The following is a 72,089-nucleotide window of genomic DNA, read 5'->3' as shown; positions in this document are numbered from 1 at the left end:
CGCTGTCGCATACTTAAATAAAGACGAGATTTGGAGTCCATGTTTATATGATATTGTGTAAAAACTGCATTCAAGAAACTTATTTTGTTGTAACATATTTGTATTGTAAACCATTATGTAATGGTCGTGTGTAAACAGGATATTTTAGATTAACATTATTTGATAATCTACGTAAAGCTTTTTAAACCTTTATTGATGAAATAAAGGTTATGGTTTGTTTTAAAATGAATGCAGTCTTTGAAAAACGTCTCATATAGAGGTCAAAACCTCGCAACGAAATCAATTAATATGGAGCGTTTTTAATCAATAAGAACGGGACATTTCAGTTGGTATCCGAGCGTTGGTCTTAGAGAACCAGAATTTTGCATTAGTGTGTCTTATCGAGTTTGTTAGGATGCATTAGTGAGTCTGGACTTCGACCGTGTTTACTTGAAAAATGATTGCTTAACAAATTTTGTTGGAAACTATATATTTTTAACATGTGAATATTATGTGATATATTAATCTCTTAACGCGTTTGATATTATGTGATAGATGTCTACCTCTAGAACAAGTCCCATTGACTCACCTAATAATAATGAAGAGTCAAATGTAAATTGGAATGATTCGTGGACTGATTCACAAGTTCCCGAAGAGGAGTCGGAACCGGAAGAAGAGTCGGAACCGGAAGAAGAATCGGAACCGGAAGAAGAATCGGAACCGGATGAAGAAGTAGAACCGGTGGGGGAAATAATAAAACGGTTAAGAAAAAGAAAATCCTCAACCAACCGACCAAGGTTAATTATGGTCAATGGTGTTTCCGCCAAGGAAGCAAAATATTGGGAGGATTACAAATTCTCCGATGAATCGGATTCCGACGAGAATTCCGATGATGTTATAGAAATTACCCCAACTGAATTTAAAAAGATAAAAGAAAATAATAAGGGAAAGGGCATAAAAATAGAGAAATCTAATTCCAACCCCGATGAACTTTATATGTATCGTCAACCCCCGAAGTCCTTAAGTTGTAACAATGACCTGGGAACCTCTAAACCACCAGGTTTTTCTAAACCGTTGTGGAAAACGACAGTTAGTATTAGGGGAACATCATATATCCCTAGAAACTTGGCAAAACGAACCAAAACCGAAGAAGAAGAAACGAGCGAGTCGGAATAAGATAGTTGTATTCGTGTGGTGTAATATATGTAACATAGTGTGCTTATGCTTTATGATATATGTAAAAATTGCTTGTATTAATAAGTATTTTTTATGAATCTAACTCTTGTCTATTTTACAGTTTAAAAACATAAAATAGATAGACAACCCAATATTTTAAGAGACCTACCCGGAGACATGATTGATGAAATCTTGTCTAGAGTCGGTCAGAATTCCTCGGCACAACTATTTAAGGCGAGATCAGTTTGTAAGACATTCGAAGAACGTTCCAAGAATGTCTTGGTTTATAAGAGACTTTCATTTGAAAGATGGGGGATATCACATTGGGAAACCCATAAGTTACGATGTGTTTACTTTGACGCATATATTGCGGGGAACCCAAATGCTATTTTACGCAACGGGTTAAGAAATTATTTTGACTCAATATATCCGAATATTGGACTTCGTGATTTAGAAAAAGCGGCTAACATGCAACATAAAGAAGCATGTTATGCTTACGGATTAGTAATGTTCGCTTCTCACCAAAGTGAGAACAAGAACATCGGGCTACAACTATTAAACAAAACATTTCCATAAGTGACGGAGTCGGTAATTGGGGTAAGAAATGAGGTTTTTAGATTGTTACGGGACTGTTGGACATTACGTAACCCTCGTCCTTTTGACGACGTTACAACACGCTGTCTTATCAACGGCCATAACGGTTATGTTCCACAAGACCAAGGATGGGAAGTAATCCTAGTAAAACCAGAATGCATGACTTGTTTCTGGACGTATGAATTACGTGTCTTTATTGCCTTTGCTGAACGACTTGTGTACTAGCTAGAATTATCTTCACAACTATCTTGTATCAAAGTTATTGTGTGCTATATTTCATGCTTTATGTAAAATAAGCGGTATTGTAAGTTTGTAAAATATTGTATAAAAGTTTGAACGCGAAATATTATTATAATCAGTTTTTCATATAGAATTGTAGTAGTTGAATTGTATATTAGCTACTAAGTATGAACTTAACGGGTAGGTACTACCCGAATTTAAACTTATAAAACGCTAATATGAAGAAAAAGCTTTTATAAATGAGTTCATATTATGCTACGAAATACTATTAACTACTCTTAATATTCTGTATGATTAACTTGTTCCATTTGACTATTTTGAAGGAAATGGCACCGACTACTCGACACATCGTGAATATGAATGAAGAGGAATTCCGTACTTTTCTAGCTTCAAACATAGCCGCAGTACAGGCTGCGCTACATACCAACAATAACCTTGGATCTAGCAGTACAGGAAATCGTGTAGGATGCACCTACAAAGAATTCACTGCCTGCAAACCTTTGGAATTTGATGGAACCGAAGGACCGATAGGATTGAAACGGTGGACCGAGAAGGTCGAATCGGTGTTTGCCATAAGTAAGTGTACTGAAGAGGACAAAGTGAAGTACGCTACGCATACCTTCACAGGTTCTGCGTTAACATGGTGGAATACCTATCTAGAGCAAGTGGGACAAGACGATGTGTACGCACTACCGTGGTCAGCATTCAAGCAATTGATGAACGAGAAGTACCGTCCCAGAACCGAGGTCAATAAGCTCAAGACAGAACTTAGAGGGTTACGAACCCAAGGATTTGATATTACCACGTACGAAAGACGATTCACAGAATTGTGCCTATTGTGTCCGGGAGCATTTGAAGATGAGGAAGAGAAGATCGACGCGTTTGTGAAAGGATTACCGGAAAGAATCCAAGAAGATATAAGTTCACACGAGCCTGCTTCTATACAACAGGCATGTAGAATGGCTCACAAACTAGTGAACCAGATTGAAGAAAGAATTAAAGAACAGACTGCTGAAGAGGCCAATGTGAAGCAAGTCAAAAGAAAGTGGGAGGAAAACGGTGATAAGAATCACCAATACAGCAACAACAGCAATTACAACAATAATCGCAACAATTATCCCAACAATCGCAACATCAATCGCAACTACAACAAACGGCCCAACAACAACAACAACAGCAACTACAACAATCATCCCAACAACAATAATAACCACAACAACAACAACAATCAGAAGCAGCTATGCCAAAGGTGTGAAAAGTATCACTCAGGGTTCTGCACCAAATTTTGCAACAAGTGTAAAAGAAATGGTCATAGCGCGGCGAAGTGTGAGGTCTACGGACCAGGGGTTAATAGAACGAAAGGAACAAATGGTGTCGGAACGAGTAATGGCGGAGCAAGTAGTGTCGGAGCAAGTTATGCCAATGTAGTTTGTTATAAATGTGGAAAACCGGGCCACATTATTAGAAATTGCCCGAACCAGGAGAACACGAATGGACAAGGTCGCAGAAGAGTTTTCAATATTAATGCGGCAGAGGTACAGGAAGACCCGGAGCTCGTTACGGGTACATTTCTTATTGACAATAAATCTGCTTACGTTTTATTTGATTCGGGTGCGGATAGAAGCGATATGAGTAGAGATTTTTGTGCTAAATTAAGTTGTCCATTGACGCCTTTGGATAGTAAATTTTTACTCGAATTAGCAAATGGTAAATTAATTTCAGCAGATAATATATGTCGGAATCGAGAAATTAAACTGGTTAGCAAAACATTTAAGATTGATTTGATACCAGTAGAGTTAGGGAGTTTTGATGCGATAATCGGTATTGACTGGTTGAAAGAAGTGAAAGCAGAGATCGTCTGTTACAAAAATGCAATTCGCATTATACGAGAAAAAGGAAAACCCTTAATGGTGTACGGAGAAAAGGGCAACACGAAGCTACATCTTATTAGTAATTTGAAGGCACAAAAACTAATAAGAAAAGGTTGCTATGCTGTTCTAGCACACGTCGAGAAAGTACAAACTGAAGAAAAGAGCATCAATGATGTTCCCATTGCAAAAGAATTTCCCGATGTATTTCCGAAAGAATTACCGGGATTACCCCCACATCGATCTGTTGAATTTCAAATAGATCTTGTACCAGGAGCTGCACCAATAGCTCGTGCTCCTTACAGACTCGCACCCAGCGAGATGAAAGAACTGCAAAGCCAATTACAAGAACTTTTAGAGCGTGGTTTCATTCGACCAAGCACATCACCGTGGGGAGCTCCTGTTTTGTTTGTCAAGAAGAAAGATGGTACATTCAGGTTGTGTATCGACTACCGAGAGTTGAACAAACTTACCATCAAGAACCGCTACCCACTACCGAGAATCGACAACTTATTTGATCAACTACAAGGCTCGTCTATTTATTCAAAGATTGACTTACGTTCTGGGTATCATCAAATGCGAGTGAAAGAAGATGATATTCCAAAGACTGCTTTCAGAACACGTTACGGTCATTACGAGTTTATGGTCATGCCGTTTGGTTTAACTAATGCACCAGCTGTGTTCATGGACCATATGAACCGAGTGTGTGGACCATACCTTGACAAGTTTGTCATTGTTTTCATTGATGACATACTTATTTACTCAAAGAATGACCAAGAACACGGTGAACATTTGAGAAAGGTGTTAGAAGTATTGAGGAAGGAAGAATTGTACGCTAAGTTTTCAAAGTATGCATTTTGGTTGGAAGAAGTTCAATTCCTCGGTCACATAGTGAAAAAAGAAGGTATTAAGGTGTATCCGGCAAAGATAGAAACTGTTGAAAAGTGGGAAACCCCGAAAACTCCGAAACACATACGCCAGTTTTTAGGACTAGCTGGTTACTACAGAAGGTTCATCCAAGATTTTTCTAGAATAGCAAAACCCCTGACTGCATTAACGCATAAAGGGAAGAAATTTGAATGGAATGATGAACAAGAGAAAGCGTTTCAGTTATTGAAGAAAAAGCTAACTACGGCACCTATATTGTCATTGCCTGAAGGGAATGATGATTTTGTGATTTATTGTGACGCATCAAAGCAAGGTCTCGGTTGTGTATTAATGCAACGAACGAAGGTGATTGCTTATGCGTCTAGACAATTGAAGATTCACGAACAAAATTATACGACGCATGATTTGAAATTAGGAGCGGTTATTTTTGCATTAAAGACTTAGAGGCACTACTTATATGGGGTCAAAAGTATTATATATACCGACCACAAAAGTCTTCAACACATATTTAATCAGAAACAACTGAATATGAGGCAGCGTAGGTGGATTGAATTGTTGAATGATTACGACTTTGAGATTCGTTACCACCCGGGGAAGGCAAATGTGGTAGCCGATGCCTTGAGCAGGAAGGACAGAGAACCCATTCGAGTAAAATCTATGAATATAATGATTCATAATAACCTTACTACTCAAATAAAGGAGGCGCAACAAGGAGTTTTAAAAGAGGGAAATTTAAAGGATGAAATACCCAAAGGATCGGAGAAGCATCTTAATATTCAGGAAGACGGAACCCGGTATAGGGCTGAAAGTATTTGGGTACCAAAATTTGGAGATATGAGAGAAATGGTACTTAGAGAAGCTCATAAAACCAGATACTCAATACATCCTGGAACGGGGAAGATGTACAAGGATCTCAAGAAACATTTTTGGTGGCCGGGTATGAAAGCCGATGTTGCTAAATACGTAGGAGAATGTTTGACGTGTTCTAAGGTCAAAGCTGAGCATCAGAAACCATCAAGTCTACTTCAACAACCCTAAATCCCGGAATGGAAATGGGAAAACATTACCATGGATTTCATCACTAAATTGCCAAGGACTGCAAGTGGTTTTGATACTATTTGGTTAATAGTTGATCGTCTCACCAAATCAGCACACTTCCTGCCAATAAGAGAAGATGACAAGATGGAGAAGTTAGCACGACTGTACTTGAAGGAAGTCGTCTCCAGACATGGAATACCAATCTCTATTATCTCTGATAGGGATGGCAGATTTATTTCAAGATTCTGGCAGACATTACAGCAAGCATTAGGAACTCGTCTAGACATGAGTACTGCCTATCATCCACAAACTGATGGGCAGAGTCAAAGGAAGATACAAACTCTTGAAGACATGCTACGAGCATGTGTTATTGATTTCGGAAACAGTTGGGATCGACATCTACCGTTAGCAGAATTTTCCTACAACAACAGCTACTATTCAAGCATTGAGATGGCGCCGTTTGAAGCACTTTATGGTAGAAAGTGCAGGTCTCCGATTTGTTGGAGTGAAGTGGGGGATAGACAGATTACGGGTCCGGAGATTATACAAGAAACTACCGAGAAGATCATCCAAATTCAACAACGGTTGAAAACCGCCCAAAGTCGACAAAAGAGCTACACTGACATTAAAAGAAAAGATATAGAATTTGAAATTGGAGAGATGGTCATGCTTAAAGTTGCACCTTGGAAAGGCGTTGTTCGATTTGGTAAACGAGGGAAATTAAATCCAAGGTCTATTGGACCATTCAAGATTATTGATCGTGTCGGACCAGTAGCTTACCGACTTGAGTTACCTCAACAACTCGCGGCTGTACATAACACTTTCCACGTCTCGAATTTGAAGAAATGTTTTACTAAAGAAGATCTCACTATTCCGTTAGATGAAATCCAAATCAACGAAAAACTTCAATTCATCGAAGAACCCGTCGAAATAATGGATCGTGAGGTTAAAAGACTTAAGCAAAACAAGATACCAATTGTTAAGGTTCGATGGAATGCTCATAGAGGACCCGAGTTCACCTGGGAACGTGAAGATCATATGAAGAAGAAATACCCGCATCAATTTCCAGAAGATTCGTCAACACCTTCAACAGCTTAAAATTTCGGGACGAAATTTATTTAACGGGTAGGTACTGTAGTGACCCAAACTTTTCCATGTTTATATATATTAATTGAGATTGATATTTACATGATTAAATGTTTCCAACATGTTAAGCAATCAAACTTGTTAAGACTTGATTAATTGAAATATGTTTCATATAGACAATTGACCACCCAAGTTGACCGGTGATTCACGAACGTTAAAACTTGTAAAAACTATACAATGACATATATATGGTTATATATATAGTTAAAATGTTTTTATTATAAGTATGTATCTCATTAGGTATTTTAACAATGAGTTATATACATAAAAATGAGACTATTAATTTAAGAAACTCGAAAACGATATATATAACGATTATCGTTATAACAATGTCTTACTAGGTACATATAAATCATATTAAGATATTGATACACTTGGTTAATTATGTTAAATGATAATTAAATATATTATTAAGTGTATTAACAATGAAATACATATGTAAAAATAAGACTACTAACTTAATGATTTCGAAACGAGACATATATGTAACGATTATCATTGTAACGACATTTAACTGTATATACATCATACTAAGATATATTATATATCATAATATCATGATAATATAATAATTTAACATCTCATTTGTTATAATAAACAATGGGTTAACAACATTCAACAAGATCGTTAACCTAAAGGTTTCAAAACAACATTTACATGTAACGACTAACGATGACTTAACGACTCAGTTAAAATGTATATACATGTAGTGTTTTAATATGTATTCATACACTTTTGAAAGACTTCAAGACACTTATCAAAATACTTCTACTTAACAAAAATGCTTACAATTACATCCTCGTTCAGTTTCACCAACAATTCTACTCGTATGCACCGGTATTCGTACTCGTACAATACACAGCTTTTAGATGTATGTACTATTGGTATATACACTCCAATGATCAGCTCTTAGCAGCCCATGTGAGTCACCTAACACATGTGGGAACCATCATTTTGGCAACTAGCATGAAATATCTCATAAAATTACAAAAATATGAGTAATCATTCATGACTTATTTACATGAAAACAAAATTACATATCCTTTATATCTAATCCATACACCAATGACCAAAAACACCTACAAACACTTTCATTCTTCAATTTTCTTTATCTAATTGATCTCTCTCAAGTTCTATCTTCAAGTTCTAAGTGTTCTTCATATATTTTACAAGTTCTAGTTACATAAAATCAAGAATACTTTCAAGTTTGCTAGCTCACTTCCAATCTTGTAAGGTGATCATCCAACCTCAAGAAATCTTTGTTTCTTACAGTAGGTTATCATTCTAATACAAGGTAATAATCATATTCAAACTTTGGTTCAATTTCTATAACTATAACAATCTTATTTCAAGTGATGATCTTACTTGAACTTGTTTTCGTGTCATGATTCTGCTTCAAGAACTTCGAGCCATCCAAGGGTCCGTTGAAGCTAGATCCATTTTTCTCTTTTCCAGTAGGTTTATCCAAGGAACTTAAGGTAGTAATGATGTTCATAACATCATTCGATTCATACATATAAAGCTATCTTATTCGAAGGTTTAAACTTGTAATCACTAGAACATAGTTTAGTTAATTCTGAACTTGTTCGCAAACAAAAGTTAATCCTTCTAACTTGACTTTTAAAATCAACTAAACACATGTTCTATATCTATATGATATGCTAACTTAATGATTTAAAACCTGGAAACACGAAAAACACCGTAAAACCGGATTTACGCCGTCGTAGTAACACCGCGGGCTGTTTTGGGTTAGTTAATTAAAAACTATGATAAACTTTGATTTAAAAGTTGTTATTCTGAGAAAATGATTTTTATTATGAACATGAAACTATATCCAAAAATTATGGTTAAACTCAAAGTGGAAGTATGTTTTCTAAAATGGTCATCTAGACGTCGTTCTTTCGACTGAAATGACTACCTTTACAAAAACGACTTGTAACTTATTTTCCGACTATAAACCTATACTTTTTCTGTTTATATTCATAAAATAGAGTTCAATATGAAACCATAGCAATTTGATTCACTCAAAACGGATTTAAAATGAAGAAGTTATGGGTAAAACAAGATTGGATAATTTTTCTCATTTTAGCTACGTGAAAATTGGTAACAAATCTATTCCAACCATAACTTAATCAACTTGTATTGTATATTATGTAATCTTGAGATACCATAGACACGTATACAATGTTTCGACCTATCATGTCAACACATCTATATATATTTCGGAACAACCATAGACACTCTATATGTGAATGTTGGAGTTAGCTATACAGGGTTGAGGTTGATTCCAAAATATATATAGTTTGAGTTGTGATCAATACTGAGATACGTATACACTGGGTCGTGGATCGATTCAAGATAATATTTATCGATTTATTTCTGTACATCTAATTGTGGACAACTAGTTGTAGGTTACTAACGAGGACAGCTGACTTAATAAACTTAAAACATCAAAATATATTAAAAGTGTTGTAAATATATTTTGAACATACTTTGATATATATGTATATATTGTTATAGGTTCGTGAATCAACCAGTGGCCAAGTCTTACTTCCCGACGAAGTAAAAATCTGTGAAAGTGAGTTATAGTCCCACTTTTAAAATCTAATATTTTTGGGATGAGAATACATGCAGGTTTTATAAATGTTTTACAAAATACACACAAGTACGTGAAACTACATTCTATGGTTGAATTATCGAAATCGAATATGCCCCTTTTTATTAAGTCTGGTAATCTAAGAATTAGGGAACAGACACCCTAATTGACGTGAATCCTAAAGATAGATCTATCGGGCCCAACAAGCCCCATCCAAAGTACCAGATGCTTTAGTACTTCGAAATTTATATCATATCCGAAGGGTGTCCCGGAATGATGGGGATATTCTTATATATGCATCTTGTTAATGTCGATTACCAGGTGTTCACCATATGAATGACTTTTATCTCTATGTATGGGATGTGTATTGAAATATGAAATCTTGTGGTCTATTATTATGATTTGATATATATAGGTTAAACCTATAACTCACCAACATTTTTGTTGACGTTTTAAGCATGTTTATTCTCAGGTGATTATTAAGAGCTTCCGCTGTCGCATACTTAAATAAGGACGAGATTTGGAGTCCATGTTTGTATGATATTGTGTAAAAACTGCATTCAAGAAACTTATTTTGTTGTAACATATTTGTATTGTAAACCATTATGTAATGGTCGTGTGTAAACAGGATATTTTAGATTATCATTATTTGATAATCTACGTAAAGCTTTTTAAACCTTTATTGATGAAATAAAGGTTATGGTTTGTTTTAAAATGAATGCAGTCTTTGAAAAACGTCTCATATAGAGGTCAAAACCTCGCAACGAAATCAATTAATATGGAACGTTTTTAATCAATAAGAATGGGACATTTCAACGACTTCCTTCAAATACAGTCGTGCTAACTTCTCCATCTTGTCATCTTCTCTTATTGGCAGGAAATGTGCTGATTTGGTGAGACGATCAACTATTACCCAAATAGTATCAAAACCACTTGCAGTCCTTAGCAATTTAGTGATGAAATCCATGGTAATGTTTTCCCATTTCCATTCCGGGATTTCGGGTTGTTGAAGTAGACCTGATGGATTCTGATGCTCAGCTTTGACCTTAGAACACGTCAAACATTCTCCTACGTATTTAGCAACATCGGCTTTCATACCCGGCCACCAAAAATATTTCCTGAGATCCTTGTACATCTTCCCCGTTCCAGGATATATTGAGTATCTGGTTTTATGAGCTTCTCTAAGTACCATTTCTCTCATATCTCCAAATTTTGTACCAAATCCTTTCAGCCCTATACCAGGTTCCGTCTTCCTGAATATTAAGATGTTTCTCTGATCCTTTGGGTATTTCATCCTTTAAATTTCCCTCTTTTAAAACTCCTTGTTGCGCCTCCTTTATTTGAGTAGTAAGGTTATTATGAATCATTATATTCATAGATTTTACTCGAATGGGTTCTCTATCCTTCCTGCTCAAGGCATCGGCTACCACATTTGCCTTCCCCGGGTGGTAACGAATCTCAAAGTCGTAATCATTCAATAATTCAATCCACCTACGCTGCCTCATATTCAGTTGTTTCTGATTAAATATGTGTTGAAGAATTTTGTGGTCGGTATATATAATACTTTTGACCCCATATAAGTAGTGCCTCTAAGTCTTTAATGCAAAAACAACCGCGCCTAATTCCAAATCATGCGTCGTATAATTTTGTTCGTGAATCTTTAATTGTCTAGACGCATAAGCAATCACCTTCGTTCGTTGCATTAATACACAACCGAGACCTTGCTTTGATGCGTCACAATAAATCACAAAATCATCATTCCCTTCAGGCAATGACAATATAGGTTCCGTAGTTAGCTTTTTCTTCAATAACTGAAACGCTTTCTCTTGTTCATCATTCCATTAAAATTTCTTCCCTTTATGCGTTAATGCAGTCAAGGGTTTTGCTATTCTGGAAAAGTCTTGGATGAACCTTCTGTAGTAACCAGCTAGTCCTAAAAACTGGCGTATGTGTTTCGGAGTTTTCGGGGTTTCCCACTTTTCAACAGTTTCTATCTTTGCCGGATCCACCTTAATACCTTCTTTGTTCACTATGTGACCGAGGAATTGAACTTCTTCCAACCAAAATGCACACTTTGAAAACTTAGCGTACAATTCTTCCTTCCTCAATACTTCTAACACCTTTCTCAAATGTTCACCGTGTTCTTGGTCATTCTTTGAGTAAATAAGTATGTCATCAATGAAAACAATGACAAACTTGTCAAGGTATGGTCCACACACTCGGTTCATAAGGTCCATGAACACAGCTGGTGCATTAGTTAAACCAAACGGCATGACCATAAACTCGTAATGACCGTAACGTGTTCTGAAAGCAGTCTTTGGAATATCATCTTCTTTCACTCGCATTTGATGATACCCGGAACGTAAGTCAATCTTTGAATAAACAGATGAGCCTTGTAGTTGATCAAATAAGTCGTCGATTCTCGGTAGTGGGTAGCGGTTCTTGATAGTAAGTTTGTTCAACTCTCGGTAGTCGATACACAACCTGAATGTACCATCTTTCTTCTTGACAAACAAAACAGGAGCTCCCCACGGTGATGTGCTTGGTCGAATGAAACCACGCTCTAAAAGTTCTTTTAATTAGCTTTGCAGTTCTTTCATCTCGCTGGGTGCGATTCTGTAAGGAGCACGAGCTATTGGTGCAGCTCCTGGTACAAGATCTATTTGAAATTCAACGGATCGCTGTGGGGGTAATCCCGGTAATTCTTTCGGAAATACATCGGGAAATTCTTTTGCAATGGGAACATCATTGATGCTCTTTTCTTCAGTTTGTACTTTCTCGACATGTGCTAGAACAGCATAGCAACCTTTTCTTATTAGTTTTTGTGCCTTCAAATTACTAATAATATGTAGCTTCGTGTTGCCCTTTTCTCCGTACACCATTAAAGGTTTTCCTTTTTCTCGTATAATGCGAATTGCATTTTTGTAACAAACGATCTCTGCTTTCACTTCATTCAACCAGTCCATACCGATTATCACATCAAAACTCCCTAACTCTACTAGTATCAAATCAATCTTAAATGTTTCGCTAACCAGTTTAATTTCTCGATTCCGACATATATTATCTGCTGAAATTAATTTACCATTTGCTAATTCGAGTAAAAATTTACTATCCAAAGGCGTTAATGGACAACTTAATTTAGCACAAAAATCTCTACTCATATAGCTTCTATCCGCACCCGAATCAAATAAAACGTAAGCAGATTTATTGTCAATAAGAAACGTACCCGTAACAAGCTCCGGGTCTTCCTGTGCCTCTGCCGCATTAATATTGAAAACTCTTCCGCGGCCTTGTCCATTCGTGTTCTCCTAGTTCAGGCAATTTCTAATAATGTGGCCCGGTTTTCCACATTTATAACAAACTACATTGACATAACTTGCTCCGACACTACTTGCTCCGCCATTACTCGTTCCGACACCATTTGTTCCTTTCGTTCTATTAACCCCTGGTCCGTAGACCTCACACTTGACCATTTCTTTTACACTTGTTGCAAAATTTGGTGCAGAACCCCGAGTGATACTTTTCACACCTTTGGCATAGCTGCTTCTGATTGTTGTTGTTGTTGTTGCGGTTATTATTGATGTTGGGATGATTATTGTAGTTGCTGTTGTTGTTGTTGTTGTTGTTGTTGTTGTTGTTGGGCCGTTTGTTGTAGTTGCGATTGATGTTGCGATTGTTGGGATAATTGTTGCGATTATTGTTGTAATTGCTGTTGTTGTTGTATTGGTGATTCTTATCATTGTTTTCCTCCCACTTTCTTTTGACTCGCTTCACATTGGCCTCTTCAGCAGTCTGTTCTTTAATTCTTTCTTCAATCTGGTTCACTAGTTTGTGAGCCAGTCTACATGCCTGTTGTATGGAGGCGGGCTCGTGTGAACTTATATCTTCTTGGATTCTTTCCGGTAATCCTTTCACAAACGCGTCGATCTTCTCTTCCTCATCTTCGAATGCTCTCGGACACAATAGGCACAATTCTGTGAATCGTCTTTCGTACGTGGTAATATCAAATCCTTGGGTTCGTAACCCTCTAAGTTCTGTCTTGAGCTTATTGACCTCGGTTCTGGGACGGTACTTCTCGTTCATCAAGTGCTTGAATGCTGACCACGGTAGTGCGTACGCATCATCTTGTCCCACTTGCTCTAGATAGGCATTCCACCATGTTAACGCAGAACCTGTGAAGGTATGCGTAGCGTACTTCACTTTGTCCTCTTCAGTACACTTACTTATGGCAAACACCGATTCAACCTTCTCGGTCCACCGTTTCAATCCGATCGGTCCTTCGGTTCCATCAAATTCCAAAGGTTTGCAGGCAGTGAATTCTTTGTAGGTGCATCCTGCACGATTTCCTGTACTGCCAGATCCAAGGTTATTGTTGGTATGTAGCGCAGCCTGTACTGCGGCTATGTTTGAAGCTAGAAAAGTACGGAATTCCTCTTCATTCATATTCACGGTGTGTCGAGTAGTCGGTGCCATTTCCTTCAAAATAGTCAAATGGAACAAGTTAATCATACAGAATATTAAGAGTAGTTAATAGTATTTCGTAGCATAATATGAACTCATTTATAAAAGCTTTTTCTTCATATTAGCATTTTATAAGTTTAAATTCGGGTAGTACCTACCCGTTAAGTTCATACTTAGTAGCTAATATACAATTCAACTACTACAATTCTATATGAAAAACTGATTGTAATAATATTTCGCGTTCAAACTTTTATACAATATTTTACAAACTTACAATACCGCTTATTTTACATAAAGCATGAAATATAGCACACAATAACTTTGATACAAGATAGTTGTGAAGATAATTCTAGCTAGTACACAAGTCGTTCAGCAAAGGCAATAAAGACACGTAATTCATACGTCCAGAAACAAGTCATGCATTCTGGTTTTACTAGGACTACTTCCCATCCTTGGTCTTGTGGAACATAACCGTTATGGCCGTTGATAAGACAGCGTGTTGTAACGTCGTCAAAGGGACGAGGGTTACGTAATGACCAACAGTCTCGTAATAACCTAAAAACCTCATTTCTTACCCCAATTACCGACTCCGTCACTTGTGGGAACGTTTTGTTTAATAGTTGTAGCCCGATGTTCTTGTTCTCACTTTGGTGAGAAGCGAACATTACTAACCCGTAAGCATAACATGCTTCTTTATGTTGCATGTTAGCCGCTTTTTCTAAATCACAAAGTCCTATATTCGGATATACTGAGTCAAAATAATTTCTTAACCCGTTGCGTAAAATAGCATTTGGGTTCCCCGCAATATATGCGTCAAAGTAAACACATCGTAACTTATGGATTTCCCAATGTGATATCCCCCATCTTTCTAACGAAAGCCTTTTATAAACCAAGGCATTCTAGGAACGTTCTTCGAATGTCTTACAAACTGATCTCGCCTTAAATAGTTGTGCCGAGGAATTCTGACCGACTCTAAACAAGATTTCATCAATCATGTCTCCGGGTAGGTCTCTTAAAATATTGGGTTGTCTATCCATTTTGTGTTTTTATACTGTAAAATAGACAAGAGTTAGATTCATAAAAAAAATACTTATTAATACAAGCAATTTTTACATATATCATAAAGCATAAGCACACTATATTACATATATTACACCACACGAATACAACTATCTTATTCCGACTCGCTCGTTTCTTCTTGTTCGGTTTTGGTTCATTTTGCCAAGTTTCTAGGGATATATGATGTTCTCCTAATACGAGCCGTCGTTGTCCACATTGGTTTAGAAAAACCTGGTGGTTTAGAGGTTCCCGGGTCATTGTTACAACTTAAGGACTTCGGGGGTTGACGATACATATAAAGTTCATCGGGGTTGGAATTAGATTTCTCTATTTTTATGCCCTTTCCCTTATTATTTTCTTTTGCCTTTCTAAATTCAGTTGGGGTAATTTCTATAACATCATCGGAATTCTCGTCGGAATCCGATTCATCGGAGAATTGGTAATCCTCCCAATATTTTGCTTCCTTGGCGGAAACACCATTGACCATAATTAACCTTGGTCGGTTGGTTAAGGATTCTCTTTTACTTAACCGTTTTATTATTTCCCCCACCGGTTCTATTTCTTCTTCCGGTTCCGATTCTTCTTCCGGTTCCGATTCTTCTTCCGGTTCCGACTCTTCTTCCGGTTCCTCTTCGGGAACTTGTGAATCAGTCCACGAATCATTCCAATTTACATTTGACTCTTCATTATTATTAGGTGAGTCAATGGGACTTGTTCTAGAGGTAGACATCTATCACATAATATCAAACACGTTAAGAGATTAATATATCACATAATATTCATATGTTAAAAATATATAGTTTCCAACAAAAATGTTAAGCAATCATTTTTAAAGAAAACACGGTCGAAGTCCAGACTCACTAATGCATCCTAACAAACTCGATAAGACACACTAATGCAAATTTTCTGGTTCTCTAAGACCAACGCTCGGATACCAACTGAAATGTCCCGTTCTTATTGATTAAAAACGTTCCATATTAATTGATTTCGTTGCGAGGTTTTGACCTCTATATGAGACATTTTTCAAAGACTGCATTCATTTTTAAAACAAACCATAACCTTTATTTCATAAATAAAGGTTTAAAAAGCTTTACGTAGATTATCAAATAATGATAATCTAAAATATCCTGTTTACACACGACCATTACATAATGGTTTACAATACAAATATGTTACATCGAAATCAGTTTCTTGAATGCAGTTTTTACACAATATCATACAAACATGGACTCCAAATCTTGTCCTTATTTTAGTATGCAACAGCGGAAGCTCTTAGTATTGACCTGAGAATAAACATACTTTAAACGTCAACAAAAATGTTGGTGAGTTATAGGTTTAACCTATATGTATCAAATCGTAACAATAGACCACAAGATTTCATATTTCAATACACATCCCATATATAGAGATAAAAATCATTCATATGGTGAACACCTGGTAACCGACATTAACAAGATGCATATATATAAGAATATCCCCATCATTCCGGGACACCCTTCGGATATGATATAAATTTCGAAGTACTAAAGCATCCGGTACTTTGGATGGGGTTTGTTAGGCCCAATAGATCTATCTTTAGGATTCGCGTCAATTAGGGTGTCTGTTCCCTAATTCTTAGATTACCAGACTTAATAAAAAGGGGCATATTCGATTTCGATAATTCAACCATAGAATGTAGTTTCACGTACTTGTGTCTATTTTGTAAATCATTTATAAAACCTGCATGTATTCTCATCCCAAAAATATTAGATTTTAAAAGTGGGACTATAACTCACTTTCACAGATTTTTACTTCGTCGGGAAGTAAGACTTGGCCACTGGTTGATTCACGAACCTATAACAATATATACATATATATCAAAGTATGTTTAAAATATATTTACAACACTTTTAATATATTTTGATGTTTTAAGTTTATTAAGTCAGCTGTCCTCGTTAGTAATCTACAACTAGTTGTCCACAGTTAGATGTACAGAAATAAATCGATAAATATTATCTTGAATCAATCCACGACCCAGTGTATACGTATCTCAGTATTGATCACAACTCAAACTATATATATTTTGGAATCAACCTCAACCCTGTATAGCTAACTCCAACATTCACATATAGAGTGTCTATGGTTGTTCCGAAATATATATAGATGTGTCGACATGATAGGTCGAAACATTGTATACGTGTCTATGGTATCTCAAGATTACATAATATACAATACAAGTTGATTAAGTTATGGTTGGAATAGATTTGTTACCAATTTTCACGTAGCTAAAATGAGAAAAATTATCCAATCTTGTTTTACCCATAACTTCTTCATTTTAAATTCGTTTTGAGTGAATCAAATTGCTATGGTTTCATATTGAACTCTATTTTATGAATCTAAACAGAAAAAGTATAGGTTTATAGTCGGAAAAATAAGTTACAAGTCATTTTTGTAAAGATAGTCATTTCAGTCGAAAGAACGACGTCTAGATGACCATTTTAGAAAACATACTTCCACTTTGAGTTTAACCATAATTTTTGGATATAGTTTCATGTTCATAATAAAAATCATTTTCTCAGAATAACAATTTTTAAATCAAAGTTTATCATAGTTTTTAATTAACTAACCCAAAACAGCCCGCGGTGTTACTACGACGGCGTAAATCCGGTTTTATGGTGTTTTTCGTGTTTCCAGGTTTTAAATCATTAAGTTAGCATATCATATAGATATAGAACATGTGTGTAGTTAATTTTAAAAGTCAAGTTAGAAGGATTAACTTTTGTTTGCGAACAATTTTAGAATTAGCTAAACTATGTTCTAGTGATTACGAGTTTAAACCTTCGAATAAGATAGTTTTATATATATGAATCGAATGATGTTATGAACATCATTACTACCTCAAGCTTAGTAGGTAAACCTACTGGAAGTGACAAGAAATGATCTAGCTTCAAAGGATCTTGGATGGCTTGAAAGTTCTTGAAGTAGGATCATGACACAAAAACAAGTTCAAGTAAGATTTTTACTCGAATTAAGATAGTTTATAGTTATAGAAATTGAATCAAAGTTTGAATATGAATATTACCTTGAATAAGAAAGATAACCTACTGTATATAACAAAGGTTTCTTGATCTTAGATGATTACTTGGAATGGATTAGAAAGCTTGGAAGTAAATTAGTAAACTTGAAGGGATTTTTGAAGTGTTCTTGAAGTGTTCTTCCTATGATGATTATAGCTTGATTCTTGAAGTGATTTTTGATGAAGATGATGATTAACTACTGGAAAAATACGTTCATAATAGTGTGTGTGTGTTGAGAGAGAATTAGAAAGAGAATTGGAAGTGAAATGGAGTGAATGATGAGTGGTAATTGGTGAGTGGTGAGTGGGGTTAAAAGGAGTTCTAGTTAGTTGACTAGCTCATGGTAGAAGTTAAAATTGATTAGTCATACATGACATAATCAAGAGTGGAATCCCATGCTAGTTCCTATTGGTATATACTCATAGTAAGTTCGTTTTGAAGCTGTGTATAATACGGGTAAGAATACGACTAGAATTCTTGATGAAAGAAAAGAATGGAAAAGTAACTGTAACCATTTTCGTTAAGTATGAGTGTTTTGATATATGTCTTGAAGTCTTCCAAAAGTATTTTAATACATCTAAATACACTACATGTATATACATTTTAACTGAGTCGTTAAGTCATCGTTAGTCGTTACATGTAAGTGTTGTTTTGAAACCTTTAAGTTAACGATCTCAATTAATGTTGTTAACCCATTGTTTATTATATCTAATGAGATGTTAAATTATTATATTATAATGATATTATGATATATTAATATATCTTAATATGATATACATACATTTAAATGTTGTTACAACGATAATCGTTACATATATGTCTCGTTTCGAAATCCTTAAGTTAGTAGTCTTGTTTATATGTATATAACTCATTGTTAATATACTTATGGAGATACTTACTTATCATAATCTCATGTTAACCATATGTATATCCATATATATATCGTCATGTCGTTTTTACAAGTTTTAACGTTCTTGAATCGCTGGTCAACTTGGGTGGTCAATTGTCTATATGAAACATATTTCAATTAATCAAGTCTTAACAAGTTTGATTGCTTAACATGTTGGAAACATTTAATCATGTAAATATCAATCTCAATTAATATATATAAACATGGAAAAGTTCGGGTCACTACAGAATGGTCCAATATACATTGGGTTTAATTTCCCTCATTTACCAAATTGAACAACGCCTTTCCAAGGTGCAACTTTAAGCATGACCATCTCTCCAATTTCAAATTCTATATCTTTTCTTTTAATGTCAGCGTAGCTATTTTGTCTACTTTGGGCGGTTTTCAACCGTTGTTGAATTTGGATGATCTTCTCGGTAGTTTCTTGTATTATTTCCGGACCCGTAATTTTTATATCCCCTACTTCACTCCAACAAATCGGAGACCTGCACTTTCTACTATAGAGTGTTTCAAACGGCGCCATCTCAATGCTTGAATGGTTGCAATTGTTGTAGGAAAATTTTGCTAACGGAAGATGTCGATCCTAACTGTTTCCGAAATCAATAACACATGCTCGTAGCATGTCTTCAAGTGTTTGTATCATCCTTTTGCCCTGCCCATCAGTTTGTGGATGATAAGCAGTACTCATTTCTAGACAAGTTCCTTATGCTTGCTGTAATGTCTGCCAGAATCTTGAAATAAATCTGCCATCCCTATCAGAGATAATAGAGATTGGTATTCCATGTCTGGAGACGACTTCCTTCAAATACAGTCGTGTTAACTTCTTCATCTTGTCATCTTCTCTTATTGGCAGGAAGTGTGCTGATTTGGTGAGACGATCAACTATTACCCAAATAGTATCAAAACCACTTGCAGTCCTTGGCAATTTAGTGATGAAATCTATGGTAATGTTTTCCCATTTCTATTCCGAGATTTTAGGTTGTTGAAGTAGACCTGATGGTTTCTGATGCTCTGCTTTGACCTTAGAACACATCAAATATTGTCCTACGTATTTAGCAACATCGGCTTTCATACCCGGCCACCAAAAATGTTTCTTGAGATCTTTGTACATCTTCCCCGTTCCAGGATGTATTGAGTATCTGGTTTTATGAGCTTCTCTAAGTACCATTTCTCTCATATCTCCAAATTTTGGTACCCAAATTCTTTCAGCCCTATACCGGGTTCCGTCTTCCCGAATATTGAGATGCTTCTCTGATCCTTTGGATATTTCATCCTTTAAGTTTCCCTCTTTTAAAACTCCTTGTTGCGCCTCCTTTATTTGAGTAGTAAGGTTAGTGTGAATCATTATATTCATAGATTTTACACGAATGGGTTCTCTGTCCTTTCTTCTCAAGGCGTCGGCTACCACATTTGCCTTCCCTGGGTGGTAACGAATCTCAAAGTCGTAATCATTCAACAATTCAATCCACCCGCGCTGCCTCATGTTCAGTTGTTTCTGATTAAATATGTGTTGAAGACTTTTGTGGTCGGTATATATAATACTTTTGACCCCATATAAGTAGTGCCTCCAAGTCTTTATTGAAAAACAACCGCGCATAATTCCAAATCATGCGTCATATAATTCTGCTTGTGAATCTTCAATTGTCTAGACGCATAAGCAATTACTTTCGTTCGTTGCATTAATACACAACCGAGACCTTGCTTTGAGGTGTCACAATATATCACAAAATCATCATTCCCTTCAGTTAATGACAATATAGGTGCCGTAGTTAACTTTTTCTTCAACAATTGAAACGCTTTTTCTTGTTCATCCTTCCATTCAAATTTCCTCCCTTTATGCATTAATACAGTCAAGGGTTTTGCTATTTTGGAAAAATCTTGGATGAATCTCCTGTAATAACCAGCTAGCCCTAAAAATTGTCGTATGTGTTTCGGAGTTTTCGGGGTTTCCCACTTTTCAACGGTTTCAATCTTTGTTGGATCCACCTGAATACCTTCTTTGTTCACTATATGACCGAGGAATTGAACTTCTTCCAACCAAAATGCACACTTTGAAAACTTAGCGTACAATTTTTCTTTTCTCAGCAACTCTAGCACTTTTCTCAAATGTTCTTCGTGCTCTTGATCATTCTTCGAGTAAATAAGTATGTCATCGATGAAAACAATGACAAACTTGTCAAGATATGGCCCACACACTCAGTTCATGAGGTCCATGAACACAGCTGGTGCGTTAGTCAATCCAAACGGCATAACCATAAACTCGTAATGACCGTAACACGTCCTAAAAGCAGTCTTCGGAATGTCATCCTCTTTCACCCGCATTTGGTGATATCCAGAACGTAAATCGATCTTTGAATAAACTGACGAGCCTTGTAGTTAATCAAATAAGTCGTCAATTCTCGGTAATGGGTAACGGTTCTTGATGGTAAGTTTGTTCAACTCTCGGTAGTTGATACACAACCTGAATGTACCATCTTTTTTTTTGACAAACAGAACATGAGCTCCCCATGGTGATGTACTTGGTCGAATGAAACCACGCTCTAAAAGTTCCTGTAACTGACTTTGTAATTCTTTCATTTATGTGATGACCCGGAAATTTCTGACCAAATTTAAACTTTATCTTTAAATGATTTAATGTTTCCGACACGATAAGCAAAGTCTATGAAGTTGAATCTTAAAATTTTAGAACTGTTTCATGTATTAAATTACATTTGACTGCTCTCGACGATTCATGAACAATTATATGTATGTATATATATGTACAAGTAAAATGACTTTCCTACCGTAAAACACTATTTGCTACAGTAAAACACTATTTGCTACAGTAAAACACTATTTGCTGCAGTAAACACTATTTGCTACAGTAAACACTGTTTGATGTCGACGAACTAGCAAACAAAAACAGGATAAGACGGCCATGTGATCGCATGGCAAAAACACTGAAAACTCATGCGATAGCATGAGGTATTGTAGCAGGCCACATACTATAAAAGCTCGATTCATTCCTCTGTATTATTATTTTTTTATATTATTATTATTATTATTATTATTATTATTAAGATTAATATTATTATTATTAATCTTATTATAATATTATTATTAGTAGTATATATACCTAAAATACTACGACGAGGTTATGAGCGTGTCACCTTCAAAATGGGTTTTTGATCGGGATAGAGCTAAGGAAATTATGGGTTAATGTCAAGGAGGTTATGGGTAATGTTCGAGGGTATATTTGTGAATCAAATCTAGTGTTTATCATCTCTGTTGCGTCTACGTACTTTCCTACAATATTGAATCTCAATATTGATACGTTGAGATCTACGGTTATTTGATATTCCGAGTTTCGGTCACGTTTTGGTGAACAACTTTATGTGCTGCTAAGGTGAGTTTCATTTGCTCCCTTTTTAATTGCTTTTGCAATATATATTTTTGGGCTGAGAATACATGCACTTTATTTTAAACGCGATGGATACAAGTACATACTAAATTCTACACTGAGTTTGAACCGAAAATCCCTTAGCTTTGGTAACTAGTAACTACCAGTTATAAGAACTGGTGGGCGCGAGTAGTAGTATATGGATCCATTGGGCTTGATATCCCCATCCTAGCTAGAGCGCTAGCCTTTTAACGGACGTATGCTATTTGAGAAGTGTACACGTTGGTTTGCGTGTACTATTAAGATGATTATACAAAGGGTACAAATTACATATACGTTAAGTTTAGTAACCAGGGTGCTCAATCTTGTAGAATATTTTGATAAACGTTTCTGGATGAAACAACTGAAATCTTGTGATCCACCTTTATACACAGATTATGCGAAACATTAAAACTATGAACTCACCAACCTTTGTGTTGACACTTATTAGCATGTTTATTCTCAGGTTTCCTAGAAGTCTTCCGCTGTTGCTTATATGTTAGATAAGCTATGTGCATGGAGTCTTACATGACATACTTTTCAAGGAAACGTTGCATTCACCAAATTATCACCATGTATCTTATTTTGACTGCATTGTCAACGGAAGTACTATTGTAAACTATTATTTACGGTGATTGTCTATATGTAGAAATCATCAGATGTTGAAAACCTTTGATTTAAATATTCATTTATGGTGTGCCTTTTCAAAAGAATGCAATGTTTACAAAACGTATCATATAGAGGTCAAATACCTCGCAATGAAATCAATGAATGACGTATTGTCCATATGGATTTGGAGCGATCGTCACAGTTGGTATCAGAGCGTTGGTCCTAGTGAACCAGGTCTTGCATGAGTGTGTCTAACTGGTTATTGTTAGGATGCATTAGTGAGTCTGGACTATGACCGTATATGTTTTTACCAAGTTTTGCTTACCATTTATCGTCGAAAATTACTTGCTTATCATTCCTAAGTCTAGACACATCTTACTGCATTTACTGCATAGATAGTGTACCGACAAAATTCATATCTTAGCATATCTGTTACTGTAAACTTTTCCTGACATCTTCCGAAAATTTCTCCGTAATTTACGGGATTTTGGTATTATATATACATATGTAAATTATGTATTGAGGAGTACCAATCTAAATTCTATAATCTATCTTATATCAAAAATCAATTCCCTGATTATACAAGATGGATCACGTATCTAGTTCAAATTCCTTAAATTCCGACAGCTATTCCGATATGGATATTCACATGAACTCCGAAGACAGTGTAACCGGAATGGATCAACCAATTAGCCATCATCTATTCTGGATAAATTGGGGATGGGTTCGTAGCTTACTTAGTCATTGGAGACAAGAAGAAGGCGATCCCTTCCATCCACCACATTGCCCTCTTGGCGAAGAACCTGAAGCACTTACCGGCGAACCTGTTCGTAATACCATTTTCTCTCTCATTCCAGAGTATCTAGTCATGATTATATACTATCTCATATTATAAATCTTATTCGTCCGCTCGTCCGAACCACCGATCATCCCGGTATAATAGAAGAAGTCAACGAGCTTCGCGCTCGGTTAGTGGCTTTGGAGAATATGGTGCAAAGGTTACAAACACCAGCAGCAGCACCAGCAGCATAACCAGTACCACCATCATCAACAACAACAGTACCATTACCACCACCAACAACCACATCCGCATCCCACACCTCAATATCACATCTAAAAACTGTACTTCAGATATCAGCATCATACACACCGTAGATACCAAGGAGTGCCAACAACAATAAATGATGAAGTACTGATTCATAACATCATCGAAGAAATATTCTACGGTGATTATGTAATCTCTAAAATCTTAGAGATTATTTATCCCATTTCTAACTGTAAATCAGATAAATAGAAGGAAGAATAGAAACCCTGACAAGAATGATGCGTAAGGTACAAGCTAGACTTGTTTTACCAACAGCATCAATAGTACCCTTAGCCTCACCAGCACAGTTAGTGCCGTCAACATCATTAGAATCATCAGCACCTCTAACATCACAAACTCCTCCAGTTCAAGAAAGCACCGTGGATATTATTACAAGTCAACAACGCGTATATTTGTATCAACGAGTTATGAAATATTAACTCATTCCCTCTGAAGAATTTATATGTATATCTTATATATATATATTTTAAAACCATCATAAATCTTTTCGTACTAAGCTATTAAGTATGAATTGAAAAAGGGTAAATACTACTCGGTTAAATTCATATTACTAATATGCTATGATGTACATCCTTCGTTAACAACTTAACCTTCGTTAACTACAATCTCTGTTTCAATCCAAAGAATTCCGTTTCATAATAAACCAAGTGTATTATTCAATAATATGGTTGATTTTACACTTTCATCTTCGATGCACTCGAAACTTTCTAGAAAACATCATTTGCACCTTGCGAAGTTTGCAAGAATTCCACGAATATCAACACCCTTCACCAAGGAATATCAATAAGAATAAATAATGAAGTATTGATTTCATTAGCGAAATACTCCGCAAAGATTATGTAATCTCTAATATTTTAGAGATTATTCATTTCTAATTCAAGCCGAAAATCAAATGAGCTTAATATGATATTAACTCATTAAATCTGTATTACATCTGAAGAAAATACACATACATATATTTTCATAAAAACGGTAATAAAAATTCTTTTGTACAAAGTATTAATTGTGAAATCTTTAACGAGTAGGTAATACTCGGAAAATATATAAGTTCACAATTAATATGTTATATTGTACATTCTTCAACTTTGATTCAAAAATTATTAACTATGCTCACAGCGATATACAATCGTTTTCATACAAATTCAATTACATATTCTGATATTGACGGATCAGAATCCAAGTCATAACTCTGAACCGGTGAAATCATTCTTAGATCTCTACATCTTTCAAAACTATACTTTGACTTCAAAACTGTGAAAGATCCTTTGGTATTGTTTTTACCAAAAATAACCTTGCAATTCCTTTTCAAAGTATCCAGTATTATCAACCATTCAACCAGTCAACGACGACCTTTTAGACTTGTAATTTTGGCATATACGTTTTCGTTACTGGGGAACCTTTCATGTTCCACCACATTAGCAGTAAATTTACAAACAACTTCATTGATCTTTGACCTTCTGAAAAATCCTTATACTCATTGAAACTGTATCATGTACTCATCCACATCTTGTAACGGCAATTGCCATACCAACTATCGGGAATTAGCAATCAGTATCTTGAAATCTTGTAGCACGTCTACGCCAACAGTTATATGTGTGCATATAACGTCTACCTCCTGGACTTACATACTTCGAATGTGAAGTTTCCGAAAAACACCCCAAACTACGAAACTAGTTCTCCGAATTTTGGAAAAATGTTGATGAAGCAGCAAAAACTGTAAACGACCTTAACAGTCAAAAGTTTGATGATAAAGAATAGTATGGTGGTAAAGCATAGAAAAAGAGAAGGTTTGAAATTGAAAAACGGATTGAGCAGACCATGAAGGAGGCTGTGAACAAATCACAAAGACTAAATCTACCTTCAAAGAATCCAAATGATTCAGAGTCTGCTGAAATCATTAGCGAATACCTTGCTCCTTAATCTAAAACCTTTACGGACAATATTCTTCATCATCATCTTATCTTAAATATTCTAAGATATCATCGTATCTCCCATTATAAATATCCTCCATATTTCTGAAGATATTTTTCGAAACCATTCTTATCTGAAATCATTACCTCTTCGCGCTATCTGTGTTACATCATAAAAGAAACTATTTTAGTTTCTAAAATCTGAAAAATTCGAAAAAAAAATGGATGTTTTGAAGTAATGTTGGGAACTGAAGCATGAGTTAGTATAATATAATGACACTTAATCAACGTGATTATATTACAGTAAGTCATGTTGAGTTTCTAATGGAATGTGACAAAGGTTCACAGATCACACCCTCATCATAAACCATGTTACATAACTCTTTCATTCTATATAATCTCTAAATATATCAAGAAAATATATTTCTTGATGATTCGGTCTTTTCCGGATATTCTGGTAATTTGACAAGTCGGATTGTGCCATTACCGTTTCTTTCTTAGAAAATTAATTATGTTTATTCTGAAATTCATACCTATGAATTCTGGACCATTATTCGCTTGACTTAATGGAGAACATAAAGCCCGATAACAACCCCGAAATTAGAAAACGTGTATATCAATGCGTATAGCAATATAAAGACACGGGAGAATGAAAAACACTATAACCCCAAGGTAATAGTAGAAGAAAATAACTTCCTCTGGTGGCAGATGAAAAAGAAGAATGAAGGATACGATAGCCAGGAAAATATCAAGAATCAGAACTGGGTTAAGCATTTTCACAATCTATTGGGATGTATGAAATAAGAAAGAAGATTATAGGAGTGGTGAAAATAAATGAAACGGAAGAGGTCAATTTATAGCAATCGAGACAGATTACGCATTTAATCAAAGAAAATCCTAATTTCTGCAAATTCCGAAGAATCAAATCTTATTTAGATTATGAAGATTTTCTATTCCTTAAATTCCGAAAATCAATCGTAACTACGTCAAAAGCTAAGACGAATCTCTATTCTTTCATTTCACTCTTTTACGATAACTTCTCTCATACACTTCGAGAAATCGGATTGTTTTATCCATATAATTCAACGGTGATAAAATTTTATTTATCAACTCATATTCGTCATGAAAACATTTCTATTGTTAGCCATGACGACCTCACTTAAATTTCGGGACGAAATTTCTTTAACGGGTAGGTACTGTGATGACCCGGAAATTTCTGACCAAATTTAAACTTTATCTTTAAATGATTTAATGTTTCCGACACGATAAGCAAAGTCTATGAAGTTGAATCTTAAAATTTTAGAACTGTTTCATGTATTAAATTACATTTGACTGCTCTCGACGATTCATGAACAATTATATGTATGTATATATATATATATATATATATATATATATATATATATATATATATATATATATATATATATATATATATATATATATATATATATATGCACAAGTAAAATGACTTTCCTATCGTAAAACACTATTTGCTACAGTGAAACCGTATTTTGCTACAGTGCTACAGTGAAAACGACTTTGCTACATTGATTTGCTACAGTAAACACTATTTCCTACAGTAAACACTATTGCTGCAGTAACACACTATTTGCTACAGTAAACACAATTTGCTACAGTAAAACACTATTTGATGTCGACGAACTAGCAAACAAAAACAGGATAAGGCGGCCATGCGATCGCATGGCAAAAACACTAAAAACTCATGCGATCGCATGAGGTACTGTAGCAGGCCACATACTATAAAAGCTCGATTCATTCCTCTGTATTATTATTTTTTTTATATTATTATTATTATTATTATTATTATTATTAATTAAGATTAATATTAATATTATTAATCTTATTATAATATTATTATTAGTAGTATATATACCTAAAATACTACGACGAGGTTATGAGCGTGTCACCTTCAAAATGGGTTTTTGAGCGGGATAGAGCTAAGGAAATTATGGGTTAATGTCAAGGAGGTTATGGGTAATGTTCGAGGGTATATTTGTGAATCAAATCTAGTGTTTATCATCTCTGTTGCGTCTACGTACTTTCCTACAATATTGAATCTCAATATTGATACGTTGAGATCTACGGTTATTTGATATTCCGAGTTTCGGTCACGTTTTGGTGAACAACTTTATGTGCTGCTAAGGTGAGTTTCATTTGCTCCCTTTTTAATTGCTTTTGTAATATATATTTTTGGGCTGAGAATACATGCACTTTATTTTAAACGCAATGGATATAAGTACATACTAAATTCTACACTGAGTTTGAACCGAAAATCCCTTAGCTTTGGTAACTAGTAACTACCAGTTATAAGAACTGGTGGGCGCGAGTAGTAGTATATGGATCCATAGGGCTTGATATCCCCGTCCGAGCTAGAGCGCTAGCCTTTTAACGGACGTATGCTATTTGAGAAGCGTACACGTTGGTTTGCGTGTACTATTAAGATGATTATACAAAGGGTACAAATTACATATACGTTAAGTTTAGTTACCAGGGTGCTCAATCTTGTAGAATATTTTGATAAACGTTTCTGGATGAATCAACTGAAATCTTGTGATCCACCTTTATACACAGATTATGCGAAACATTAAAACTATGAACTCACCAACCTTTGTGTTGACACTTGTTAGCATGTTTATTCTCAGCTTTCCTAGAAGTCTTCCGCTGTTGCTTATATGTTAGACAAGCTATGTGCATGGAGTCTTACATGACATACTTTTCAAGGAAACGTTGCATTCACCAAATTATCACCATGTATCTTATTTTGACTGCATTGTCAACGGAAGTACTATTGTAAACTATTATTTACGGTGATTGTCTATATGTAGAAATCATCAAATGTCGAAAACCTTTGATTTAAATATTCATTTATGGTGTGCCTTTTCAAAAGAATGCAATGTTTACAAAACGTATCATATAGAGGTCAAATACCTCGCAATGAAATCAATGAATGACGTATTGTCCATATAGATTTGGAGCAATCGTCATAGTTGGTATCAGAGCGTTGGTCCTAGTGAACCAGGTCTTGCATAAGTGTGTCTAATTGGTTATTGTTAGGATGCATTAGTGAGTCTGGACTATGACCGTATATGTTTTTACCAAGTTTTGCTTACCATTTATCGTCGAAAATTACTTGCTTATCATTCCTAAGTCTAGACACATCTTACTGCATTTACTGCATAGATAGTGTACCGACAAAATTCATATCTTAGCATATATGTTACTGTAAACTTTTCCTGACATCTTCCGAAAATTTCTCCGTAATTTACGGGATTTTGGTATTATATATACATATGTAAATTATGTATTGAGGAGTACCAATCTAAATTCTATAATCTATCTTATATCAAAAATCAATTCCCTGATTATACAAGATGGATCATGTATCTAGTTCAAATTCCTTAAATTCCGACAGCTATTCCGATATGGATATTCACATGAACTCCGAAGACAGTGTAACCGGAATGGATCAACCAATTAGCCATCATCTATTCTGGATATATTGGGGATGGGTTCGTAGCTTACTTAGTCATTGGAGACAAGAAGAAGGCGATCCCTTCCATCCACCACATTGCCCTCTTGGCGAAGAACCTGAAGCACTTACTGGCGAACCTGTTCGTAATACCATTTTCTCTCTTATTCCAGAGTATCTAGTCATGATTATATACTATCTCATATTATAAATCTTATTCGTCCGCTCGTCCGAACCACCGATCATCCCGGTATAATAGAAGAAGTCAACGAGCTTCGCGCTCGGTTAGTGGCTTTGGAGAATATGGTGCGAAGGTTACAAACACCAGCAGCAGCACCAGCAGCATAACCAGTACCACCATCATCAACAACAACAGTACCATTACCACCACCAACAACCACATCCGCATCCCACACCTCAATATCACATCTAAAAACTGTACTTCAGATATCAGCATCATACACACCGTAGATACCAAGGAGTGCCAACAACAATAAATGATGAAGTACTGATTCATAACTTCATCGAAGAAATATTCTACAGTGATTATGTAATCTCTAAAATCTTAGAGATTATTTATCCCATTTCTAACTGTAAATCAGATAAATAGAAGGAAGAATAGAAACCCTGACAAGAATGATGCGTAAGGTACAAGCTAGACTTGTTTTACCAACAGCATCAATAGTACCCTTAGCCTCACCAGCACAGTTAGTGCCGTCAACATCATTAGAATCATCAGCACCTCTAACATCACAAACTCCTCCAGTTCAAGAAAGCACCGTGGATATTATTACAAGTCAACAACGCTGTAACAACCCAAACCAAACCACGACAATTCCCGTTAAATTTCACAACATAAAAAAAAATTTCTGGTGCAGTTCATTTGCGCGGCGCGCCAGGTGGGTGCGCGGCGCGCCAAACCACCTGGACAGCCCGCTGTCCCCGGAAGTCAATTTAACGAAAATGTTTGACTAGTTCCCGACATTTTTAGCCAAAACGCTTTTAACCATAAATTCATATATATAAAACTAGCACGTTTAATTAATAAAATTGAGTTTACGAAGCGGGTCCCACAACGACCCATTTTACCACCTTAAGTACCGAAATACAATATTTGACCAAAAGACTTTTAATACAACAAAGCCGAGCATGGCCGATTGGGAATACGCTACCCAATCCTAAATGATCCAAAAGCAAGCCTCTAAAGCAACTATGCAAGTCTTCTAGTCCCCGCGCTTACCCGAGCCAACGTCCGCATGCAATCTATAAAAAGAGTCAACAACGAGAGGGTAAGCTAACGCTTAGTGAATGATAATATACTACATACATATATATGCATAAAATGGACACGCCACATAAATAAACAAATACCGCATACCGGAGCGTCCAAGCCTAAAGGCAAGCTAATCTAAGTATACCATACGATCACTAAGCAACAAGCTAATAATACCATCAATAAGGTAAGTTCACCAACGTCAAAGTGAACAACGCCAATAACTACACCCGGAGGGTTAACTACATCACGACAATACAACATTAATCACGAATTAGCAATTCGACAATCATGCAACATATCGTGCATATACCAATAACCGCAAATCCACATTAGCTAGCAATACCAATAGCATATAGTTCATAATTAAATATGCCAATACATAATTCATACAACCATGGTTAACCAATTCGAACAAGGGAAACGGTACATACAAGACCGTTGGAGTTCATAACATCCGTTAGTGCTACTTAATCAACGCGTAGTCACTAATCCCCCGGGTGATGTCTTAAACAACGCGACTCACTCACCCTTTCCAATGTGGCGTCTTAAACAACGCGACGATTCCACATGCCATTCAATACGATGGGTGGTGTCTTAAACAACGCGACATCCACTCCAATACATTGTGGTGTCTTAAACAACGCGACATCCACTTCTTTACCATGTGGTGTCTTAAACAACGCGACATCCACTTCTTTACAATGTGGTGTCTTAAACAACGCGACAATGCCACATTCATATGACACAAATAAATACATTATATACACATACGCATAATTATTCCACTCACAACCACGTGTGATAACGTACACCCAAAATGTGTACTTTGCCAAAGGTAGTCAACCAAAACGCACAACCGTGCCAATTGGACCTATGCACAAGTCCATCAAATCCACCTATATGTGAAGTGAGCTCTATAGCCGAGAATCACTTCACCCGACCCGCACCCATCCTACACATACATATGCATATAGGATATTAACACTCACCTTGAAGTCTTGAAGAGTGCTTCCAAGTAATCCGCAAGTCGCCAATGGGAAATACCTAATCCATTATCACAATTACAACATTACACTTAGAGTGGATTCACAATTCAACCCAATTCAACCATTAGTGCAATTTCGACCCAAATGCACTTCCAAGCACAAACCGTGCCCAAACTAACCCATAATCACTAACACAAGTGAGAATGGTCCCAATATGTCAATTTAAACTCGAACTCAAGTGTTAAACACGTGTCATACCCATTTTGACACTTAAACCCTAATTTTGACCCATAAAGGTCAAAATCTCATCCTTTACAAGTTTTGACACCTAAACACATTTAACTCGGTTCTATACTTCAACTTAATCCATTTTAAGTTTATAAACTTTGTTAAATCGCCAATTGGGTCATAATCACCACCAAACCCTAATTTTGACCCAAAGTCAAAGTTAGTCAACCAAATAACCCTAAATAGGTTTCAATACTTCCACAATCACTAAACCTAGTGATTAAACCCAATTTCAAGTTCTAAACATGGCCAATTAGTTCGCCAACTCAAAATCCACCAACAATTAACAACAAACCCGATTACTAGCTTCACTAAACCCATTTCATCACATAAAAGGGTTTTACAACAAATTAACTCAAAACCCTAACTTGAATATCAAATTAAATAGATGAAATTCGGAGTTTGAGCTTACCAATACTATCACCGCGTAGCCGAGAACGAAAGGAACAACTTTAAAACCCGAGACTTTGATCGATTCGAGCTTCTTCTTCCCCAAAACCTCAAATCTCTCTCTAGACTTCTCTCTCTCTCTAAGAATGGATGAGGAAGATGAATGGATGTGAAATGATCCAAAGTTGGATCTAAACCAACTGAAAATGCCCACAAATCCGGCCCCATGTGAAATTACCCAATTGCCCCTCATTAAAACAATTAAAATAAAGAGTGTTCTGTCAGCAGCAAACGGCGCGGCGCGCCCCTACCCCGCGCGGCGCGCGACCTCTCTGAAACAGATTCTTTTTCATTTAAACTTTATATAAATAATCCACGAAACCCAATCTCGAACGTCTTAATACACAAACAAGCAAGATAAATATTCGGGTCTTACAACTCTCCCCCACTTAAACTCGATCACGTCCTCGTGATCCTCATCACTTAACCAAGTGGACCTCACCCTACGGTCCTCGACATAAGTCCCAATCCGACTTTCCTAAGCAATTCCTTCTCAACGAATCGCCTTCCACAACTAAATCGTCACCCGCGATTTATTCAAATCACTATCCGAGCACTAAAACCATGCTCATTCCCCAACATCGGGAAAACTCAACCAATCTCGTACCAAGATATCGATCCCTTAGCGCACACTTACCGAGTACAACGCTAAAAGCAACCAAGTCTCAACTTAAAGTCAACAATCCGAAACGATGAAGACCGAACCAAACAAATCCTTACGGATAACATTAATCACTAACATCCCTTGTAGTGCGCAATACGACCTATACGCAACAACCATAGCATCAAAATCCAACGGCTAAAACCAAAAGCGCCCAAAACGACTATGGCAACGCTAAACCTAAGGTGTACAAAGTCGACTATTGTCACACCCGTAACAACATGTGAGCGAAACACGGCTATCGCATCCCTAATCACACAACATGGTCCTCACGATCCCACCATCGGTGTATAAAACAACCGATAGATCACTCAACACCGGATGAAGTCAGCGGACCCGAAAGTCATGCTTCACCGATATAACAATACCTCATGATGAAGTCAACGGACCCCGAAAGTCATGCTTCACCACTATAACAATACCTCACACAACGAGTAGTGCAACATCGCGCTCCGCTACACTATAGTGAACCCTAACGGATACCGCTAACCGTCTACACTATCGAGCAAGAACCACTTATATCAAACATAGGAACCAAGCAATAATTCTCTAAAAGAGTATCCGACACACACACATCCCTTAACCGAGGGATTTCACCTTGCTCGTCAAACACATCCATTATCTCACAATGAGATTTACCACATTACCACCTCGGTGGTAATTTAAATCCAAACCAATAGTACAACTTGAACCAAAATTGTACTCCACCACAAATCGACCAAAAACTAGGTCCCAACACAAGTTTCGGATCTACCATAAGCACTATCCGAAATCTCACCCTAAAACTTCCTCGTGCGGGAGTGTAACTCCCCCACTTGGAACTACGTTCCATATCCATAACTCGTACTACCGTACAGTGCTACCAAATGTAGACTTTACCAACGATTGGGTACACACGACCCATCACCACATCTCGCTCTAACCTCGAGTTCACGAAGGATTTTAACCAATCCTTATACACTTTGAACGAAAGCGTACCGCAACACAATCGGAGTCGAACACCACGCTAGTAGGTATAAAAGAGGCACCTAATGTTGCATCATGTAGACTCCATTACCAACACACATCGAGATAAAAAAAAAACACTCGATCTCAAGGGTTCCAACCACCCGACGAACCTCATGGTTCATCACTTCAACATAAAAGCGAACACGCGCTTAACAATCGAGCACCAAAACCATTTCCGTGGCTTGGTAGAAACATTTCTCAAATATCAAGGAATGCTTGGTTGCACCAAGTCTTACGCCCTTCGCCCGACAATCAAACGTCACCATAGGGTACTTCCATTAGGAACGTCACCCATAACAACAATATGCACAACACAAGGCATTACAACTCAAACTCAAACGGCATCGAACATTCCCAAGACTTGTGACTCCTCATGCCACCATTGTAACATCTAGACGCGCTAGAATTCGATATACTCGTCCGTGTACCACCCGTGCTCACGCTCGGACCCTTAGTCCTCTTACTCGGAGCACCATAAGAAACAACCCTCATCTCCCTTGAAGGTTCACCCTTCTTCGATCGTGTATGCGACTCGAAACCCCTAGCCAAGTCGAATAATTCCGAAAACGATTTCGCTTGACCACGACTAATTTTACTTTTCAAGTCGTCATTCAAAGTCCAATAGAAATCCCCCATTAACAAACGAACACTTCCCAAATACTCCGGACAAAAACGAGCCTTCGCCATAAAGGTCGTCTTGAGAGTACTCAAATCCATAGATCCTTGTCGCAAGTTTCGCAACTCATTACGCAATTCCCACAAATCGGCCGAAGTCCGGAACTCCTCGAAGAATTCCTCCTTAAACTCGTCCCACGATAAGACCATAAACGTTTCACCACCAACAAGATCAATCTTACCATCCAACCAATCCCTTGCCCTACCCCGCAACAAACTAGTTGCGAGCCTCGTCTTCTTCTCGGGAGGGCAATCGATCGTGCGAAAACGCCCTTCGACATCCGAAATCCAAGTTGTGCTTACCAATGGATCCGGTTTCCCATCGTACATCGGTGGTTTAGTCCTCATGAAGCTCTTAAGATAACGCTTCATTTCGCCACTACTTTGAAGTTTGGAATACTTCCTATCCATTTCTTCTCGAAACGCTCTCATTTGCTCCGCAACGGCGGCCGCAACTCTAGCGTTAAACTCCACGTTATTCGCCTCGATCTCGTTTCGCGTCGTCAATCTCAAAATGCAAAACGATTAGATCACGAACGTATTAAAATCGCACGCACAACTCCGTCCCATCTTGATAAACACTCGTCGTACATCACTCGTTAGACGCGATTTGCACCCGTAATAAGGTTTGCAAGTTCTTATTACGCACGCACGCCGCATCGACTTATTAGTACAACGACCGTCTCGCTCGATCACATAAACAAACACATCAAGATTCTACGCGATACAAACATACGCGAGAATTATTTTCACAACACAAATAACATATTAATAATATCCGCATTACTAATACAAACGTTAGTCAACCTATAACAAGGCACTAACTAAACCTATTCCTGACCCGTAATCCTACAAGTCCCGCAACAAAGTAAGCACACACAAAGTCTAAGTCTAGGCACCTATCTCAAGTCACCTAAATCCCTTAGACCATGCTCTGATACCACTTGTAACAACCCAAACCAAACCACGACAATTCCCGTTAAATTTCACAACATAAAAAAAAATTTCTGGTGCAGTTCATTTGCGCGGCGCGCCAGGTGGGTGCGCGGCGCGCCAAACCACCTGGACAGCCCGCTGTCCCCGGAAGTCAATTTAACGAAAATGTTTGACTAGTTCCCGACATTTTTAGCCAAAACGCTTTTAACCATAAATTCATATATATAAAACTAGCACGTTTAATTAATAAAATTGAGTTTACGAAGCGGGTCCCACAACGACCCATTTTACCACCTTAAGTACCGAAATACAATATTTGACCAAAAGACTTTTAATACAACAAAGCCGAGCATGGCCGATTGGGAATACGCTACCCAATCCTAAATGATCCAAAAGCAAGCCTCTAAAGCAACTATGCAAGTCTTCTAGTCCCCGCGCTTACCCGAGCCAACGTCCGCATGCAATCTATAAAAAGAGTCAACAACGAGAGGGTAAGCTAACGCTTAGTGAATGATAATATACTACATACATATATATGCATAAAATGGACACGCCACATAAATAAACAAATACCGCATACCGGAGCGTCCAAGCCTAAAGGCAAGCTAATCTAAGTATACCATACGATCACTAAGCAACAAGCTAATAATACCATCAATAAGGTAAGTTCACCAACGTCAAAGTGAACAACGCCAATAACTACACCCGGAGGGTTAACTACATCACGACAATACAACATTAATCACGAATTAGCAATTCGACAATCATGCAACATATCGTGCATATACCAATAACCGCAAATCCACATTAGCTAGCAATACCAATAGCATATAGTTCATAATTAAATATGCCAATACATAATTCATACAACCATGGTTAACCAATTCGAACAAGGGAAACGGTACATACAAGACCGTTGGAGTTCATAACATCCGTTAGTGCTACTTAATCAACGCGTAGTCACTAATCCCCCGGGTGATGTCTTAAACAACGCGACTCACTCACCCTTTCCAATGTGGCGTCTTAAACAACGCGACGATTCCACATGCCATTCAATACGATGGGTGGTGTCTTAAACAACGCGACATCCACTCCAATACATTGTGGTGTCTTAAACAACGCGACATCCACTTCTTTACCATGTGGTGTCTTAAACAACGCGACATCCACTTCTTTACAATGTGGTGTCTTAAACAACGCGACAATGCCACATTCATATGACACAAATAAATACATTATATACACATACGCATAATTATTCCACTCACAACCACGTGTGATAACGTACACCCAAAATGTGTACTTTGCCAAAGGTAGTCAACCAAAACGCACAACCGTGCCAATTGGACCTATGCACAAGTCCATCAAATCCACCTATATGTGAAGTGAGCTCTATAGCCGAGAATCACTTCACCCGACCCGCACCCATCCTACACATACATATGCATATAGGATATTAACACTCACCTTGAAGTCTTGAAGAGTGCTTCCAAGTAATCCGCAAGTCGCCAATGGGAAATACCTAATCCATTATCACAATTACAACATTACACTTAGAGTGGATTCACAATTCAACCCAATTCAACCATTAGTGCAATTTCGACCCAAATGCACTTCCAAGCACAAACCGTGCCCAAACTAACCCATAATCACTAACACAAGTGAGAATGGTCCCAATATGTCAATTTAAACTCGAACTCAAGTGTTAAACACGTGTCATACCCATTTTGACACTTAAACCCTAATTTTGACCCATAAAGGTCAAAATCTCATCCTTTACAAGTTTTGACACCTAAACACATTTAACTCGGTTCTATACTTCAACTTAATCCATTTTAAGTTTATAAACTTTGTTAAATCGCCAATTGGGTCATAATCACCACCAAACCCTAATTTTGACCCAAAGTCAAAGTTAGTCAACCAAATAACCCTAAATAGGTTTCAATACTTCCACAATCACTAAACCTAGTGATTAAACCCAATTTCAAGTTCTAAACATGGCCAATTAGTTCGCCAACTCAAAATCCACCAACAATTAACAACAAACCCGATTACTAGCTTCACTAAACCCATTTCATCACATAAAAGGGTTTTACAACAAATTAACTCAAAACCCTAACTTGAATATCAAATTAAATAGATGAAATTCGGAGTTTGAGCTTACCAATACTATCACCGCGTAGCCGAGAATGAAAGGAACAACTTTAAAACCCGAGACTTTGATCGATTCGAGCTTCTTCTTCCCCAAAACCTCAAATCTCTCTCTAGACTTCTCTCTCTCTCTAAGAATGGATGAGGAAGATGAATGGATGTGAAATGATCCAAAGTTGGATCTAAACCAACTGAAAATGCCCACAAATCCGGCCCCATGTGAAATTACCCAATTGCCCCTCATTAAAACAATTAAAATAAAGAGTGTTCTGTCAGCAGCAAACGGCGCGGCGCGCCCCTACCCCGCGCGGCGCGCGACCTCTCTGAAATAGATTCTTTTTCATTTAAACTTTATATAAATAATCTGCGAAACCCAATCTCGAACGTCTTAATACACAAACAAGCAAGATAAATATTCGGGTCTTACAAACGCGTATATTTGTATCAACGAGTTATGAAATATTAACTCATTCCCTCTGAAGAATTTATATGTATATCTTATATATATATATTTTAAAACCATCATAAATCTTTTCGTACTAAGCTATTAAGTATGAATTGAAAAAGGGTAAATACTACTCGGTTAAATTCATATTACTAATATGCTATGATGTACATCCTTCGTTAACAACTTAACCTTCGTTAACTACAATCTCTGTTTCAATCCAAAGAATTCCGTTTCATAATAAACCAAGTGTATTATTCAATAATATGGTTGATTTTACACTTTCATCTTCGATGCACTCGAAACTTTCTAGAAAACATCATTTGCACCTTGCGAAGTTTGCAAGAATTCCACGAATATCAACACCCTTCACCAAGGAATATCAATAAGAATAAATAATGAAGTATTGATTTCATTAGCGAAATACTCCGCAAAGATTATGTAATCTCTAATATTTTAGAGATTATTCATTTCTAATTCAAGCCGAAAATCAAATGAGCTTAATATGATATTAACTCATTAAATCTGTATTACATCTGAAGAAAATACACATACATATATTTTCATAAAAACGGTAATAAAAATTCTTTTGTACAAAGTATTAATTGTGAAATCTTTAACGGGTAGGTAATACTCGGGAAATATATAAGTTCACAATTAATATGTTATATTGTACATTCTTCAACTTTGATTCAAAAATTATTAACTATGCTCACAGCGATATACAATCATTTTCATACAAATTCAATTACATATTCTGATATTGACGGATCAGAATCCAAGTCATAACTCTGAACCGGTGAAATCATTCTTAGATCTCTACATCTTTCAAAGCTATACTTTGACTTCAAAACTGTGAAAGATCCTTTGGTATTGTTTTTACCAAAAATAACCTTGCAATTCCTTTTCAAAGTATCCAGTATTATCAACCATTTAACCAGTCAACGACGACCTTTCAGACTTGTAATTTTGGCATATACGTTTTCGTTACTGGGGAACCTTTCATGTTCCACCACATTAGCAGTAAATTTACAAACAACTTCATTGATCTTTGACCTTCTGAAAAATCCTTATACTCATTGAAACTGTATCATGTACTCATCCACATCTTGTAACGGCAATTGCCATACCAACTATCGGGAATTAGCAATCAGTAGAAATCTTGTAGCACGTCTACGCCAACAGTTATATGTGTGCATATAACGTCTACCTCCTGGACTTACATACTTCGAATGTGAAGTTTCCGAAAAATACCCCAAACTACGAAACTAGTTCTCCGAATTTTGGAAAAATGTTGATGAAGCAGCAAAAACTGTAAACGACCTTAACAGTCAAAAGTTTGATGATAAAGAATAGTATGGTGGTAAAGCATAGAAAAAGAGAAGGTTTGGAATTGAAAAACGGATTGAGCAGACCATGAAGGAGGCTGTGGACAAATCACAAAGACTAAATTTACCTTCAAAGAATCCAAATGATTCAGAGTCTGCTGAAATCATTAGCGAATACCTTGCTCCTTAATCTAAAACCTTTACGGACAATATTCTTCATCATCATCTTATCTTAAATATTCTAAGATATCATCGTATCTCCCATTATAAATATCCTCCATATTTCTGATTCGGACAATTTCTAATTATGTGGCCCGGTTTTCCACATTTATAACAAACAGCGTTGGTATTACTTGCTCTGACACTATTCATTTCGGCATTACTTGTTCCGACATTATTTGTTCCTTTAGTTCTGTTAAACTTTGGTCCGTAGACCTCACACTTTGTCGCGCTATGACCATTTCTTTTACACCTGTTGCATAATGTCGTGCAAAACTCCTGATGATTTTCTTCACACCTATGACATGGCTGTTTTTGGTTTTTGTTGCCGTTGTTGTTATTGAGGTTGTTGTTGTTGGGGTTGTTATTGTTGTTGAAACGGTTGTTGTAGTTGTTGTTGTTGTTGGGATGTTTGTTGTAGTTATTATTAGGATTGCGGTTATTGTTGCGATTGTTGTTGCGGTTGTTGGGATAGTTGTTGCGATTGTGGTTGTAATTGTTGTTGTTGTTGTACTGGTGACTCTTGTCACCGTTTTCCTCCCACTTCCTCTTGAGTTATTTCATGTTGGCTTCTTCGACCGCCTGCTCTTTAATTCTTCCCTCAATCTGATTTATGAGTTTATGAGCCATTCGACTTGCCTTCTGTATAGAAGAGGGCTCGTGTGAACTCACATCTTCTTGAATCCTTACTGGTAACCCTTTTACAAATGCGTCAATCTTCTCTTCTTCATCTTCGAATGCTCCAGGACATAATAGATACAACTCTGTGAATCGTCGTTCATATGTGGTAACGTCGAACCCTTATGTTCGTAACTCTCTAAGTTCTTCCTTGAGTTTATTGACTTCGTTTCTAGGACGGTACTGCTCGTTCATCAATTGCTTGAATGCCGACCACGGTAGTGCGTAAGCAGCATTTTGTCCTACCTTTTCAAGATAGGTGTTCCATCACGTTAACGCAATACCTGTGAAGGTATGCATAGCGTACTTAACTTTGTCCTCTTCAGTACACTTACTTATGGCAAACACCGATTCGACTTTCTCGGTCCACCGTTTCTATCCAATTGGTCCTTCGGTTCCATCAAATTCCAAAGGTTTGCAGACAGTGAATTCTTTGTAGGAGCATCCTACACGATTTCTTGCGCCGTTAGCTGCATTGCTAGATTCAGAGTTATTGTTGGTATGTAGCGCAGCCTGTACTGCGGCTATGTTTGCAGCAAGAAAGGTACGAAATTCCTCTTCGCTCATATTCATGGTGTGTCGAGTAGTCGGTGCCATTTCCTTCAAAATAGCCAACTGAATCGAGTTAATCATACATAATATTAAGAGTAGTCAATAGTATTTCGTAGCATAATATGAACACATTTATAAAAGCTTTTTCTTCATATTAGCGTTTTATAAGTTTAAATTCGGGTACTACCTACCCGTTAAGTTCATACTTAGTAGCTAATATACAATTCAACTACTACAATTCCATATGAAAAACTGATTATAATAATATATCACATATAAATATTCTTCAAACTTACAACATCGCTATTTTACATATAACATGAAATATAGTACACTTTGATACAGGACAGTTTTGAAGATAAATCTAGTTAATACGCAAGTTGTTCAGCAAAGAAAATAAAGACACGTAATTCATAAGTCCAGAAACAAGTCATGCATTCTGGTTTTACTAAGACGACTTCCCATCCTTGGTCTTGTGGAAAATAACCGTTATGACCATTGGCTAGGCAGCATGTTGTAATGTCGTCAAAAGGACGAGGGTTTCATAATGTCCAACAGCCCCGTAATAATCTAAAAACCTTGTTTCTCACCCCAACTACTGAATCCGTCACTTGTGGGAAGGTTTTATTTAAAAGTTGCAACCCGATGTTCTTTTTCTCACTTTGGTAAGAAGCTAACATCACTAACCCGTAAGCATAACATGCTTCTTTATGTTGCATGTTAGAAGCTCTTTCTAATTCACGAAATCCTATGTTAGGATATGTTGAGTCAAAATAGGTTCTTAACCCGTAGCGTAAAATTGCATTTGGGTTCCTCACATTTAATGCTTTAAAGAAAATACGGCGTAACTTACGGTCTCCCCAATGTGATATACCCCACCTATCAAAGGAAAGCCTTTTATAAACTAAGGCATTTCTGGAAAGTCTTTCAAATGTTTGACAAGTTAATTTTGCCATAATTAATTGTGCTGATGAATATTGACCGACTCTAGACAAGATTTCCTCAATCATATCCTCTGGTAGATCTTCTAAAATATTCGGTTGTCTACCCTTAACGTCCATTTTGTTTTTATACTGTAAAATAGACAAGGATTAGATTCGTAAAAGATAATTAACAAATAATACAAGCAATTTTTACATAGAACATAAAAGTACAAGCACACTACAATACATATAATACACAACATGATTACAACCCTCTAATCTGAATCACTAGTTTCTTCTTCTTCGGACTTGGTTCGTTTTCCTAATTTTCTAGGGATATATGGTGTTCCTCTAGTACGAGCCGTCGTTTTCTACAATGGTTTAGAAAAATCTGGTGGTTTAGAGGTTCCCGGGTTATTGTTACAATTTAGAAAGTACGGACGTTGCCGATACATATAAAGTTCATCGGGGTTGGAATCATGTTTCTCTATTTTTATACCTTTTCCCTTATTATTTTCTTTCGCTTTATTAAATTGGGTCGAGGTAATTTCTATAACATCATCGGAATCCTCATCGGGATCCGATTCATCGGAAAATTGATAATCTTCCCAATATTTTGCTTCCTCGGCGGAAACACCATTGACCATTATTAACTTTGGTCCGTTGGTTGAGGATTTTCTTTTATTTAATCGATTTACTATAGGTATCAATATTTCTTCCTCCGAAACCTCTTATTCTTCCGGTTCCTCCTCTTCCGGTTCCTCTTCTTCCGGTTCCTCCTCTTCCGGTTCCTCCTCTTCCGGTTCCTCTTCTTCCGGTTCCTCTTCGGGAATTTGCGAATCTTCCCAAAATATATTCGACTCTTCCTTATTATTAGGTAAATCGATGGGATTTGTACTAGTGGTAGACATCTATCACACAATATCAAACACATTAAGAGGTTAATATATCACATAATATTTACATGTTAATAATATATAGTTTCCAACAAAAGTGTTAAGCAATCGTTTTTAAAAAAAATACGGTCGAAGTCCAGACTCACTAATGTATCCTAACAAACTCGATAAGACACACTAATGCAAATTTCTGGTTCTCTAAGACCAACGCTCGGATACCAACTGAAATGTCCCGTTCATATTGATTATAAACGTTCCATACTAATTGATTTCGTTGCGAGGTTTTGACCTCTATATGAGACGTTTTTCAAAGACTGCATTCATTTATAAAACAACCATAACCTTTATTTTATCTATAAAGTTTTAAAAAGCATTACGTAGATTATCAAATAATGATAATCTAAAATATACCGTTGACACACGACCATTACATAATGGTTTACAATAAGAATATATTATATCAAAAATAAGTTTCTTGAATGCAGTTTTTACATAATATCATACAAGCATGGACTCCAAATCTTGTCCTTATTTTAGTATGCAACAGCGGAAGCTCTTAATAATCACCTGAGAATAAACATGCTTAAAACGTCAACAAAAATGTTGGTGAGTTATAGGTTTAACCTATATATTATCAAATCATAATAATAGACCACAAGATTTCATATTTCAATATACATCCCATACATAGAGATAAAAATCATTCATATGGTGAACACCTGGTAACCGACATTAACAAGATGCATATAAGAATATCCCTTATCATTCTGGGAAATCCTTCGGACATGATAAAAATGAATTCGAAGTACTAAAGCATCTGGTACTTTGGATGGGGTTCGTTAGGCCCAATAGATCTATCTTTAGGATTTGCGTCAATTAGTAGATCGGTTTACTAATTCTTAGGCTACCAAGCAAAAGGGGAATATTCGGCTTCGATCATTCACCCATATAATGTAGTTTCAATTACTTGTGTCTATTTCGTAAAATATTTATAAAACTGCATGTATTCTCATCCCAAAATATTAGATTTTAAAAGTGGGACTATAACTCACTTTCACAGATTTTTACTTCGTCGGGAAGTAAGACTTGGCTACTGGTCGATTCATGAACCTATAACAAATATGTACATATATATCAAAGTATGTTCAAAATATATTTACAACATTTTTAATACGTTTTAATGTTTTAAGTTTATTAAGTCAGCTGTCCTCGTTAGTAACCTACAACTAGTTGTCCATAGTTAGATGTACAGAAAATAAATTGATATATATTATCTTGACCCAATCCACGACCCAGTGTATACACGTCTCAGGCTAGATTACAACTCAAAGTATATATATTTATGGAATCAACCTCAACCCTGTATAGCTAACTTCAACATTACTGCATATAGAGTGTATATGGTTGTTCCAAATAATATATATAGATGGGTCGATATGATATGTCAAAACATTTGCATACGTGTCTATGGTATCCCAAGATTACATAATATATTAGAATACATGTATAATACAATATATGTTAGCTAGGATATGATTAATATAGATTTGTTACAATATTTCCCGTAGCTACAACAATCAAAAAATATCCAATCTTGTTTTACCCATAACTTATTCATTTTAAATCCGTTTTGAGTGAATCAAATATAGTTTCATATTGAACTCTATTTTATGAATCTAAACAGAAAAAGTATAGAATTATAGTTGGAAATGTAAGTTACAAGTCATTTTTGTAAGAGGTAGTCATTTCAGTCGAAAGAACGACGTCTTGATGACCATTTTGAAAAACATACTTCCACTTTGAGTTTAACCATGATTTTTGGATATAGTTTCATGTTCATAAGAAAAATCATTTTCCCATAAGAACAACTTTTAAATCAAAGTTTATCATAGTTTTTAATTATCAAACCCAAAACAGCCCGCGGTGTTACTACGACGGCGTATGTCCGGTTTTACGGTGTTTTTCGTGTTTTCAGGTTTTAAATCATTAAGTTAGCATATAATATAGATATAGAACATGTGTTTAGTTGATTTTAAAAGTCAAGTTAGAAGGATTAACTTTTGTTTTCGAACAAGTTTAGAATTAACTAAACTATGTTCTAGTGATTTCAAGTTTAAACCTTCGAATAAGGTAGTTTTATATATATGAATCGAATGATGTTATGAATATCATTACTACCTCAGGTTTTGTAGATAAACCTACTGGAAATAAGAAAAATAGATCTAATTTCAAAGGATCTTTGGATGGCTTGAAAGTTCTTGAAGCAGAATCATGACACGAAAACAAGTTCAAGTAAGATTTCCACTCGAAATAAGATTGTTATAGTTATAGAAATTGAATCAATGTTTGAATATGAGTATTACCTTGTATTAGAAAGATATCTTACTGTAAATAAGAAAGATTTCTTGAGGTTGGATGATCAATTTACAAGATTGAAAGTAAGCTAGCAAACTTGTAAGTATTCTTGATTTTATGAAACTAGAACTTATAGAATTTATGAAGAACACTTAGAATTTGAAGATAGAACTTTAGAGAGATCAATTATATGAAGAAATTTGAAGAATAAAAGTGTTTGTAGGTATTTTTGGTCATTGGTATATGGATTAGATATAAAGGATGTGTAATTTTGTTTACATGTAAATAAGTCATGAACGATTACTAATATTTTTGTAATTTTATGAGATATTTCATGCTAGTTGCCAAATGATAGTTCCCACATGTGTTAGGTGACTCACATGGGCTGCTAAGAGCTGATCATTGGAGTGTATATATCAATAGTACATACATCTAAAAGCTGTGTATTGTACGAGTACGAATACGGGTGCATACGAGTAGAATTGTTGATGAAACTGAACGAGGATGTAATTGTAAGCATTTTTGTTAAGTAGAAGTATTTTGATAAGTTTCTTGAAGTCTTTCAAAAGTGTATGAATACATATTAAAAAACTACATGTATATACATTTTAACTGAGTCGTTAAGTCATCGTTAGTCGTTACATGTAAATGTTGTTTTGAAACCTTTAGGTTAACGATCTTGTTAAATGTTGTTAACCCATTGTTTATAATATCCAAAGAGATGTTAAATTATTACATCATCATGATATTATGATATATTAATATATCTTAGTATGATATATATACAGTTAAATGTTGTTACAACGATAATCGTTACATATATGTCTCATTTCGAAATCATTAAGTTAGTAGTCTTGTTTTTATATATGTAGTTCATTGTTAATACACTTAATGACATGTTTACTTATCATTTCATGATTAAACATAGTGTATCAATATCTTATTATGATTCATATGTATTTAGTAAGACGTTGTTATAACGATAATCGTTATATATATATATATATATATATATATATATATATATATATATATATATATATATATCGTTTTTGAGTTTTTTTAATTCAATAGTCTCATTTTTATGTATATACACATAGTTAAAATACCTAATGAGATACTTACTTATCATAATATCATGTTAACTATATATGTAACCATATATGTGTCATCATATAGTTTTTACAAGTGTTAACGTTCGTGAATCACCGGTCAACTTGGGTGGTCAATTGTCTATATGAAACCTATTTCAATTAATCACGTCTTAACAAGTTTGATTGCTTAACATGTTGGAAACACTTAATCATGTAATTATCAAATTCAATTAATATAAATAAACATAGAAAAGTTCGGGTCACTACACCAGAAAGTGGCAGAATACGGATTCGCATGACGAGAGTTAGGTACAATTAAGAAGTTCACCTAAGAAAGATTCAAGTATGTAATGCACAAGTAGTCAAGTAAGTTTTAACTATAGTGTGACGATCATTCCAAATCTCTTTGGACGAATACATCATTCATTGATTTCACAGTGAGGTACTGACCTCTACATGATACGTTTTGTAAACATTGCATTCTTTTGAAAATGGCATACCATAATTGAATATCATATTCCAAGGTTTTTGACGTTTGATGATTTCTACATATAGGCAATCACCGTAATTAATAGTTTACAATACTACATCCATTGATAATGCAGTCAAAATGAGATATATGGTGATGATTTTGTGAATGCAGCGTTTTCTTGAATAAAGCATGTATGACTCCATGCACATAGCTTGTATAACAGATAAGCAAACAGCAGAAGGCTTCTAGGAACCTGAGAATAAACATGCTTTCAAGTGTCAACACAAAGGTTGGTGAGTTCATAGTTTTAATGTTGGGCATAATCTGTATATATAGGTGGATCACAAGATTTCAGTTGTTTCATCCAGAAACGTTTATCAAAATATTCTACAAAATTGAGCACCCTGGTAACTAAACTTTAACGTCTATATAATAAGTACCCCTGTTTTAACATACATGCAACCAACATGTACAATACACGTAAACCAACGTGTACTAACCTCAAATAGCATATGTCTGTTTTATAGTTCAGGCTAGGGTTTCTATACCTGGAACAGACGGGGATGTCAAGCCCTATGTATCCATATACAACTATTCACGCCCACCAGTTCTTATAACCGGCAGTTACTAGTTACCAAAGTTAAGGGATTTTCGGTTCAAACTCGGTGTAGAGTTTAGTATGTACTTGTATCTATTGCATTTAAAATAAAGTGCATGTATTCTCAGCCCAAAAATATAGATTGCAAAAGCAATTAAAAAGAGAGCAAATGAAACTCACCTTAGCAGCACATAAATTCATTCATCGAAATGTGACCGAAACTCGGAATGCGAAATAACCGTAGATCTCAACCTAGAGAACATATGTTGGTCAATACATGTCTAACAAACTAGGTTGGGTCATAGTGTATCACAATCCTAATGCTCGAGACCGACATGCAGAAGTTAACAAAATTCATCTCAAAAGTCAACCTGACCCAATATGATCTTTAAATCTATACATGTTTATTAACATAGTATAAGTCTTGATAATTGAACGAATTTATAGTTTATCAAACTCAAAATATTATTTATTTCAGGAGCTATATTATACTTGAATTATCATGGCAATCGAACATGATTTTCATATAGTTTTCCAATACTTGAAAATCAGATTATAGTGTTTATAAAGCTTTAAAACATGATAAGACAGTCATATTTGACAATTATTCAATAAGACGAGACGTGCCTTATATAGAAATTCATTTACTCGATTAGTAATATTTGAAAATCCAATTTATCAATCTTATAAACAAGTTGCTTACATATTAATTGCAGATTCAAAAGTAATTTCAATTAATGTTAATTATAATTCAGTTGACCATAACTTTTAATCCGTTTCTCGAAAACACACGATTTCTAAATGAAAAGTTATTAATTTTTTTCGATAGCTTTCCAACGACATGCATATCATATACCTTACATCAATAACATATGTATCAAATTCGTGATTCATCAAAAACTATCTAACGATAAAATTAAAGTATACAAGTATGCATAAACATATATACCCGAGCACTAGACAGAGATACACTATTAATATATAAAAGATAAGATATGAGTGCTCACGTATCAATATTGAGATTCAATATTGCAGGAAAGTACGTAGACGTAACGGAGATGATAAACATTAGATTAACCTCACAAGCATACCCACGAATCATACCCATAACCTCCATAGCTATAACCCAATATTTCCTTACTCTATCCCTCTCAAAAACTCGTTTTGAAAACACGCGAGCAGAACCTCGTCGTAGTATTTTTATGTAATAATTATAATAATACTAAAATTAATAATAATAATAAGATAAATAATAATATTAATCTTAATAATAATAATAATAATATTAATAATAAATAATATACGGAGGAAGTAATGAATGAATATATGTGTGTGTGCAATTCAGAACGAGCTTGACATTTATAGACATTCAGCCACCAGCTCCCCCATGCGATCGCATGGGTCTGAGGAGCATTGGCCATGCGATCGCATGGCCTGAGGATCCAGCTCACAAATTTTTGTTTTCTTGTTTGTCGACATATTTTTATAATATAAATATAATATATTTAATTTATATAATTAATTATATATTATATTAAATTCACGTGCATAGTTGACTTGAAATTTTCGTTCCGATGACTCGTACGTTGTCACTCGACTTATGACCCATTTCCGGTTTCTCGAACGCATTTTTGTACGCTTAGAAAACTAACACGTTACGCTATGCGACGTGTACCTTTATTAATAATTCGACCCAATCATCGATAGACTATATTACTCAAAGTATAATCTTTACATTTAAGTGTTGTGGTCATTTGCTTCTATAAATCAAGATCTCGATATTCATTAACGTGATAATATTAATTAAAATCCAAAACGTTTTTGTCTCCAATTAAAATTATATATATATATATATATATATATATATATATATATATATATATATATATATATATATATATATATATATATATATTTTAAAAATAAAAAATTGTACATTTATATATAGTTGAAATATTTATAATATTTAGTTTTTCAAAAACAATTATATTTCGAAATATAAATTAGATCGTTTACGTAATAGAAAATATTATATCATATAACGTTTTCATTTTAATAGATATAGTTTATTTATGTACTAGCGTTTTAAATATCAATCGCATCACTAAGCGAGTGTTACTATCGTGTACATAACTAATTTGAAAACATATATATTTAATGGACACGTTTTAAATACACGTTACAAGTTCTTTATATATTTAGTTCTAACAATTAACATTTCGACTTTTTGTATATGTTCAAATTCATTCTTTAAAAGATTTAATCTATGTCATAAAACGTTTTAAATATTATCTTATCAAAAGACACGAGGCAATCATTGTGTTGAAAGTTAATCTCTACAAACCTTTGTCCAGTTATCGCTAATTGACTTATTTGTTCTTACTTGTAAATCACTTTACCATTTTTCCGAATATTGTTAAAATGGAAAGATTTCTCAAATCAAAGTGGACCTCTCAACAAAGACTCGTAATCATAACACAATGTAACCTGATAATTCAATCATTTGATATTATCCTATAATTTCTTCGTCAAATACGATCATGTAAAGTATTATACCTAATACTTTGTTAACGTTTTCAAGTTATAATATATATATATATATATATATATATATATATATATATATATATATATATATATATATATATATATATATATATATATATATATATATATATATATATATATATATATATATATATATATATATATAATGGTTCGTCAGGGTTTGGTCAAGGTTAAACGAATGTATGAACATAGTTTAAAATTTTTGAGATTCAACATTACAGACTTTGCTTATCGTGTCGGAAACATATAAAGATTAAAGTTTAAATTTGGTCGGAGATTTCCGGGTTGTCACATATAGCAAATGCAAGTCAGAATTCAATGATTAACTATCCGGTTGTAGTCTAGATTCACTAATGCGTCCTAACGACTCTGTCAGACACACTAATGCATATCCTAGATCTCTACAACCAACGCTTTGATACCATCTGTAACGACCCGACAAAATCGCCATTGATGGCGCCGTCAACTTAGGTCCCGTTACGTGGTCATAGTCCCTAAATGAGACACGTTTGACCAAAATTATGTCGCATTCATTTGAAACGTGTATGACTTGCAAAGTTTTAAGTAAACCAAACGGTTCGACAACAAGTATAAGTTTACAAGAGTTAATAAGTATAATTGAAATAACTTGCGACATAATATAAGTTGAAAATCACGATTGCTATAAATAGCGTAAGTATGTATGCTTTAAGTTTGAATCCAAAGGTGCTATCACTAACGTATGCATGTATGCTTAACCCCACGCAAGTAATCAAAGTGTGCGGAAGCATGTATCAAGTAGCCAAGTATGAACCTGAGAAACATATAGAAAACTGTCAACGAAAAACGTTGGTGAAATCATAGGTGTATTTGTAAACGTTGTTTTTGAACCACAAGATTTAATATAAGTCGATTATCCAAATTGTTTGCATTCCAAAGTTGTTGTATGTTCGCAAGCACCCAATTATCAAGACTTAACTGTTTTGTACCCTGTTACGTAGTGTTAGAACATACACTATACCCGAAAATATATTTCATCCGCTAACGGTAGCGAACCGTCCGAATGAGGCCGCGTCAAGCCCGTATGGATCCACAAAACATAAGTTCACGTTTACACCCTACAAGTGTAACTAATGATAATTGATTGAGGCTTTTTGTTCTAACTCGCTGTGGAATGTTTATTTTCGTACTTGTGTTCAAAGCATAAAGTATGATACGTATATGTTTCTCATCCCATGATTTAAAGAATAAAAGTCGTTGAAAACATGGGACTATGATCTCACCGTAGTTGCACGCCCAAGTACTTGTAATTAAACGTTGTGCAATGAAATTTCTTTAGTCTTGACCTAAACAAGTAAGTTATATCAATACCGGGTAAGACACAAGGTCGGTCAAAGTTGTTCAATTAGTCCTATGGCTCGTTACGACTCGATTATATAGCATGTGAGTCACGTTGTCAAGTTTCATGTAAGAATCAAGTATAAGGGAAAGGTTATAAAATTAAACAAAGTATTGGTTAAGTTTGAATAAAAGTCAACTTTGGTCAAGTCAAAGTCAACGAAAAAGTCAACACGTTCGGGTCGGGTCTCGGACAATTTTCTGAGCTAATTAATCATATATGAGCATGTTAGAACAAGTTACATGTTAATCGGAGGTGCGTAGCATAGTTAGAATTTAACGTGAAAAAGGAAAATTGAACAGCCCACAAATGCGGCAAACGCCGCGTCTCGCCAAATGATGGCCGCGCCGCGCCAATGGGCGTGAGCTGATTCCTGGGCTGTTTCAAATGTTTAAGTCTCGAACCAAAATTCACCAATTCACAAATAACGAACCGTAAACATTCAAAACACGTATCTCATATCGTTGGAAAGGTAATTTAACGAGGAATACAACTAAACACATTTTATCAATCAAAACCAACATTTACGATAACCAAAATCTCGTCGAATGATCGTTAAAAGTTCATCATTAAAGTTTCAAGTTCGTAAAACGCATTTCATGATTCAGGAACTTACTACACACATATAATATGCCGTTTCGTAGGTAATTACGCATACAATACAACTAAACACTTACCAATAACATTGCAAAGCATTTAATGCATCAGAAGTTTGTTTTAAAATCTATCAAACTCTAACCAAGGATCACAAAATCGATAATCATGTTAATGTAAGGTTTTCATGTCATCCAACATACTAAAACGAAGCTAATGATGCTAGTAAAACTTTTAACACATGAACTTTAACATATAACATCATTTAATCAACCAAAATCAAGGATTTGACAAACCCATTTCAAGTGTTCATGCTAGTTATGCAAAATAACGAGATCGAGCAAACAAATCACATATTCATGCTAGACTTGAGCCATAGACATTAATTAACACAATTTTAAGTTAAAAACATCAAGAACAAGAAATCTAGAGTTTTTAGAAAGTTACCCACTAGAGATAAAATTAGTATCAAGTTGTAGAGGAAGATGCAAGGATTCCAAATATGTAATTTGTTTTATTGTAAGCTTGCTAGTTTTGATTTAGATGATAAATCTTTGATTTGGGTGGAAATGAGTTTCTTGAACTAGAGAGAAAAAGAAGAAAGGGAGGTGGGAGATGAATGAGTGGAAGAGATGGGGTTGACTAGTTGACCTAGTCAACTAGTTTGGCCCCTTGGCAACTTTGGTCCCTCGAGTTTAAAAGCGGGTGCGTGAATTAACCAAACGAATTATTTTAAATACGCAATATAACGGAAGATGTTATAAATAAATAACGGGAAATATTGAAAACGCTAATCAACGAAAATTAGAATTTAGATAACGAAAGATATTATTTAAAAAAAAAGATGGCGTTAAAATAAATTAACGGAAAAAGGCGGGTTATTACAATAAATGACTTGAATTAAATTTGAGATCAGTTAGACTCGAGTTTGACTCATTTAAAATTCGATGAGCTTATATTCGATCTTGATTCATTTTGAACTTTGTAAAATATGCTCGATTACTTAAAAATTATTCAAACTCGAGATCAACTAGAATTCGACTTATTTTTATATATAATAGTTATAGTTATAGGTATTATTATATATTTTTTGGACATATCAACTAGGGGGACTTAACCACTCACGCGATCATCTCCCGCAGTTGCTATACCCGCCCCCAACTGCGTGCCTAGGAGAAACCCGCACTAATCTCATACGAGGCATGGACGGTAAAACCCCTCTCCCCTTTACCCCCAACGCGACGTGGAAAAGGTGTCATGAGTGGTAATTCATGTTAGGGATGAAACTGTGGGTTAATATGTAGTTAACGGAGGTCAAACTCCTGATCTCCCCTAAAGAAGGCAGACCACCAACCGCCGGACCACATCTAGGGATGGCATTGGGAGGGAAAAAACCCGTGACCCGCGGGTACCCGTGCCGGTGACGGGCGAGTTTTTATGAAAAAATGTACCCGCGGGTACGGGTCGGGTAAAATTTTGTACCAGTTAGCGGGTCACGGGCGGGTCGCGGGTACTTTATACCAGACGCGGGTAAAATCCGACCCGTGAATCCGTGATGCCGTTTGAGCTACCCGCGAGTATACCCGTTTACCCGCATACATATACCTAATTATATATTATACAATTTAAAATTTTTAATGTTTTTTATAATTATTTGCGGGTAAAACCCGCGGGTAATGAGTATCCGTGACTAAAAATTAGAGAAAGTGCACATTTTGTAAACCCATGGGTTACCCGCGGGTCGCGGGTACCCGCGGGTTGCGGGTATGGGCAGAAAATTTTACCCGTTGGCGGGTAAACGGGTACCCACGGGTAAAGAAAAATCTTGACGGGCGGGTCGCGAGTACTAAGGACCCATGCCCGTCGCCCGCGAGTGCCATCCCTAACCACATCACAACTTCTAAGTATTATTATGTACTCCCTCTGTTTCATTCAAATAGTCCACGTTTGAGTTTTCAAGTCTTTTTTTACAAACTTTGACATATAATATCTTTGTTTGGGTTATGTATTATGTGATGATATTTATATGAATTTATTGAGCTTTAAACGTGTTTTCATTTATATATACATTTTACTAAATAATATATAACACAAATAAAGATATTTTAAGTCAAAGTTGGTAAATAAATATTTGAAAAGTCAAACGAGGACTATTGGAATGAGACGGAGGGAGTATTTATTTATTAACATATAATAACAATTATAACAGTAATAATTAATAATAATAAGTGTATGTGTTTGAAAGTGTGTTATGCACGCGAGCTTGTTTGAGCTCGATGTAAGAAACTAGAGTTTGATAACATTTACTAAACAAGCTTCAAAATATATACAAGCTCGGATCGAGCTCGTTTAGGTTCAGCTCGAATCGAAATTTAAACTAATCGAATATTTGAGTAGCTCAACTCATTTACACCATACTCACACTCTATTATTTAAAATATGACATTAGATTTGCATAGAGGCGAGTAGTTCAAACTCATTTACACCTTAATCGCACTTTATTTATTTAGATTTAACTAGCGTAATGACCCTCACACTTCGTTGCGGGTGGCTAAGTTCATGAAGTAATAACTGTTAAGAGATTGTCTAAACATAGCTTTTAGGATAGGAGTAGCTACTTCAAATAACTAACTTCTTAACATTTTAATGTACAACTATCAATTGTTAAATGAGAGTAATAGAAATAAGTATGATTGAAGTTGTTTTTATAATAAATAAAAAAGTATGAAATAAAAATTTTAGAGAAAAAGTAAAATAAATAAATAAAAAAATAAATAAAATGACCCATGTGTACCAGGAAAGAAATTTCACATCAATCTTGGGGCCTGATGAGTCGGTTGATCCATTTATGGCCATGACTAAAGATGGCTTCAATTCTTGGGGTAATTTTGACATTTGGCACACCACAAACAAATATGATTGGTTGTTAGGTTTTTTAAAAAGTTAAAAAATTAAGAGGAATTTGAAAAATTACATCTTAGACCAATTAAAGTAGTAACCACTATGTTGATCAATATATAGATATAACTAGTTTTTTGGCCCGCGCTATCGCTGCGGGTTGATTTCGGAAAAAAATAAAAATAAAAAAGGTACTGTAGCTACAGTAGCGGATATTCGAGTCGAGTTGGTGGAGCGGGTCAGGGGATCCGGATGGTATTGGGTTAGTGGTTTGGAGAATCATGTTTTGAAAGAAAAAAAAAAGGTTACTATTCACGGATGGTGTCAACCAATCATAGGTTGACACCATTTACCACAATTTATATATATATAAAACTAGTTGTGGAGCATTCGCTTCGCGTCGGAGGCTCCGTTTTGAATGCGAGTTAAAAAAAGTCTTGATTTTTTTTGTAAAAAAGAATTGTTTTCGACATCTAACATTGAAGGATTGTTCCTTTTATTAAAGTTGGCTCTTTTATCGTTGAGGGAAAAAAAAGGTAGTTGATTTTTTTATAAAAAAGAATTTTTTTTCGACATCCTTTGGTAACATTGAAGGGTTGATTCTTTTACGAAAGTTGCTTCTTTTATCGTTGGAGAACAAAAAAGGTGAAATGACGGAAATACCACTGGTTACTATTGATGAATAGTGAAATAGTGGTTTGTCTTTTATATATTAGGAGACAAAAAAAAGTGAAATAACGAAAATACTCCTGGTTACTATGGATGAATAGTGAAATAATATTTTGTATTTTAGATAGTATGTAAATAAATAATCTATAGTTAAGTTATTTAGATTTAGTGAATGAAAAAGATAGTGATAGTTGTTGGTAGTGGCCGTTAAAAATGTTGGCCTCGTGATAGTTGTCAGTAACTTTAAAATGATTTGTTAACACGTACTAATATTTTTATGTGTATACGATTTTTATGTTAACTTGCATGATTTTAATCTCTATATTTAAACAATAAAAAACAATAGATTTGTTTTAACGACTGTTGAATCTAATTGTAATGTCAATATATTCAACGTATAAAAAAAAATGTGGGGTTATGAGAATGAGTTTGAAATGTTTGATTAGACTCATATTTTCTTGTTGCTATTTAACTTTTAGATGTTATGACGAAGCTTAGTAGTTTGATTAAATGTGGTGTCATTGTTAATTAGCTATTATTTCCTACCTAATTTGATGCATTGTTATCCTAAAATCGGACGAAGATCTTCGGCACATTTTGAGGGAAAAGATCACCAAGAGCTTTAAACATCAAGGCATCGAACGTTTTCTTTCCGACTAACCCCGAAGACCACTGATACTACTGATAGGACCAATTACAACCCAACAAGCGTCAATCGTATAACACTCATGAGTCCCAAATTACTCTAAATCTAATTGGTAGTAGAGGGAGACACATATGATGTCATACCCCCAAATAGGGCCGGGGAAATATGACGTCACAATATCACAACACAAGTATGTAGAAACGAGAACGACTTTATATGAGACGTTTTATTTGATAACTAATATACTAAAGCAGCGGAATGTACTAAGTCATTACAATTGTATACTTTAAGGTTCTAATGCAATAATATGAATGTATATATGCAGACTCCAGAAGCAGCAAAGTCCAAATAGCAAATAATCTTCAGCAATCTTCACCTGAGACAAAACATACTTAAAGTGTCAACCAAAGTAGTTGAGTGAACAACATAGGTTTAATATATATAGTTTTAGACCACAAGATTTAGTTATCAAAAGTAAATGCTGAAGTTATGATATCGAGACATAAACAAAGTTACCCCAGGACACCTTGAACTGTCAGTGTCGTGTAATCATTATTATGTAACCAAAGACCAACGGTCAAATGGTTAGAGACGTCACTCTCAATAGCGCTATTCACAATAACTAAGCTTGCCTTTATACGTAGCAATTAACGATATCATGGTAGGGATTTAGCATGAATCAAAGCATGTCAGCACAGTTAAACAGTTTTCAGGTACTTGTGTCTAAGCGTAAAACAGTTTGAAAGCAAGCATGTGTCTCACCCCAAAAGTTTAAAATAAGTAATAGAAACAGTTAAAAAGTGGGGCTATAAAGTTCACCTTAATAGCAAGCAAGCAAATCCACGCAAGTAGTATGAATGGAGTGTGTAAGCGGAGATCTCAACATAGAGATATAATGTTTAATTAGTTAATGTCTAATAGACATAAAGTTTGTTTATTAATACAGCGAACTATATTAACAGTGACCGTTTTCGAGAAAAGTTGTATTTATATAAGTGATAAGATACTTAGTGTACTTAAGTGTTACTATATAGATAAGTGTATAAGTTATACTAATAATAGTATTATTAGTCTTTAATTATTCAACTATTATGTAAACTTATCATTATATGTCACATATATAATTATACGTATGTGATCATACATATATATACATTCTTTATTATTAATATACATGTATGTGTTCATAACTATATGATATATATATACTTTAGGTGTAGGTGATACATATACATAAGTGTAAGATGATACATATATATATGCTTATTACTTTTCTTATTATTTTTACTAACCATATATACTTACATAATACACATTCATACATACATACACACGTACATATACATACATATATACACATACATATACACGTACGTATATATTTACATATACACATACACATACATCCACAATGTATACATGTACACACATACGTATGCATGCACGCATGCATGTATATCATTATCATTATTACTTACTAATCATCCTCATGCACATAAAATCATAGCTTTTATTCACTAAATATTTTCTAGGTTATCTCATAACCTTTTCTTATCCATCATAACCTAATAACTTTTTAATCATTAACATAAAATCATAACCTTCATATTTATCATTATTATTCTTTAAATTTTATAATTACCATCCTATTACTTCTATCTCCCAATTATCCCTTTATTTAAATCTGATCACATAGCATCTTAACCTTTCTGACTAACTTTCCAAATTAGGAGTTGTGTACTCACCAATGACTAACCGATATCGATAATATATTTATGGGTCGTTTTTCGATTTTCTGATTTTTGCTATAACTTAAATATATAATTGAGTTTGTCATCGTTAAGTACAAATACAAAGTTGGTAGTTTATGTTTTTAACAATAGTTCAAAGATTAATATGAATTCAACCATACACGATTTACTACGGAGTACTATTTTATTAAAGTATTAACAGTTAAAAGAACTTTTATAATCTTGGAAGATAAACAAACTTAATATCCATAAATTATATACTCCTATGTATATTACTCCGTAATTAATTACTTGAAGTAAGATCTAAAAGTTTAGCGACTTAGTTATAGTTATGGTAATAGTAATATATAAAGTTTAAATTAAAACTTAAAGTTTTGATTAATACCTTGGCGTAAAAAAAATATTAGAGATTCGTAGGTGTTATGGTGTTGCCGATCAGCAGCAAACAAAACAGGAAAGTAGCATGAAACCAACAGAAAAACGCAGCAACAAGTTGACTTTGAGGGCTGTTTTTAATGGCGATGAACTGCAGAAACAGGAGCAGAAAACCAGCAGGAAACAAGAGCCAAACGAATGGGTTTTTGGGTCTCCTTGGTCAGACAGAAACAGCAACAGATGCTGTAACAATGGGTCGATTATGGGGCTGTTTGGGTGTGTTTTTGGATCACGATTTACAGCAGGAACAAGGGCTGTTGGGTGGTTGAAAAATACAGCAGAAACAGGCAGGTATTAACGACTGTAGGGATACTTTTTAGCGGTCTGTTTGAGCTGTCAAAGGGTGGCAGATGAGGGCTGTTTTGGGTGACAAAAAACTGCAGAAACGGGGCGGTGATGGTGGCGGTTTATGGTTGCATCTGGGCAGCCTGTTGTGGCTCGAATATGGTAGCAAAAACGGTGACTGCAGGAGCAGTTTTAGGGGTTGGGTTTGGCTCTCTGCCACAACAAAAATAGGGTGCAACAACAGCAATTCTAGTCATAGTTGTAGTAGCTGCAATCGTAGCAACAAATGACAGTTTGTGTGGTGGTTTTGTGGTAGATTCTTGGCTGAAAAGAGCAGATGGTGATGGTGTTTGGATGTCGTGTATCTTGTAGCAGAAACAATACAATTGCTTGATAATTAGAGGTGATTTTTGGTGGTGCTCGGCTGGAAAGTGAGCCGAGATTTAATTATGTTGTTTTTGGTCGTGGATTAAGAGAACAAGGGTAGAAAATTTTGTTTAGATTTGTGATGATAAATTATTGGAGTGTTGAGGGGTTTATATAATGGAAGGGATTAGAGTTTGAGTATAATCCCAAGTGTTTAGAGATAGGATTTTAAGAGTTAGTATTATGATATAATTGCAAATATTTAGAGGATAAAACTTATCATTTATTAAATTTGTTTTATTAATTTTCTTTTATTAATTTATTTATTTTAGTTGATTTGTAATTATTTATTTTAATAATAATAATTTCGGTTATTTAAATATATATATATATATATATATATATATATATATATATATATATATATATATATATATATATATATATATATATATATATATATATATATATATATATATTTATATATATATATATATTTATTTGTTTTTTTTTGTTATTTTGTCAAATGTACACTTTAGTGATTGTACATTTTAAATGTATTTGTTTATTCGTTAAAAGTTTATAACGATGATGATCCAAGTCCATATAGTTTTGGTAATTTCAATTACCCGATAGTCTCGTTGGTTTCACATACTTAGTCTCGGTTTTCTAACCGGGTATGTTTCAAGTTTGCTTTAAACAGCGTAGGATTCATTCCAAAGTTTTTTTTTTTTTTTTTTAACTTCTGAATAGAAAACATGACGGAAAAAGTTGGGTTGTTATAGTACCTCCCCGTTAATTTAAACTTCGTCCCAAAGTTTTAGGTAGGCTTCTCGGATGCATCAGCGGTTGAGAAGAGATGGGGATATTTTCGTTTCTTCTGGTCTTCACGTTCCCAGGTATACTCGGGGCCTTTTCGTGAATTCCAACGGATCTTAACAACAGAAATAGAGCTTTGTTTCAAACGTTTAACCTCACGATCGATAACTTCTATAGGTTTTTTGATGAAGTGAAATTAATGCGAAGATCATTCAAGGGAATAACGAGTATGTCGTCAACAAGACACTTTTTAAGATTCGAGATGCGAAATGTATGAACTTTTATTTAACAGGAAGTGTTGACTAAAAATTATCATTCGGTCAACCTTTTGTTAAAGCAAAGTCTACACTTAATTACAGTGGGGACCTACTTGAGTGAGAGTTGATATTGTATTAAATTTCAGCTAAAAGAGCCTGGGTGAATAGAATATTTAGTCTTATGGACTTCCTCCATGACTAGTTCTTGAAAATTTCCTGATAAATGATGATTTTTATAGGATCGACATGTATTCCTTCACTATTAACTACATGTCCAAGGAATTGTATGGTCCGCAGCCAAAATTCACACTTGGAAAAACTTGGCATACAGTTGTTCCTTCTTTAAGAGCTCTAGAATAAATCGCAGAGGTCGCTCATGCTCTTTCTTGCTCTTGGAATAGTTTAAGATGTCGTCAATGAAGACGATCATGAATTTATCAAGATAAGGTTTGCATGCATGGTTCATAAGATCCATGAATACAGCAGCAGCATTGGTTAACCCAAAAGGCATGACGAGAAACTCATAATGCCCACAGAATGGTACGAGTGATTAATGAAAGATATCGTTCAACATATTATAATACATACGAACTTATCCTTGCGGAAAGCACCTTATGATCATGATTTTAACTATATGTTGAAACAGAGGTCGAAATTTGTTTAGAATCACATCTAGTTGTAACTAGTTTAGAGTAAACACATAGACATCATAAATGTTTAAGGTAACTCCTTTAGAGAGGATAATGAGGATCATAAAATATATTTCTAACAGGAAACCGCACGAAAGGTGTGATCTCTTGATGAGAAAGACGTTCTCGCACCTATGACGAGTTGATCTATCATTCACTTATGAGTTTAAGTGGGGATAAAAATAAATATGAATCATTGGCTACATAGAATAGTTTACACCGGGTAAGGAAATATCTGAGAAATGTTTTCTTGTGCCAAAAGGATATTAAATCATAGAATTGACGTTTTACGAGGTTGCTGTGGTTTAGCCGTGAGATATCAGAAGTAAAAACTCCTCAACGGTCAACCTTAAAAGGGAAAAGTTGATGGGAACAGAGGGTTTGAATGATGAACTTAATGATAAGTTTCAGAGGATGAGAGGAATTGTGGTTAATATGAGGTGTATAATAACACGAAAATTTTATATGAACAAGCAATGAAAACTTTATAGAAATTCGAGTCGTTTAAGGTGACAATATAAAAAGAAACGAAGTTCTTAGTAAAATTAGAGTTATGTACAACATGTACTATTTTAAGTAAAATATCTTTTGATTTATAAAAGTGAAAGTATAATTTTATATGTACTAGTCAAAAATAAGTAAAGGTAAATTTTATTTACTTTATTATATAAACATATACGATTTATAAAATTTGCATGAATGGCGGTAAATAAATTTATAAAATTTCGAGAGGATCGCACAGTAAAATAGTGTATGTAAAATTTTGGCAAACAGAATTTTATATTTGAAGAAAGACTAAGAAAAATTGAGTGAAAGACCTGGAAAATTCCGGGTGATATTTGAGCAACAATGTTATGGGATAATGATAACTATTGAATTTAAGTGTAGTTGATGACTAATATAAGTTCTTGGAATTCAATTGTTCCTATGTGAAGCTATTGCTGTCAAGTGAGATATGAATGGTAGAGTTTGAGAACGTGATAGTTAAGGTGGTGTTTATAATATCTTCGTTTGAATATTCAAATGAAAATCTTGCGAGTGGTTGTCGCTTATCTTCGACGGGTTTCCTAATGGGTTTATGAAAATCTACACTAGGAGCGTAATTGAAGATAATAGGAGGCATGCTTCGATGAAGTTTCGGGGGTGTCACTTCAGGTCACTTAAGAGCATGCATCCTTCCTTCCAGCGGGGATGTGATAATTAAGCGTCAAAGAGATAAGTTGTTTAAAAAAGAAAGAATGCAAAGCTTTACAACTTTTATGGCATAGGAGAATTTGTTAATCTACTCATGGGTATGAGATAGATAGTTTGATCATAACGATCTCTTCGTATATCAGATGATAATTTCCCTTCATGTAATAACATTGAGATTTTTGAATGAATGGCTTGGAAATTTTCTTTGATTCACTTTCTATTTCATATGTTATGATATTGGAATTTCTATATGAATTACCGTAATATAATCACGTCGGCCAAGCGTCATTATATTTCACTAATTCATATTTCCATTCCAAGGTCACTTCATAATGTCAGGACACGTGATCAAACTTAGATGATTGATGTTGGAACATTGAGTCATGAGTGACATCCATTCGCGTGAGTCAAGAATACTTTGAATCACAATGGCGAAGTTGGGTCATAAGATATGTATGGATATGATAACAATCACATACTAACCGAACCTTTAGAGTCGGGATCAGGCAAGATGATAGGGTTTTGGCTTGATATCCTTAGGAAAGGATACAAAATATCAATAGAGGTAAAAGCAGGTAGTAAGATGAATTGGCAGTATATAGATTAAGGAAAAACGCTTAAAACTAAGGCAGGAAAGGTTATAGTCCTATAGATTGCTAAGGCACCTAACTAACACATAAGGCACACATAAAATGCAATCCTGGTTCTCTATAACAAACCTGGCTCTGATACCACTCTGTCATACCCCCAAATAGGGTCGAGGAAATATGACTTCACAATATCTCAACACAAGTATGTAGAAACGAGAACGACTTTATATGAGACGTTTTATTTGATAACTAATATACTAAAGCAGCGGAATGTACTAAGTCATTACAATTGTATACTTTAAGGTTCTAATGCAATAATATGAATGTATATATGCAGACTCCAAAAGCAGCAAAATCCAAATAGCAAATAATCTTTAGAAATCTTCACCTGAGACAAAACATGCTTAAAGTGTCAACCAAAATGGTTGAGTGAACAACATAGGTTTAATATATATAGTTTTAGACCACAAGATTTAGTTATCAAAAGTAAATGCTGAAGTTATGATATCGAAACATAAACAAAGTTACCCAGGACACCTTAAACTGTCAGTGTCGTGTAATCATTATTATGTAACCAAAGACCAACGGTCAAATGGTTAGAGATGTCACTCTCAATAGCGCTATTCACAATAACTAAGCTTGCCTTTATACGTAGCAATTAACGATATCATGGTAGGGATTTAGCATGAATCAAAGCATGTCAGCACAGTTAAACAGTTTTCAGGTACTTGTGTCTAAGCGTAAAACAGTTTGAAAGCAAGCATGTGTCTCACCCCAAAAGTTTAAAATAAGTAATAGAAACAGTTAAAAAGTGGGGCTATAAAGTTCACCTTAATAGCAAGCAAGCAAATCCACGCAAGTAGTATGAATGGAGTGTGTAAGCGGAGATCTCAACATAGAGATATAATGTTTAATTAGTTAATGTCTAATAGACATAAAGTTTGTTTATTAATACAGCGAACTATATTAACAGTGACCGTTTTCGAGAAAAGTTGTATTTATATAAGTGATAAGATACTTAGTGTACTTAAGTGTTACTATATAGATAAGTGTATAAGTTATACTAATAATAGTATTATTAGTCTTTAATTATTCAACTATTATGTAAACTTATCATTATATGTCACATATATAATTATACGTATGTGATCATACATATATATACATTCTTTATTATTAATATACATGTATGTGTTCATAACTATATGATATATATATACTTTAGGTGTAGGTGATACATATACATAAGTGTAAGATGATACATATATATATGCTTATTACTTTTCTTATTATTTTTACTAACCATATATACTTACATAATACACATTCATACATACATACACACGTACATATACATACATATATACACATACATATACACGTACGTATATATTTACATATACACATACACATACATCCACAATGTATACATGTACACACATACGTATGCATGCACGCATGCATGTATATCATTATCATTATTACTTACTAATCATCCTCATGCACATAAAATCATAGCTTTTATTCACTAAATATTTTCTAGGTTATCTCATAACCTTTTCTTATCCATCATAACCTAATAACTTTTTAATCATTAACATAAAATCATAACCTTCATATTTATCATTATTATTCTTTAAATTTTATAATTACCATCCTATTACTTCTATCTCCCAATTATCCCTTTATTTAAATCTGATCACATAGCATCTTAACCTTTCTGACTAACTTTCCAAATTAGGAGTTGTGTACTCACCAATGACTAACCGATATCGATAATATATTTATGGGTCGTTTTTCGATTTTCTGATTTTTGCTATAACTTAAATATATAATTGAGTTTGTCATCGTTAAGTACAAATACAAAGTTGGTAGTTTATGTTTTTAACAATAGTTCAAAGATTAATATGAATTCAACCATACACGATTTACTACGGAGTACTATTTTATTAAAGTATTAATAGTTAAAAGAACTTTTATAATATTGGAAGATAAACAAACTTAATATCCGTAAATTATATACTCCTATGTATATTACTCCGTAATTAATTACTTGAAGTAAGATCTAAAAGTTTAGCGACTTAGTTATAGTTATGGTAATAGTAATATATAAAGTTTAAATTAAAACTTAAAGTTTTGATTAATACCTTGGCGTAAAAAAATATATTAGAGATTCGTAGGTGTTATGGTGTTGCCGATCAGCAGCAAACAAAACAGGAAAGTAGCATGCAACCAACAGAAAAACGCAGCAACAAGTTGACTTTGAGGGCTGTTTTTAATGGCGATGAACTGCAGAAACAGGAGCAGAAAACCAGCAGGAAACAAGAGCCAAACGAATGGGTTTTTGGGTCTCCTTGGTCAGACAGAAACAGCAATAGATGCTGCAACAATGGGTCGATTATGGGGCTGTTTGGGTGTGTTTTTGGATCACGATTTACAGCAGGAACAAGGGCTGTTGGGTGGTTGAAAAATACAGCAGAAACGGGCAGGTATTAACGACTGCAGGGGTGCTTTTTAGCGGTTTGTTTGAGCTATCAAAGGGTGGCAGATGAGGGCTGTTTTGGGTGACGAAAAACTGCAGAAAAGGGGCGGTGATGGTGGCGGTTTATGGTTGCATCTGGGCAGCCTGTTGTGGCTCGAATATGGTAGCAAAAACGGTGACTGCAGGGGCGGTTTTAGGGGTTGGGTTTGGCTCTCAGCCACAACAAAAATAGGGTGCAACAACAGCAATTCTAGTCATAGTTGTAGTAGCTGCAATCGTAGCAACAAATGACAGTTTGTGTGGTGGTTTTGTGGTAGATTCTTGGCTGAAAAGAGCAGATGGTGATGGTGTTTGGATGTCGTGTATCTTGTAGCAGAAACAATACAATTGCTTGATAATTAGAGGTGATTTTTGGTGGTGCTCGGCTGGAAAGTGAGCCGAGATTTAATTATGTTGTTTTTGGTCGTGGATTAAGAGAACAAGGGTAGAAAATTTTGTTTAGATTTGTGATGATAAATTATTGGAGTGTTGAGGGGTTTATATAATGGAAGGGATTAGAGTTTGAGTATAATCCCAAGTGTTTAGAGATAGGATTTTAAGAGTTAGTATTATGATATAATTGCAAATATTTAGAGGATAAAACTTATCATTTATTAAATTTGTTTTATTAATTTTCTTTTATTTATTTATTTTAGTTGATTTGTAATTATTTATTTTAATAATAATAATTTCGGTTATTTAAAAAATATATATATATATATATATATATATATATTTATTTGTTTTTTTTTGTGATTGTAATTATTTATTTTTGTGATTGTTTTTTTTTTTTTTTGTGATTGTAATTTTTTGTAATTATTTACTTTAGTGATTGTACATTTTAAATGTATTTGTTTATTCGTTAAAAGTTTATAACGATGATGATCCAAGTCCATATAGTTTTGGTAATTTCAATTACCCGATAGTCTCGTTGGTTTCACATACTTAGTCTCGGTTTTCTAACCGGGTATGTTTCAAGTTTGCTTTGAACAGCGTAGGATTCATTCCAAAGTTAGTTTTTTTTTTTTTTTTTTTTTTATTTTTTTTTTTTTTTAACTTCTGAATAGAAAACATGACGGAAAAAGTTGGGTTGTTATATATGAACTTATATATTGACCTTGACATTTATCCCTAACCAATGTGGAATTGTGTTCGCACCTAACAACGCCCGCGGCTCACCTTGATGTTATAAACCCCGAAATCACGAGTGTTAAGTTGGTGCTACGACAATAGCGTGTAGCTCTGACTAATTTGTGTAATCTTAATTCCCCATCTCAAATCAAGCATAAAAGTCCAACCCTATGGTAACTTCGAATTTTGGGGCTAACCAACCAACAATACCTTATTATTATTGACAATCAACGTGACTCATTCCCATGTGGACCACAATCCACAATCGTTCTAAAACACCATTAGATTTAGGGGAGTTGATCCGTACACCACTTGTTTTTTGTCATACACCACTAAACTACAATCTTTGACTATTTTACCCTTTCTAACTCAAGGCCCTTTTCCCTAAATTAATTATGAGAAAGGGTAAAATGATCCAAAATTAAATTTTAGTAGTGTATGACAAAAAGTAAGTGGTGTACGTATCAGCTCCCTTAGATTTAACCCTAAAAAAGTTGTTGGAAATGACCATATCTTATGAGAGTCAGATCCACTAGGGTAGCCAATTTTTAAGTGCACGTACCTATACGAATTTTGAAACCATACAAAATATTAAATGGAAGTAATTGCAATCTTCTATAGTATCATATAAATCTATAAAATAATGATGTCATTAAAATTAATTAATTATATAGTAAAACCTCTGTAATATAATACTACGTACTCAATAAATTAATAACATCGATAAAATTAATAATTTGTCCGGTCCCAACTTGGGACCAGTACAAATTTGGACCCCAATCGATAAAATAATAAGATAATAATTTTTTTGAAATTTCAATGTAAATATATTGGTCCCGGTAAAACTATAAATTAATAATTACTAAATTTTTTTTTTTGAAATCCCAATATACATTGAACTTGACAAGTTCATTAATGTGTAAATATACATAAATGAGAATTTTGATGGTCCTTATTTATGTTTTATAGAAATAGGTAAAGTGAATGGAAATGATAATTTCGAATGCCGATGCATTAATCTGAGACTTGCTCACAAATATAAGTCAATTTTTTAAATTAATAATTTATTAATTTATCGATATAATAATATCTCGCTAAATTAATAAAATATTCCGGTCCCAATATTATTAATTTATAGAGGTTTCACTGTATTTAATAAAACATTATGTACAACCTTATGATAAAATACCCCAATGACCATATGTACAATATTTGAGACATTATGTACAATTTTAGACCACTCGTAGCGGTTAGGGGCATGGGTTGGTGGAGTGAGTTTTTTGTATGGAGTAGTGGTGGTGTGAGTTTTTGGTGTGGGTTTTTGGTGGAATGCTGATGTGACATTATATTTTCAATTTTTTTTGTTATATTAATGTTTTTTATATTATTCATAATATAAAAAGACAATTAACTTAAATACCATTAAAAAAACAATTAAAAATCCTAAAGACGAAAAATGAAAGACAATTAAAAAAAAATACATAATTAAAAATCATAGAAAATAAAAAAGACAATAGACGTGAAATCGAAATCCCTACACACCCAGGGGGCCGAATCTTTCATTTGACTACGAACATACTTTTGGATATTTTGAAGACGTATCACTTCTTCGGGTTCTTCCATTGTTGTCGTTGATCTTCCCAAGAAATCAATTTGTGTTAACGTGGTTTGCATATCAACATAATGATTGAATTTATCAAGCGAAGTATTCTTTCTTTCGGCCACACCGGTCATTTCGTCCTAAAATTCATCCACCCTTGAAGAAATCAAACTCTTACCACGGGAAGGCGCACCCGCGTCCGAAGAAGCCGATTTTTTTGGGCTTTCTTTGCTTTATCACGTCCTATTGGACGTAGCATTGGCACGTCCTCAAACAACTCCGCCTCAAAATCTTAAGATTGATTTACCGGATCTCCTTGACTATCCTCAATATTCACGTACTCTTCTTGAACTCTTGCAACCGGATCCTTAGGTACATTCCACTTAGGATGTTCACTAACAAAAAAAAAAAAAAAAAAAAAAAAACGTGTCCTTGTGAACAAAATGTTTTCCTGTTGTATTATAATATGATTGCAACACGTTCTTGTAAACATCCTCATCATTTGCCCCACTACGCCAATTATCTTTAATATCTTTATATATTGGCAAAAACTTCGTACATGCCTTGTTCACATTGCGCCATTTTGAAGAAGCCGAATCCTCGTTGCGTACCCATCCATGTTGGTTATCATTGAACTTTTCCAAGACCGAGGCCCAAAAACTTTTTTGTTTTTGCCCCCGACCAACAATCGAATTCTCCGAAGCATCACAAAAACACTCCGCCAACTACAAAACCTCTTTTTGTGACCGCGCCTTTTGTTTCCTCGAACCTTCTTCCATCACCGCTTTCTCTATATATTTATTAAAACATATTATTAATTTTTAATAATAATATATAATAATACTAATAACAGAGATATGATATGATGTAATTTTAATAATAATAATAATAATTTACTAATAATAATTATAATAACAGTGAGTATATGATGATGATATATGAATTGATAATAATAATAATAATATTAACAGTGAGTAATAATAATAATAATAATAATAATAATAATAATAATAATAATAATAATAATAATAATAATAATAATAATAATAATAATAATAATCGGACTTTTATCCTTTTTCTTGTGTTTACGTCGTGCTTGTGATTGTTGTTATTGTTGACTTGATTGTGTTTGTGATTGTTCGCCGGGTGATTGCTTTTGTGATTGATGCATTTGCGATTGTTGTTGTTGAAACATGTGTTGTTGATACATTTGTTGTTGTTGGAAATTGCCCAACTTTGTTGTTGTTCTAAAGTAAGATGAGGTAAAGGTTGATTCAACCCGAATAAATTCCGACTTACGTTGCCAAAATTTTGAGGACTAGGCGTATGGATTGGTTGAGATGATAACCCGGGTGTATTTGCTCTACCGAACACCAAAAGATTTTGTAAATTACCGGATTGATTTAGTGGTGTTTCGGGATCTACATTATCATGTTGTTGGGTGAATGGAGTGTTTGGAGTAGACATTTTTTTTTTTTTTTTTTTTTTTTAGAGTTTTTGAGATGAAGAAGAGTGTTTTATAAGTGGTTTGAGATGAAGAAGATGGTATAAAATTAAAATAGATGGTATAGATTAATATAAATTAAATAATTTTTTTTTATTAATGTTCAAACCGTCAAATGGACCAACCAACCACAAATCACCACATGTTACTCCTGCTCATTGCAAAATTCGTGAGATTCTCAAGTACGCCTCATTTTTTTTTTTAAAACTGCCTCCCCACTACAAGACCTAGGGGTGTGGGATTGGTGCCACATTGGAACTCACGGACTTGAGATATAGCCGATACAAGTAGTCTTATGGTAAAACACCTTTATGACTATATGTACAATATTTGAAGCATTATGTACAACCTTATGATAAAACATCCCATGACCATATGTACAAAGTTTAAAACAAATTGTACAATATTTTACAAAACATCCCATGAACACATGTTAAAACTTTGAAGTATATTGTACAATATTCATATAATAATTGTATTTTAAATTTAAAAAAAAAAGTAAAGAGGCATTTGTTATTGCTAATAATTAGTATTAAAAATATAAATACTCAATTTGAAAGCAAACTTTATTATTATTATTATTCAACTATGGGTTCTCTTTACGGGATTAATTACATTACATATGTATACGAAATACACGTCTCAATAGAATGTTGTAATGTATGATTTTATGACAAAGAAAATAGTATGAAAATTGGAAGAAAGTCGTGGGATAATAAATGTAGTTCATTAATTTTGATCAAGTTAAGTATATTAATATTTTTGTAAAACAACGACAAGTTTCTTAGTCGGAAATTCGAAATATGTGGTTCCACGGGTCATTAAACTAAATGACTTTAGCGTTTACGTTCACTTAATACCTAAAACATATCATTAAACTGTTTCGTTTAAAAAAACCCGTGATTTTACGGGTCATTTCACTAGTTTTAGTTTATATTCCAAACTGGTACTCGTTTACAAACACTTATGTTTCATATGAATTCAAATTAAATGTTATTGCTAGTACATACATATTAACATTTAAACAAGATAATTCTTCAATCATGTTCAACCAAAGCTTTTAAACTAGTAAATATAAAATTCTACTGATGAACCATGCTATAATTTCAAGATTATATCACTCTCAACTCGACATTCGCGAATTGGAATAGTTGTTTTGAAGAAAGAAGGGATCCAAATTATTTTAAAAAAAATCCGTATCTTTTCTCTATTACCCGGTGCTATTACAAATTTAATTAATATTCGTTAGCCCTATTGTAAATCTAGTTTTGTTATAATTCAGTAGGCTTATAACTACCTTTAATGGTTATAAGAACAAAGAGAGAAAAAGAGAGAAGAGAGAAGAAATATTGATATTGATATTTCAAGAGAAATGGTACACCTTAAATGGTTACCATACATGTCTATTTATAGTATAAAATATTACTATGCAAGAAATATAATAATAATAATAAAATTAACATCCAATCTAGATATTTTATAACACAATCTAGATATTTTATAACACTCCCCCTTGGATGACAATTTTATTAGAGAATAACTAGTACTGCCTCGTTAAAAACCTTGCTAAAGAAAACCCATTGGGATAAAACTTTAGCTAAGGGAAAAAGAGTGCAGCATAGAGTTGACTCCCCCTCAAGTAGGCAACGCCTGAGTTGTTACATCTTCTGAACATGCCTCATGCCAATATTATGAACGTGTGTTCTGAAAATAGCAGTTGGTAGTGCTTTGGTATAAAGATCATCAGAGTTTGTTGATTGAACGTATCTCATTTTAATCTGGTTGTCTTTTACGAGATCTTGAGTATATGAGAAGAATCTGAGGTTTTCATCTGAAACTGTATCATCTAAATCTTTTATGTACAAGTTTGGTCCACGTGATTTGTCTACAGTCTCCTTCATGGTTTATTCAAACTGTTGTTTCAATTCCTATTCCCTTTCAGTCTTTTTCTGAACCTTACTAATATACCATTCTTTTCCATCAAACTTATGACCGTTAAGACCGTTTATAGCTTTAGCGCCTCGTCAGCATTTATGTTTTGTTCTGTCATTTTTGATACTCTTCTTTCATTTGTATTATGTAAGCTGTATTATCTTCATAGATAGTTGTTACGCTTTTATAGCGTTCTAGTCCACAAGAATCAATAATGATTTGTATCATTGATCTTAACTAAAATCATTCCCGAGTAGCTTCATGTAATGCAATCACTTCGGCATGATTTGATGATGTTGCAACAAGTGTTTGTTTTGAGAACGTCATGATATTGCGGTGCCTCCATTTAGGAATACATATCCAGTTTGAGATTTAGCTTTATGTAGATCGGATAAATAATCTGCATCTGTATAATCAAACAAATCTTGTTTCGAGTTGTTAGAATAAAATAATTATAAATCAGTAGTTCCCCGAAGGTATCAAACTATTTGTTTGATCCCATTCCAATGTCTTTTGGTAGGGGCTGAGCTGAACCTTGTCAACAAATTAACTGCAAAAGAAATGTCAGATCTTGTATAATCTATAAGATACATAAGAACCTCAATTGCACTAAAATATAGAACTTCCGATCTGTTAAAATTTTCATGATCTTCGCAGGGATGAAATAGATCAGTGTCAATATTGAGTGATCTAACAACAATGAGTTTGTCTTTAAAAAAAATGTT

Source organism: Rutidosis leptorrhynchoides, chromosome 3, assembly GCF_046630445.1.
Source record: "Rutidosis leptorrhynchoides isolate AG116_Rl617_1_P2 chromosome 3, CSIRO_AGI_Rlap_v1, whole genome shotgun sequence".
Classification (NCBI taxonomy): Eukaryota; Viridiplantae; Streptophyta; class Magnoliopsida; order Asterales; family Asteraceae; genus Rutidosis; species Rutidosis leptorrhynchoides.
The sequence above is the reverse complement of the archived record's forward strand: the minus strand, read 5'-3'. Positions refer to the sequence as shown.